Source organism: Cannabis sativa, chromosome 1, assembly GCF_029168945.1.
Source record: "Cannabis sativa cultivar Pink pepper isolate KNU-18-1 chromosome 1, ASM2916894v1, whole genome shotgun sequence".
Taxonomy (NCBI): domain Eukaryota; kingdom Viridiplantae; phylum Streptophyta; class Magnoliopsida; order Rosales; family Cannabaceae; genus Cannabis; species Cannabis sativa.
Window position 1 is genome coordinate 16102491 of NC_083601.1, and position 70456 is coordinate 16172946.

A 70456-nucleotide genomic window follows, 5' to 3' on the forward strand; every position below is an offset into this window, starting at 1 on the left:
TTGGACTGTTACAAAGGCTCTCAAACTTTAAAAAACGTGGGCAATAATATGCTGAAAAAAACAGTAACTAGTTACTAGTTACCATTTTTTCAGCTTTGGCCAATTCTTTTCCAAAGTGTTCCAAATCATTCCCACTTGATTTTGAACCATTTATACACCTTATAAATGAATAAATCAAGTCTCCAACAACTATATTTTTAATAGCTATCGTTCATTCACATTCATAAATAATTAGTAACATCTTTTACTAATTTAAGAGTGAAAAAGAGATGAGAGTTACATATTCAAGTGATCATCAATTTAAAGGATTTGCAACTCCTATTTTGTGATCATTCTACATACATTTTGTAACTCCATAATGTATGTTACAATTTGACAAAATTAATACTTTGTCACACTTAATTATTTACAACTTAATTATTTAATCTAAATATTATATTATATAAAATAATATAACAATAATTTCTTTGTGGTATATAATTTTATTACTACGGTATATTAATTTTCTGTACTACGATATATATCTAATACTGTTGTATATATTTAAATGATCTAATATATTTATTTATTTTTATTACAATATCATAATATGCAATATTAAAAAAAATTATGTAACTTAATTTTGTTATTATATATATTTTTTTAAAAAAAATATGTGATAAATCTATTTTTATAATTTTTATTATCTAATTTATTAGATTTGGCCATTTTCTTAATTTTTTAAAAAGTTACTAACTTAATTACCAAATTGAGGGTCATTTTACATCTCAACCGTCTTCAAATTGAAGCCTTTTCTCTATAAATAATAAGATATATCAACATTCATTCAAAAAAAAAAAAAAAAGATATATCAACATCAGCAAATATCATTTTTTACTAAATCAACATAACGACAAACATTTAATATGTATAGTAGGTAAATGAAAACAGGGATCCATCGTATGTTAGAAGCTGCTTTGAAAAATGTATTACTAATAGTTTTATAAATAAAGCAGATTAATAAGTCCAAGACCTCATTATAAGTCTTACTTAATTGACATAATTAATACATAAAAAACTTAAAATATAGTCTGTTAGGAACAACTAAATGTAAACAGATGCATGGCCTTTTGAATGCATTACATAAATGTCAATATCTTATGTAAACGCAAATTAAACTTTACACGAAGTCATTATAAATATATATATAGAGAGATGATGTATTAGCTTATAATCTCTCTATATATATTTATTGTCCAACGATTGATGATATAATTCTGAATTGGCCAAAACACATTTTGAGTGATATACGTACATTTTCATGATGATGAGCAGATCAAGAGTACCACAAATGGTCGTGCTTTTTCTGCTTTTGATTATTATCTCGATAGTAGTAAATTCAGGAGCAGTTGGAGAGCCAAAAATCAGATGCAATGAAGCCGAAAGATTAGCTTTGTTAACAATCAAAGACCATCTTTACGACCATGAAGATGGGGATGTTCTTTCCTCTTGGGGAGAAGAAGAAGAGAGAAGAGAGTGTTGTGAATGGATTGGGATTAAGTGCAACAACAACAGCAACAATCATCATGTTACCAAACTTGATCTTTCTCCTTCAACTTTTGATAGTTTTCGCCTTCTAGGAGGTAATATCAGCTCTTCATTGCTTGACTTAAAGTACTTAAATCATCTGGACTTGAGTAGCATCCACTTTGGTGAGAATTCCATTCCAACTTTCATTGGCAGTCTCAGCAAACTAAGGTATCTCAATCTCTCTTCTACTGGACTAAGTGGAGAAATTCCTCCTCAGCTTGGAAACCTTTCCAGCTTGGAGGTTTTAGATCTTTCTGGTTCTTTTCATAGCTTAAAGGTGAAAACTTTGAATTGGGTTTTGAATCTTTCTTCTTTAAGAGTACTTGATCTTAGCAACACTAACATGAGCTTAGCCAATGATTGGGTGCATGTAGTCAATAATCTTCCTCACTTGACAAACTTGATACTGTCATTTTGTTATCTTCCCAATGTGGCTCTTCCTCAATCATCTGCTATTTCCCATTTTAACTCTTCAAAAGATCTTAGAGTCATTGATTTTTCTGCAAATTCACTAATGTCCGAGTCTATATTCCCATGGTTGTTTAATTATAGTCGTAGCCTTGTTCATCTTGACCTCTCTTTTTGCGAATCAAGAGGTGTCATTCCAAATGGTTTTGAAAATATGGCTTCCCTTACATATCTTGATCTCACTTCCAATGATTTAGTTGGAATCATTCCAGAATCATTTGGGAATTTGATTTCCCTTACATATCTAAGTCTTCAATTTAATCACTTAGATGGGTTCCATCCCAAATCTTTCAAGAACATGACAGCCCTTACACATCTTGATCTTAGCTACAATGACAACTTAAAAGGTTCCATTCCAGAAGGCTTTGGGAATATGGTTTCCCTTACACATCTTGATCTTAGCTGGAATCAAATAGAGACTCTTAATCCAAAATCATTTGAGAATATGACTTCCCTTAATTATCTTGATCTTAATAGAAATCGACTCAAAGGGTCCATTCCAGAAAATTTTGGAAACATGGCTTCTCTTGAATACCTGGATCTTAGTAATAATACTCTTGAAGGTGAAATTCCGAAATCCATTTGGAAAATATGCAAATTGCGAGAAATGAAAGCATTTGACAATAGACTTAGTGGGGAGTTGCATTTTGCTGATTCACCCTCTAAGGAATGTGCCAAATATTCTTTAGAGTATTTGAACTTGAAGCAAAATCACATCATGGGACCATTGCCTGATTTCACCTTCTATCCCTCTTTGATTGACTTATACCTTTCCTCAAATAAATTCAGTAAACTATCCAAAAGTATGGGTCATTTATCAAAGTTGAAGATTTTAGATCTTTCTGAGAACTCTATCAAAGATGTTTTATCAGAAACTCATTTTTCAAACCTCTTCAACTTATCTTCTTTGGATTTATCAACTAACATAGATCTTGCTATGAATATTTCATTTGATTGGATTCCACCTTTTCAGTTGTTCTACGTTCATCTTGGTTCTTGCAAGTTGGGTCCACATTTTCCAAAATGGATCCAAACTCAGAATAAGTACTTTGAACTTAATGTTTCCAACTCAGGAATTTTAGGTTCTGTTCCAGACTGGTTATGGGATTTCAATCCTTACTTGAGTCTTCTTGATTTATCCAATAACAAAATCAATGGAAGTTTTCATGATTTTGAGCAAGGAATCAATATCTCCTGGGACGACAGATCACATTTTCCTGATATAGATTTGAGTTCAAATCAGTTTGAAGGCTCAATACCAAGATTTTTACTCCAAATAGCTACTTCACTAAATCTTTTCAACAACAACTTTTCACAACTGAATTCTCTTTGTAATATCACAGACTCAAATCATTTAATCTTTCTCGATGTTTCATATAACAAATTGTCTGGTGAGTTACCTGATTGTTGGTCACAAGCACACTCTTTGAGAATTCTAGTTTTGGCAAATAATGAGCTATCTGGAAAGATTCCCAACTCCATTGGTTTCATAAACACCATCAACATATTGCATTTGGGAAAGAACAATTTGAACTCAGAGTTGCCTTCATCAATGAAAAATTGCACAGAGTTGGTGATATTTGATGTTGGAGAGAACAAATTGATGGGGCCAATACCAGCATGGATAGGTACAAGCCTAACAAAGCTTCGTATTCTTAGTGCAAGGTCCAACAACTTCAATGGGAGCATACCTTTACAACTATGTCATTTAGAGGATCTTCAGTTGTTGGACTTGTCCTCAAATGATCTCTCTAACCAAGTTCCAAATTATCTTGGTAATATTACAGCAATGAAAGAAACTGGGGACCAAAATGTAGCAATAAAATATCCTTATTCAGCTACTCGTGGCCGAGCCGGTGTTCCTTTCGATTTCAACCGTGAAAATTTGGTGTTGGTATGGAAAGGAGCAATCTCTGAGTTCAAAAATGTTGGACTTTTGAAGAGCATTGACTTGTCTAGCAATAAACTTATTGGGGAGATTCCTAAAGACATCACTAAACTTGGTGGACTGATTTCCTTAAACTTGTCGAGAAACAATCTAAGTGGACATATTCCTCAAGAAATTGGTGACTTGAAGTCTTTAGATGTTCTTGATCTATCAAAGAACTATTTTTCTGGACAGATTCCTTTGAGTCTCTCTCAAGTGGATAGGCTTAGCACATTGGATTTTTCGAGCAATAATTTGTCTGGCGAAATTCCTAAAAGTACTCAACTTCAATCCCGTGATGCAGTTGCGTACATGGGAAATCCTCAACTTTGTGGAATTCCACTTCTGACCAAGTGTCCAAATGAAGAAGAGACAACAACTTATGATGAAGCAATGGAAAATCATGATGGAGATGAATTTATTAGCAAAGGATTTTACATAAGCTTAGCACTTGGAATTGTAGTTGGATTTTGGGGATTTTGTGGGACTTTAATCTTCAACAAGACTTGGAGATATGCATATTTCAAGCAGTTGAACAACGTTGGAGAGTACTTGGCTCACATATCTGCAGTAGCTCTAAAGAAAAAGCTATTCGAGACTTTTAAAAGCTAGTTGGTAAAAACTTTTCCCTCTAAAGCTTTTGGTGTATACTCTCATATTTATATTATTGAAAAATTCGAAAGAAAGAAGTGTACTGATGCATCTATATTTGTTTTGATATCTGAAATAATTTTTTTGTCAAATTTTTTGTTGCAAAATTTTAAAAAATTTGAAAAAAATTGACATGGCAAAAATAGGATTCAAACACTGTGTTGCATGGGTGACTATTTTATTTATACGTGTGTAAAATAAATTGTTTGAAAACTACTTTCTTTCTATATTAGAAATTATTTAGAATTTTTTAAAATTTTGTAAGATATCCTAAATAATTATAACTTATACAAAAATTAAAAAAAAAAAATTAGACTATTTTTTTTTTTTAAATGCCGAAATAAGTAGAGGATGTATCAATGTATTTATTTTAAAGACATACATTATAGAAACACCTTATATTATTTAGTATGATGATATTGAATAAGTTTTTTTTTTTTTTAACACTTCAACATTTTTTCTTGTGTGCAGTGGTTGCGTTCGGTTTTAAAGGGTGTACTTAGAGTTTTCTTCATCAAATAGTAAGTAACCTGGTTGGTAGTTTGTAATATTCTAGAGACCAGTTAACTTGTAATCTTTTATTTCTTTCTTTCTTTTGAAGATTAATCTGAGTGTTTTGAGTAGCTTGCATTGTAAATGTTATTATTCATGTCTAGCAATGTATGATAGCATAAATTATGTAGTTTATAATAGAGGAGAGGGGGGCACTAGTTTATATAAGTCATTTTATATTGGTTGCTTAAATTCACAAATAAAGGTTTTGTTGTTATAAAATAATATAAAGTAGATGAGAAGAAAGAAGAAGAAGATGAACAGAGAAAGAAAAAGTGAATGAGAATTTCTGAGTTGTTTATTCTAATGGGGTGAATCTCTATACATACAAATACAAGAGTCAAATATTAAGAAACTAAGAAAAAGAAAAACTAAGGTGGCGTTTGGTAACACTTTTTTAATCAGTTTTTTGTTTTTAAAAGTGAAAAAGTGAAAATATTTTTCAAAAATATGTTCTATAAAACTGTTTTTACTTTTCAATTTTTTAATTGAAAATCAAAATTTTAAAAATAAAAAAAATTACTTTCAATATTTTTTTAAACAGTTTTTTTTTTCTTAATCAATATCTTGGACTTCGATCAGACTCGGACCCGAATCCCCCCACGGCCCTGGCGCTGAACCCGACCTCTGACTTGAACCCAAATCCGACTCCGGACCTAGACCCCACGTAAATAAAATAAAAAAAAAATAAAAATAAAAATGAATTTTACAGAACACACTTTTGTTTTCTGTTTTTAAAATTAAAAAATAAAAGTGGTTACAGAACGCATTTTTATTTTTCAAAAGCAAAATTTTTAAAAACAAAAATTTTACTTTCATTTTGTGATTAAAAAATTAGAAAACAAAAGTGTTACCAAACGGCACCTAAGAAAAGAGGAATGTTGATTACAATTAATGGTAATAAATAAAAGATTTGGACATCCACATAATTATTAATATTTATAACACTCCCCCTTGGATGTCCATAATAACTGTCTTATTAAAAATCTTGCTAAAAACTTGATCAAAGGAAAAAGAGTATAGTGTAAACTAACTCCCCCTCATTTGGGCATTTGTGGAGATCTTCTAATAGACAAATTTCGATCTTATCTGTCGTCTTCTCAAATGTTGATGTTGGTAATAACTTTGTGAATAAGTTTGCAAGATTGACACTTGATTGAATATGTTGAACACCAATATGCATTTTCTTGAAGCGTATAAAGAAGAATTTCGTGAAATGTGTTCTAATTCTATCTCCTTCAATGTACCTCCTTTTAGTTGAGCGATGCAAGCAGTATTATCCATAGAGAATTGCTTGGGTTGATACTTCTTTATTGAGTGCAATCCATATGTTTCCCGAATATGCTATGTCAATGATCTCACTCACACACATTCTCTACTTGCTTCATAAAATACAAGTATGTTAACATGATTTATAGTTGCCTCGTTAAAAACCTTGCTAGAAAAATTCAGTGGGACAAAATCTGAGCTAGGGAAAAAGAGTACAATATATATTTCATATTCATAATTATTTGCAAGTTGCCTCGTTGAAAACCTTGCCAGGAAAATCCAGTGGGACAAAACCTGAGCTAAAGGAAAAAGAGTGCAACATGAATATGTCTCCCCCTCATGCACATATGATCCATAATTCTTTTGGTGATAATAAATCTCATAAGATTATTGTTATCACTTTTAAAATATCACCATATATAATCTTTGATCATATATTTTCTATAACTCTTCCAGAGTATGTATGGACTTCTAAATTATAGATGAGGGGTTCTTGGAACATTAATCTTTATCCAATTAATTGTATCATTCATGTGTATACAACTTTGTTCATACTAAAATTTAATATTTCAAGTAGATATGAACATAACACATTAATGATAATATAAATTTTTATTTGTGACAATGATGGTACTCCAAGACCATATATTTGTTCCATCTTGTTGTATGATCTTAATTTCCATATCAAATGATCATATATCTATAATTCTTGATACATATGAAGTACTTCAGGGCTTCAATACTAATGAACAAACTTTATACATTTAATATTTCTCGATATACAAAAGAAATAAAAGTTTGTTCTTCAATTAATCAAAAACTCTTCAAGAGTCTATCACAACGTATAATTTACGTATTTATACTGCATTGACAACCATACATATTTTTCAAACAATAATTTACTTATATGTCTTTATTTCATACAAAGATCTTTGTCATATAGTGCGCGCGACTTTGAATTTATATCACTTAATACATGTATTAAATTCTTCTAGAATTTTTAGATAAGGCTTAATTCAAATTCTCACTATATTAGGAGCTCTAAATAAATAACCTTTTGTTGCAACATTTATGTGATGCTTATAAATTCTCATAAAATATATTTCAGGCTATAATCAAATCATGATTATATTTTCTCAATATTTAAGCCTTATTTTAATCAATCTCATGTCTATGCAAACTTTGTACAATAATTCATTTTGTACAAATACATATATGCAAATTTCTCATTAGAAATATTTATTTGCACACCCTACAGGTCTTACTTCACTTTATGCGAGTAAACTTGCCTGGACTGCGTCATAATATTTTGGCCAAAAATAAAATGTATGTCGATAATTCTCGACAAATCTAATACCATGATCCTTGCTATCTCATGTTAGTTTATTGCATATGCAAACATTCAACTTCTATGGTCGACAAAAATTTCAGTATATGATAATTTCCTCCCATATTGACATAACTTATAGAGATTTCTTTAAATTACATATTTTCAAATATGTTTATCATTTATAGGTACCTATATAGAACCACTTCAGGGATTCAATTATAATCAAATGTGTTACGTCTAACTTCTCTTGGGAGTCTCTTCAAGTACCGTTTTCATCACGGTTATCATTTTAATACTTTATAACATTAAGGTATCTCCATGAGTACCTCTAGATTTAACAACTTCAGGGCAAATCAAATGAACATTTACTAATAATTTTTATATTGTTCATTTACGCTTCAGGCGTTTTCAACTCATTCTAACTCAACTTTGAATAATATTGATTTGCAGTTGGTATATATCATTTTGAACTATATCGTTCTTATATACTTTGTGCAAGGATCATTTTTCAAAAATTATCATCGATCCCAACTGCTTCTCTTCCCCTGATCGAGAGAATTTTTAAAAATTGTGATATCTAATAATATTAATACACCTGTAGGGATTTCAATATATCACAATGAATCAATATTTATTTAAACTCATATATACTATATGACATTGAACTTCAGGTTCAATAAACTTCAGTTTCAAGTTCAGTCCTTATGAACTTAATTTTTTTCTAAGAATGAGTCATACGTGTATAATTAGAAATACATAAATTTACACATTTTGTAAATACATGATCATATAATCTTATTACATCGATAAGAAACTATGCAATAAAAATATAACAATGGCTCAAGATTGTTAAAGAAATATAATTTAAATATTTTTTTTATGTGCAAATATATGCACATTCTTCTTTTGAGCCTTATAAATTAACAATGAGAAGAATCTTCTGGTTCTTCAACAAAATTTAGTCAAATCCTTTGACAATTTATTGCATATGGTTGATCATGTCAAAATAATTCAATTCATGAACTTCAGGTTCACTATAATTTGTATTTCAATGAAACTTTCATAAGGTAATGTAAAATCACTACAACATAATCATTATAAGTTTCATTTTTATATACACGAATAATATAATTATATTATTCTCCAAAACATATACACTCTTCAGGAGTCACTATTATGTTTATCAAACTTTATATTTCTTCAGGAATCACTATCATCAAGTCAACGGTGTGTATAATTTAAAAGATACATGACAACTTCATCATGTTATTGTAATGTTCAAATAGATATAACCATAATATATCATTCATTTTTCCTGGTATCTTTTTAATAAGTCGTCTAATATATTAATAGACTATTCATCAGTCTAATTAACATGACTTGATATATTATATATTTAAATGTACAACCAATACATATAATACGCTATTTCTTATTACTTTCATAACTAGATAAAAGTTATACATCTAGGTACATACAAATATATTTTATTACTCCAAGTAGCAATTGTATGTAAAACTTCTTCAGGAAGCTTTTCAAATAATCATTTTGTGATTCTTTATCACTTTGATTATATTGGATCACTAACAAATATTAGTAAATTATATATCTACTTTTGGGAATATGCAAACTGAATTATATAGCAACTATATATATACATATCTTGTACCAACAATAGTTTGAAACTATTGATTTCAAGAAATAATAAAATATGTATATATTAATTTGCTTTTGGCATTGCCAATAAATGTGAAATCTATATTCATTGAAATAGAATTTCATGTCTATTCATTCTCTTCAGGGAATGATATTTAAATATTCTAAATGTACAATAAATTTGTACAATTCACATTCTATTCAATAATCAAATATACTTTTATCTTGATTATAAGTGTGTCCGTACTACAGGTACGCGACTACTATTATTCAATTCCACACATGATATATAGATTTCATGCACTTTGATTGTGTGTGGTATTTCATCTTTTGGTTGTTTCCACTTTTTTCTGGAAATATTTGAGCAGTAAATAATGTCATTGTTTATTTAAAATCATTACATTCACTTCGGGGAATGACGTTGAACAAGTAGAACATTATTATAAATTTCTTAAAAATTTATTACTTGTTCATCCATAAAAATATAAGAAATTATTCAACAATTTCTTTTACGATATTTCAAAGAATATATGGATGCAATTTTTGCATAGTCTCCAAGATGTATGCAAAATTTAATCTTTAATATATGTCAGATTCAATAATTTCCAACATTGCAAGTAATAACAATGTATAATAACATGACTAATACGAGGATCCTTTAAAAGTAATTGACTTCAATTCGTATCATTCTCTGCAGGAAATGATGAACAATAAATACATGCCTCATGTATTTAAATAACATTAGTCATGCTCATTGTTATTCTTATACTTTGATGTTTCAATGCAATTTTCTTAACATTCTTTTTGAGTATTCAAAACCCACTGTAAAATTGCATCAATAATAATCATTTTTAATGATTCTTTAGTTGTATTCACATAAATACAATCATTTTTTTTCTTCGATAAATATAAAACATTTACTTCAGGAAATGTTTGTCAAAATCTATATCGATATTAGATTACTTTTCATTGTCCTCAAAGAATTCAAGAACATATATATAAATATGTATTCATCTCTTTCATTATATATCCATCAACTATATAATGAATATTACGTTTGCATAATCTTCAGGATATATGCAAGATTTTATTGAGGACGCATAATCTTCAGGATATATGCAATATTTTATCGAGGATGCATAATCTTCAGGATATATGCAATATTTTATCGATGATGTATAATCTTCAAAATATATGCAATATTTTATCGAGGATGCATAATCTTCAGGATATATGCAATATTTTATCGATGATGCATAATCTTTAGGATATATACAATATTTTATCAATGATACATAATCTTCTGGATATATACATAATTTATACAGATTTTCTCTATCATATCATTGACACACATATATTGTAAATATTATAAATGATAAGAAGATAATAAATATATATATGAAATTAATAATAAACATATAAAAGCATATACATACATATATAATATATAGATATATAGATAAAAACAAAAAAAAAAGATTCTTGAAATTGTTTCAGTCAGATGAGTATATATATAAATATATATTTAGTGTATCGTGACTTTGAAACAATTCAAGAACTTTAACAAAATACTTACATTGGGTCTTAGGCAGAGACTCATGCTTGAAGCTTGGGCAGAGACTCGTGCTGATAACGTGTTATAAAATAATATAAAGTAGATGAGAAGAAAGAAGAAGAAGATGAAGAGAGAAAGAGAAAGTGAATGAGAATTTCTGAGTTGTTTATTCCAATGGGGTGAACCTCTATTTATACAAATACAAGAGTCAAATATTAAGAAACTAAGAAAAAGGGAAACTAAGAAAAGAGGAATGTTGATTACAATTAATGGTAATAAATAAAAGATTTAGACATCCACATAATTATTAATATTTATAACATTTATTAATTATTTTATAATTTTTATTTTTTATTTTAAAGTAAATATGTGGTGTTTGTACTCGAAAATCCACTCATTTGGGAAACTCACCCGACCTGAAATAAAAAAAAAATAGTTTCAAAAATTATAGGGAGGATTCGGGTTACACCCGGTTACCTACTAGGTCGGGTTCAAGTTCTGAAATTGTGACACCCAAAATTTGGGTCAAACCTAGATTTGCCCGAAAAACCTATTTGTTTATTTTTCAAAAAATGTAAAAAAAAAATGAAATTATGTGTAATTTTATGAAAACATGTAAAAAAAAAAAGGAGATATTTTTCAAAAAAAAAAGGCACAGCCCAACCCACCCGATCGTGTCTCAACCTGTACCCGACCCACCCAAAAACCCAGTCTCTTTCACGGGCAGGTTTGGTACCTATATTACAAACCCGAACTCAAAAACTTTAAACCTGAGAAAACTTACCTGATGTCCACCCTATGAGCAATACATATAAGTGGGTAAAGAGTTATATTAATATTCTCTTAATCATGTTGGATGAAATTTAATAGAAGTCTTGTGTTTCATCACTTTGAATAGTTTGGGGGAATTTTAAAAATTTAGAGGGCACTAATAAATTGGGTTCAAAAATATTTATTTTTGAATATGTGTTAATAAAAATATAATTATTATTTCATAATGTTTTATAAGAAAATAAAAAGAAAAAGGAAATGCTAAGTGGCCACCAAGGCTATGTTTGGTAGGTGGGGAGGAGAAAAGAAATGATAGAGAATTGATGATGCAGAATAGAAATGAAAGTTAAAAAAGGATGATAATCTAATTTGTTTGATGGAATAGAATGGTGGAATAATAGATAAGTATTTAGTATTATTATTGTTATTAATATAGTTAAGTACTGAATTTTTAAATTAATTTATAAAAAAGAAAAATATTAAAAGACACTAGTGCTAGTAAGTATTAAGTTTTATATAATTTAATATAATAATTTTTAAATAGTATTGCTCTCTAATTGTAAGATGATATAGTGATAAAAAATAGTTAATTATTCAGAAGAAGGCAGCTAAGAGCATCTTCAATGGTAATAATATTTTGGAGAATGCTTGATGAGGTGGAAAGCTTATGTAGCAAAATATAGAGATGCTATACCATTGGAGATAAAAGAATGCTATTCTTGAAATTTGTATTGATGCCACACAATGGTATTGATACTATATTTTTTTTATACAATAACAAATTAAAAGTGCAATATATATAATAGTTTAATAAAGAAAAAAAAAATTATATATAATAATGTGTGATATCATAATTATAATATTTTTAAAAAGTATTATACTATTAGAGTGTTTTTAGAAATAAAGGTGCCAAAAATGATATGGAAGAAAAACAAAATAAAATATTATATTTTAGATGATGTGAAGATATAGAGCATCTTCAAAGAATGCTATCCTTGGAGATGCTCTAAGATCATTAAAAAGGTGAGTAGTCATCACTTTAAATATTGACCTTTATGCAGGCCGCCAATTCCAACGAAACTCAGAAGAAACTTAATAAAAGGAAAGTAGATCTTTCAAGTCTTCCACCATTGACTACACAGTCACGTTAATCCACAATATACCAACATCCAAATTCAAACTAGTGAATTATGGAGTTTTATACAATTATATTAAATTATCAAATTGCACCAATAGTGTCACGAATATTGGCCACCATAGGGAAAGAAATTATATGCGAGTGTGAACGCAAAGAAAAAAAATACACAAAATTCAAACTAGTAGGTACGTAAAAGTGCCTTGTATTTATTATTCAAAGATGAACTCTTATGAAAAACCAAACACATATCTTTCTATATTCTTCTGATCAAACATTGAACTCTCTATTATACTCCATGAGCAGTTCAGTCCCTTGTGTTGTCCTGCTTTATGTACTTCTGCTTTTCTTGAGACAAAATTATGGAATTGGATCTCCAAAAACAAGGTGCAATGAAGCTGAGAGACAAGCGTTGCTAAGGATTAAAGACCAGATTTATGTTTATTCATTTAGAACTGAGAGTGACACAGAAGTTGGCATTGATCTACTTTCGTCTTGGGGAGAAGAAGAAGAAAAAAGAGAATGCTGTGAATGGATTGGAATTGGCTGCAGCAACAACTCCGGTCATGTCATCAAACTTGACCTTTCTCCTTCAACTTTGTCTTTTCAAACATATGATTATGTTTTAAGAGGTAAAGTCAGCTCCTCATTGTTTGACTTAAAGTACCTGAATCATTTGGATTTGAGTAATGTCGAATTTGCGGGCGAGTATTTCCCAACTTTCATTGGTGGCCTCACCAAATTAAGGTACCTCAATCTCTCTTCCACTGCACTAACTGGAGATATTCCTCCTCAGCTTGGAAACCTTTCTAGCTTGCAGTTTCTTGATCTTAGTACTAATAATTTAGAATCGAAAAACTTGAATTGGGTTTTACATCTTTCTTCCTTACGAGTACTTGACCTGAGTGGCACAAACATGAGCTTAGTTAATGATTGGGTGCATGTAGTTGATTATCTTTCTCATTTCATAACAAATTTGGTACTAAGTTCTTGTGAACTTCCTGATATTGTTTCACCTTCATTTGCTAACTCTTCAAAAGCTCTTAGAGTCCTTGATCTTTCTATAAATGACCAACTCTCTGAGTCTATATTCCAATGGTTGTTCAACTATAAGAGTAGCCTTGTTCATCTTGACCTCTCTGGTTGCGGATTACCAGGTTCCATTCCAAGTGGTTTTAAAAATATGGCTGCCCTGACCTATCTTGATCTCAGCTGGAATGACTTTGAAGGAATCATTCCAGAATCTTTTGGGGATATGGTTTCTCTTACATATCTTGATCTCGCAGAAAATCAATTAAAGGGTTTTAATCCACACTCTTTCAAGAACACAACTGCCATTGCATACCTTGACCTTAGCTACAATCAACTAAAAGGTTCAATTCCTGAGTCCTTTGGAAATATGATCTCCCTTACATATCTTGATCTTCATGGTAACCAATTAAATTTTCTCAATCCAAAATCTTTTGAGAATATGACTGCCATTAAATATCTTAATCTCGAAAGCAATCATCTAAAAGGATCCATACCAGAAAACTTTGGAAATATGCAGTCTCTTGCTCAGATTAATCTTAGCAATAACGAGCTCGAAGGCGAAATTCCAAAATCCATTTGGAAGATATGTGAACTAGTGAGGTTTGAAGCATACAACAATAGCCTTGGGGGAGAGCTCCATTTCTCAGAATCATCTTCCAACAACTCATGTGCCAATTTCCCCATGGAGTATTTGGACTTGAAGCAAAATAGAATCATGGGATCATTGCCTAATTTCACACTATATCCCTCTTTAGTTGAGTTACATCTTTCCTCAAACCAGTTCAGTGGAATATCCCAAAGTATAGGCCAATTATCAAAGTTGGAGATTATGGATTTTTCTGAGAACAAAATCGAAGGTGTCTTATCCGAAGCTCATTTTTCAAAACTCTTCAACTTAAACACTTTGGATTTATCAAGTAACTCGGATATAGTTTTGAGAATTAATCCTGATTGGATTCCACCCTTTCAGTTGCAGTATATACATCTTGAATCTTGCAAATTGGGTCCTCATTTTCCAAAATGGCTCCAGACACAGAAGAATTATTATGAACTTAATATCTCCAATTCTGGAATTTCAGATTCTACTCCAGATTGGTTATGGAACTTCCGGTCAGACTTAAGTCTTCTGGATTTGTCTAATAATCAAATTAGAGGAAGACTTCATGATATTAAACAGAGTGTCAATTTTTCCTATGAATACAGTAGAAGATACCCTGATGTAGATTTGAGTTCAAATCAGTTAGAAGGCTCAGTACCGAGCTTTTTACTCCAAGTGACTGCTTCACTAAATCTTTTCAACAATAGATTTTCACAGCTAAATTCCATATGTGAGGCCATAGAGTTAATTCCTTTGATCTTTCTTGACGTCTCATATAACCAGTTGTCCGGCGAGATACCTGATTGTTGGTCACAAGCACGCTCCCTGCGAATTCTCGTTTTGGCAAATAACAAGTTATCTGGAAAGATTCCAATTTCCATTGGCTTCTTAGTTTCCATCAATGTGTTGCACTTGAGAAACAACAATTTAACAGCAGAATTGCCTTCATCATTGAAGAACTGTACCCAGTTGGTTATATTTGATGTTGGAGGGAATAAATTGTCTGGAGAAATACCAACATGGATAGGAACAAGCCTAACAGGCCTTCTTATTCTCAGTACACGTTCTAATAGCTTCAATGGAAGTATACCCTTACAACTATGTCACTTAGTGGATCTTCAATTCTTAGACTTGTCTTCAAATGATATGTCTAGCCGAATTCCCAACTGTCTTAGTAACATTACAGCTATGAAAGAACTAAATCGAATCGAAGAAGCATCATACGGTGCAGATCCTTATTCTGAAACTCGTGGGCAACAAGGTGTTCCAGATGATTTTAACCGTGAAAAGTTAGTGTTGATGTGGAAAGGAACTATCTCTGAATTCAAAAATGTTGGACTTTTGAAGAGCATCGATTTGTCAAGCAACAATCTTATTGGGGAAATTCCTAAAGACATCACTAAACTAGTTGGATTGATTGCCTTAAACTTGTCAAAAAACAATCTAAGTGGACATATCCCTCAAGAGATTGGTCAATTGAAGTCTTTGGATGTACTTGATTTATCAAAGAACCATTTTCTTGGCCACATACCTTCAACTCTCACTCAAGTGGATCGTCTGGGTGTATTGGACTTGTCAAATAACAATTTGTCAGGAGAAATTCCAAGAAGCACTCAACTCCAATCCCGTGATGCAGCTTCATACATGGGAAATCCTCTGCTTTGTGGAGTTCCACTTCTAATAAAATGTCCAGATGGAAAAGTCCTAACTACATCTGATGAAGCTATAGAGAATCATGGTGACGATGGGTTTATTAGCAAAGGATTTTACATAAGCTTAGCACTTGGATTTGTAGTTGGATTTTGGGTATTTTGTGGGACTTTAATCTTCAACAAGTCTTGGAGATGTGTATATTTGAAGCTCTTGAACAATGTTGGGGACTGGGCATACGTAACTTCAGAAGTTGGGAAGAAAAAGTTACTACAGATGTTCAGAAGCTAAATTGGTAATCCTCTCTCTTTCTCTCATGTTTTGGATGTATTTATTATTTATGTACACTGCTATTACATACGTTATATTTCATTTTTTTCATAACTATAATTGTTGTAACTTGTAAATTTTGATCATTTTGATTTTGCAGGGGGAGCTTTCAGTTTCAAAGGATGCAGTGCGCTGGGAATATTTCTTCACCAAATAATTTGTAATATGCTAGTAACTTATGTTTTCATTTATAATAATGACTCCAACTAGTTATTATTCATGTTTTCAAATTTTAAAACTTTCTACTTGTAAATTATTCCAAGTGATGCAAATTCCTAAAACTTACTAATTGTTGCACGAGCATAAAATTTCCTTGCAATATACAAACAAAATAGAGAATAATCTGCACTAATAGCAGATAAACTATCATCCCCAAATTGAATAATTATTATCATTATCGTTATCGTTATCATTATCATTATCATTATCATTATCATTATTTGGACAAACCAATTGAATAATTTAAAACAAGAAATATATTGAAAACAAAAAGCAGAATAATTGAAAAACAAAAAGCAGGATAGTTGAATGTAGTAGTAGTTAAGTAGAAGAATGATTTCTGTGAGTTCCATTACACCATCCCATGATTTCTATGAGTTCCATTACAAATTCTGATGAAGCTTAGGAAAATCTTGATGGAGACGAATTTATTATTAGGAAAGGATTTTACACAAGCAAGTGCATTTTTGCCTAGAAAACGAGATGAATTTGGTCCAAAATTCCTATAATCGGTATAATCCACTCTAATTTTCAAAGGGTGTTTTTTTTTTTTTTGCAGAGAATAAAAAAGTACTTATCTTCCGATTAACAATCATTAATTGCACTTAGAGGTATACAGCATAATAATCAAAATCTAACCTTATTATGAAGTGTAAAATTTAACAAAAATTGCCACCAATAGGCTAAATCTAATTATTCAGAAACTCGTTAAAAAATTCAACAAAAAATCAAACGCAGCCTAAAGAAAAGAAAAAGTTAGAATATTGGAGAGGGAAAGATCACCTCCACTTATCTTGTAGATCTTTCTTCTCAGACAAGATCCATGTAACAAAGATGGCAGCTACTAGTCCGACGATAGTGATGAGGAGCAAAGCATAACTAAAATCTTCAGTGAGCGAATCATAGGTCCTGGAAGGTGCGATTCGCGTGTAAAAGAGATCAATTCCATATGCGAAAACAAGTGTTGTTGATTCCAACCTTGCAGGGACAGTAACTATGCCTCGAAGTCCTTCTACTTTAAGGGAATGTGTTACATAAGACTGAGGATTGATAGGCAACGAATCTGTCAACGGAACAAGGCCTTGTTCGCGCTCAGCTTGTGAAGGATTGGCCGATCGACGGGGATCTAGAAAACGTTTATCAAGTGCCAAAACCTGATCTACAATAGTACCAATAAGAAGCTGCTTTGATGTTACTCCCTTAGCTGTTGATGTAACTGAAATAGCTTTAACAGAATGAGTGAAAAAGTAAGACTGTGATTTGGTCACAACCTCAGTTCTTGAGTAGGAAGATATTGGAGATGTGAGATTATGGTGTCCAAGAACAAGCTTCCATAAATCCTTATTGGCCGATCGAGACTGGTCGTATATCTCAATTACTGACATTTGATATCTGTGTGCCCTTAAATTGAAGTAGTGATAGACAACCCAGTTCTCACTGAAAACTGCATGGACAGGACCCTGAGAACCATGATGAGTCATTCTGTGCAATATGCGACCAGATATTGTATCAATAAGATAAACAACCAACGAAGACTCATCCGGGGTAGCTGTTCCAATTTCACCACTAGATTTTGGCGTAACAGTGGCAACAAACATCAAATTTTTTGAGATGTACTTGTACATTACATCATCATCATGATCTGGTATAATCTTTGCCTGAGTATGGACCACCTCCTCGTTCAATTTTCTTGTCACAGTTGCAATGATCTTTTCTGAGTCAGATGGAAACACAATTGACCATACGTCTCTAGAGTGGAAGCAGTACTCGTCATCATCATCATGGTTTGAATTTCTCTTCAAAGCATGACCCTTAATGATGCCTTTATCAGAATCAACTGAGTGCCAGTATATGTTTGAAAATTCACGTTGAAAAATAGTAACAGCCTCAGGTGTTCTGGGGTATAGATATGCCCGTTGGTCCTGATCTATCAGTAGATGAAGACGTTGTTCGGTTGCATCAGTGAATGGCAGTGGAAGAACTTGTGAAACAGAATGAGCAGGACTCGATGAACTTATTTCCTTCCCGGTGTAAGTATCAACGAAAGAAAGAACACCTGGTGCATCGTTACTTTGTCCACACTGGCCTACTATGAGCACAGATGGATTTTCATCCAATGCATGATGATGGGGTACCTGCCATTGGTAAATACTAAGACCACACGCTGAATTACGCAATGAAGGCAGTAAAAGAGACCAAACAACTCGTCCATCTCCGGTGTGCAAGGCAAACAACTTTCCTGATCGAGTTAGAACTATAAGCAGCTTCCGAAAACCATTGTGATCTCGGGTCATTTTGCTCTTCTCAGAATTCTTTACCCTCATCCCTTGGATTACTACAACATCCTCCGGGCTTGCAAGCATCAAAGTTCCCTTAAGCTTCAACATGTGACCCTTAAGCCATTCAAAGAAGTTATCCTCCACTTTTGAAACTGATACACCTTCCTCTTTTTCCACAGGTAGTTCTGATGTTACTACACCTACAATTGAGGCAAGACCATCCTCCCTACTCCAGACAATTGCTCCTTGTTGTAACAGCAAGAGTGAATGATCTTCCATGACAACCAATGCCCTGAATCCATTAGACCTGTCTGTGCGGATATAATTGTTTATAAACACCCTATGGATAAACCCTCTTCCATGATCCATCACTATACTTTCCTTATGCAATTCCTTATTCCAATCATGGACAAGCTTCACTGTAAGATGAATCTTGCCATCATCATCATGCTGAACTATTGCAAAAGCTTTTTCTCCCTCTGAAAGTAAGAGAGGATCACTAATAACTGTTGCATTATTGACTTTATCCACAACCTCCAGATTTCCTTCACCAGTTATTCTAATGAATATTTTAAATCCATTGATTTCTAAAGCAAACATTCCTTGAAGCTTTAAGGGCAACAACACTGATGTCCCAGATGAATCGCCAATAAGATCAGATAGCAAATATGTTTGCTCAAATTTGATACCATCCTGAAATTTTATTGTCACTATCTTTGATTTAGTGGCATCCAATGCCACAACCAGGTCATCAGAAACCAATAACATCTCCCCTGAAAAATTACCAGGAAAGGCAGCATCATATTTATTAAGCAAGTCTCCGTTCCTTGCATTTATTGCAAAAACCTCAAAATGGGAAGAGCCAACAAAACCTATCGCATATATTACCTCACTATCCGAAGGATGGATAATCTGTTGGACCTCAATACTTTCTGATTCAAAGCTCTTTTTCCAAACAATCTCGCCATCTATACCAGAAACACCATGAAGACACCCATTACCAAAAACGTGGATCAAATTATCTTTATCGACTTTCAAATTTTTGGGAATGGATAATATTGACTTTGAGGACTTTGAACAACCCTGTAGAGAAGACTCCCAAACCATTTGACCATCGGGAAGATTCCATGCTCTTAAGATACCTCCGCTAGATGAGAGGGTTATGACATATTTTCCCAGAGCAATATCTATTGCATCCACAACATCATTGTTGCCAAGTACGTGTCTCCAGAAAATCTCTCCATGTCGAAGATCAAGAGAAGCAACAACATTCTCCTCGGTCGATACAACAACACGCTTTCGCCCAGCTTTCTGAGTGTGGAACACTGCATCTTTCACCTTCCCTATGTATTGTTGGTGCCAGTCCGCGAGACCAACTTCATCTCCGAAAAGCGAAAAGCTTGGCTTCGCGTGAAATAAAAACAGGATACAAAACAGTAGAGAAACCCTAATCGCCATAGCCATGGCAAATCTCGCAGTCTCTCTCGCAGAGATCTCAATAATACAACTAAGTGTAATTTAATAGAGTAATATTTGTAAATAATTATTGCCATTTAAATACACTAATTCGTAAATATCTAAATAGTATTTTTAAATTGAATAATTTTAATCATTATTCTTTTTTAAAGTAAAAAAAAACAATTCAAATAAAATAAACAAACGATTTTTCAGAATAATTTTTTCCGTTAGTGGAATATCTATTATAATTACTACAACAAATGAAGCTATGGAAGATCATGGTGATGATGGGTTTATGGAAAAAGGAGTTTACATAAGCTTAGCACTTGGAACTGTAGTTTGATTTTTGGGATTTCGTGGGAATTAGATCTCCAACAAGTTCTTGAACAATGCTGAGGATTAGGCTTACGTAACAGCTGTAGTAATGTAGTTAGAAGAAGCTGTTGCAGATGTTTCTTTTTTTCTTTTCTGTTTTTTAATAGAAGCTGTTGCAGATGTTCAGACGCTTAATTTGATAACTTATATCTCTTTCTATGTTTTGAGTACATTTATTATTTATGTACACTGCTACTATATGTTGATTTCATTTTTACAGTTAAAAATGGTTGTAGTTATCAGGAGCTGCATTTGATATTTCTTTATAAAAAAAAAACTGTTATGTCCAAGTTAATTATGTTTTCTTTATATAATTCTTTGTTTTAAATTTCAATGCTTTTGTATTTTCACTTTTAAATGACATGAAACTCCTAGAAATTAATTATAGTGGAAGGAGCATAAATTTCCTTGCAATAAACAAACGAGGAAAAAAAAAACAGTAACCATAGCAGAAAAATTATAGCAGTACTGATTTCTATGAGTTCCATTCTGATATGTTCTCTATATTTGACTTTAAATATTCTTCTTTGGAAAGAAAGGCAGCAGTCAAGTAAAGGCATAATGTGGCATAGAGTAATCCTCTGGAATGCAAATTAAAGTTGCATAGAGAGAAAAGAGAGAGTTGAATGGATATGGAAAACAAAACTTGAAATAATAATGGGGGAAGTTCATCTCTCTATTATTGGTTGCTCGTCACCATAAACATAAACAGTATATTCTCAGTCCATTTTATAATTTACAAACAGCTCAATGATTCCTTTTATGACTGACTACAAATGAATGAATGTAAATTTTACTGCTCCCTAAGCGTGTGTGTATACATATAATTATCCCTTCAAATTCTCTTTTTCTTTATCTACAACCCCTCCAACCAACACTTTCTACCCTTCTTAAATAATCAAAAAATTGAGCAACAAAAAAAGAAAAAAAGAATGAAGCTTTTTTTTTCCTTTTTTTTCACCTCTGAATCACAAAAGGTTTACTGTATCCAAATCTACCTGTCTTCTGTTCCACATTAAACCTCAAGCGAAACACGGGTTTTTATTGGTTTCAACTTCAACCCCATGCTTTCTGGAGAAAGAAGCTCTGGGGAGATACAGGAGGGACTGAGCGGGCTCCTCGGGCTGTCACTGAACTGGCAAGGTCTATACAACCCATAGCCCATGAAGAAATACTCCATAGGTATCAGCATTGCATGTGGTTGCTCCTCTGTTACCATTGACCCGCAAGCCTGGACCTGCACAAACATTATATTCCCATCCTTTGTCAAAAACATGCTATTCCACAATTCATGCATTTCCAGTGAGGCAGTGAAATTTCAAAGAAGCTAAAGCAGGACAATACGGTCAGAATGACATACCTCTACTAAGGCGCTAAATCTCCTATCTAACTTTGCAGTCATATGGAGTGCCTCGGAATGAAAAGGAGAACTATCCCCAACGAAAATGAGTGTGCGACATCTTAACCTCTTTAAGCCTTCCGTAATGTCAGATCTCCTGAAAGAAAGATAATGTTAATTTGATATACCAATTGCCAGCCCAAGAAAAAGATAACAACTCTTGAAAAAAAAGTATATTACCCGTTAATTGCTTGCAGAAACCGGAAAACATTTATGCTCTGCCTCTCTTCCAGCAGCTGAACAAACAAAGATATAATGGGAATTAGACAAGAATTATTCCTTCAAAAACCATCCACTGGAATGATAATTGTGTGTTATGCATGTAAAAAAGAGTGAATCAAATTCCAAGAATGCATATGGAAAGTGCTTGATCTTTCTTTATATTTTATTTACTAAGGAAAATCTCGAATACTAACTTTTCTGCATGCTTGAACTATATCCGACTCAGGGACTTCGGTACTACCACGAACTTCCTGTTATAATATTTGCATAAAAGATTAGTCACCGCTCAGCCGACAAAAGAAGAGGAAAACAAGTTAAAGAAAATGATGGACAGAATGAAAGTACCTTACTGAAATACCGTTGCAGCAAACAATCTTTAAGTAACCCACACATGCCATAAAAATAAAGCAAATTTGACATGACCTACAAATAAGAGGTTTGATATGATTAACTTGGTGTAAAATCTCATTTAAATTAAAAATAACAAATACAATGCAAAAATTGCAGCAGCTAAGGTTTGAGGTAAAACCTTATTATAGATCCATTCAGACCAAGAGGGTGCTTTGCAAAGTGGAGATACAAGTATCAAACCAATAACACGTTCTCTATATTTCATCTGCGGTATAGAAAAGTTAATTAGTCAACTGGCATTGAAGTAACAAAAGAACTAAACCACTAGAGGAGGGAACCTACCGCAAATAAGGTAAGGATATAAGCACCGGCAGTTACTCCCATACACATAACAGCACCAAGCCTGAAGAATATAACCAGAGAATAAGTTACACTTGCATTCGCAACAACTTGTTGATGCACAAAAATATAACATGAGCTTTCCTAGCTTTAAAAGACTTGAAAATACAAGTACGAAAAATTCCTTATAATCAAAGAAGAACATGGAAAAGTAAAAGAAACAAAAATAATTACCTAAAATGGTTAAGAACTTCAATGATCTGATCTGCTAAATCATCAGCAGAAGGCACAGGATCATCTGGGCAAATTGGAGCAGCTCCTAACTGCAAAAGCTCTTACGGAAGTGCCAAAAGAGGAACTATGTTATTAACAGCACTCCAAATAAAAAAAAATGGAAAAAAAAGTATTGGAACAAACATTCCAACAAATAAATAGCCAAGTAAGGTCAATTAACTAAAACCAAAAAATGCACTGACCTCATGGCCAGGAGGACTGATGTGATATATGCAAAAGTTGTGGAGCAGCAAAGAAGCCGCATCGGGACAAAAAAATAATCCTTGGAAACAAGACATATCTGCCAAATAACATAATGATGAAATATAAAATTTTGTTAGGTTGTAACTTAGTTTTACGAAATAGAGAATATACGTGTCTGTGCCTGTTGGTGATCATTAAGCCTTCAACGATCAAACAAAAATAAAACATACATAAAATAAATTAACTAAAAAAAAAGAAAAACTGCACTCTGAACAAGCCATCAGGAACAAGGAGATTACGAAACCATTGTACTTACGATTTAAAGCTATATCAGGATAAGTAATAAGAGCAGGCTTGTCTTGGTCCCCGTAGACAATAACAGACACATTGCCACGGCCAGTTTTAATTACGTGTTCCTGAAAGAAGCGAGATGAGAAAATTATAACAGATGAGTAGAAGATTGAACTAACGAAGCCAAGATCAACTATGAACCTCAAATAGATACATTTAAAACAGTTTTGACTACCATGATTTTTCTTCAAACAAATTGCATGATTTGCTAACTTGTTTGAGGATATAATGTGTACTTTCAGAAAAGATGTGGGCTTGATAAGACAAAACATTTATATCGCATTTTAAGCCTTCAAGTAAGGGCTAAGATTCAACACTGCTCTATGGGATTATTATCCTTGGAACTTCCCATGTGCATTTACCCCTTTCCAGGCAACTAAGCCGAACAAGATACAATTTTTTATATTAAACTTTCAAAAAGACAGATAAAACAAACAAGTATTTAACATTGCAATTATTGCGTCATTTGTATCTTTTGAAGAAAAAAGGGAAAAGAGACGTGTGACAGTTCAAAAGAGAAGCAAGGAATCTCACATATATAAAGACATTGGTTTAAAACTAAAAAAATGTCCAATAAAACAAGAAAATTCATTCATGGAAAGCCAGAGTACCAGCTAGACTAGTCAATAAAATAAAAAAGGAAACAAGATAACTACTGAAGAAAGGTATATCTTTGATTTTGTCACTGGATAGTAAACCAGCGGAGAGTCCAAATTCTCTCCAATTAAAAGCATCACAAACCAAGGAAATAATAAGAAAAATAGGGAAGGAACGCATTATACGATAGCAACAAAATTAAGAGTGTAAAAGGTCCTGCTATAAACAAATTAAGACACTTCTCACTTTAAAAAAGTAATAATATTTAGAATAAAGGGAGACTCAAAAACACGGCTTTACAGTAAAAGACTGCAAAAATGATTAAACCTGCTCATTTTCCTAAACAAATACTTCTTCCTTTGTAAACGGAAAGCTGTTTTATTTTATTCTGTGTGTTATGCTTAAATAACAAATGGGGAATAAACCTAACTGGCAAATGGTATGAAAACCAAACTAGCAAATAAGGCATGTATAGATCTGGCATTTACGCTACCTAAAAGTTCAATTTCTTAAAAGTAAAAAGCTCAGCAAAGCCAAGTTAAGAACTATTCCAAATACAAAAACAATGGATATCCCCTCCGTTTTCCACTTTCCGGGATACGAAATCTCAACCCAAATTTTATTGTATCCCTAAACTCAGAAAAGTCAAGCACCCACAAGTGAAATGAACTCAGAAAACGAATCCCGTTTGATTTCAATCGATTACAAGATAAAGGGCATAAAGTAACAGTTGGAACGCAGAATAAATCTTATTAACTAAAATTCCCATTTCCCAAATATTCCGGGAAAATCAAAAGACCCAAAAGACAAAAGCTTCATATTCTGCAAAAGCTGATTCAACCGTTGGACCCAAATGCAAAAAAAAAAAAAACACTTAAAAACACAAAACCCAGATGGATAGGAAGGGAGGGAAAAAGAATCAAAGAAATGGAAATAAAATCAAATAATAATAATAATGCATAAACCCAAAAAAAGAACAAACCTTTCCACCGAGATAGATCTTCTCCATATCAACAGAAACGAAATCGTTAGATTCAGCCATGGCCGTAGCTCTCGTGTCTCTCAAAGTCCCGAAGCCAAACAGCCCTCAGCCTCTATTTTTCTCCCTTCTCTCTCTCTCTCTAGAACTTGTTGTGTTTTCTCTCTATCTCTTTCTCTCTCCCCAAGAAAAGTAAGCCTAGCTTCAATGGCTTATATACTAAGCGATTCTCTCTCTAATCCGAGAATATAACCAGCGGTTAACCACCACCGACGCTGTTACACCCTCCTAAACCAACTTTTAACCGCCGTCTTTCTACCCTCTAATTAACTAAAACGACTTGTCGTTTTATCTAAAACGTCGTCGTTTTTCTCGGTTAAGTTTTTAACAGCACAAATCTCGGATTAACCATAAATAGTGATTTTTTTTGGGGCGTACGTGTAAGTTTATTGGGATTCGAATTTTTGACCAGAGAGAATGATGAGTGACACGGCCACCTATCATTTGAGTTTGACTAAAAGTGTTTGTTTTGTTGGTGTTGTTCTGTAAAATATGTACACCTGTCATTGGATGCTCTTTATTGGGTCCCAAATTTACCCTCGTGGGCCATTGTCTTCCTTTGTTTTTTATTTTAATTAAAATTATATTTTGAGGGTCTTAGAAGTAACAAAATTATAGGGTTGCTTGCCTTTCATTTGACTCAATGATTAATCATATTCCACACACTAATCATGATTTTCTTATTATATTTTTATCATCATATACCACTTTTGTTTGTTTATTTATTTATTTATTTATTATTAAGCATATTTTGGGATTTTGTTTGTCCTTGCTGTACTCCCTTCAATCTTCATTCACCTAACTAATTTACTTACCACCATTTTTGGTTTAATTATGAAAAAGTTCACCTTTCCTTTTTTGTCACTTATGCTCTACTGTCGACTAATTTGCAATTTTTCACTCTATGAATGAGAATATTATGATATTTCTCCTTTACGATATAAAAAGAAGAGTGTAAGGGAATGAATAATTGATTTAAAATCAAGCATTTTGATGGGTTAAAAATGGTATGAGATTCAATGTTTTACCAAATTTACCACATTATTTTATATATATACATAAACTCCAAAAATCCTTATTTCATGCAATCAAGACTTTGATTTCAATCAAGTGTTATGAAAACGACAAAAATCAATTCTTCCAATATTTAAAATATGCATTTTTGTTGAAACATCTAATCTTTGGAGAGATCTATTGCTTTGCTGTCCTTTCAACTCAACAAATATAAACATGTATACATGACTACCATATATACACACATTTTTTATTGAAAATACGTCCAAACCCCACAAATGACAAACACCCATTTCACCACATTTAATATTAGGCTCTTTTTAAAAAAAGGAACCTTTAAAGTCATTCATGATAATCACTTGTATTTCTCAGCTTATTGTATTGCCACATTAAGTGTATGCGTTATCAAAGAATTATTTTATCAATTCATTAAACTAATGCAAAAGAAGTTTAACCAACAATTCGATACATCCGACCAAAAAAGAGTCCATGAACTTGTACTCCCAACGACTAGATTCCATGTCTTATTTTAATGTTACCACCAAACCCTTTCCTTTTGTCATCACTATTAAATGTTTAAACAAAAACTTATATAATTAGGCTCTTAATTAAAATAAAGCCTTGTGCTCTTGTGACCCTAATTCATTTGTATCATAAATCATAACTCATTGTCTTGCAATATTATGTTCCCAAAGATCTACATTACACATGTGAAATGCTCCTAACATGTCTTCTCAAATCAAATTGCCCCCAAACCCTTTTCCTCTTTTGAGGCAATGAAATCAACTACATAGATTACAGAAGATAGTATATAGAAATTAGGTAACATAAAAGGCTGGCTAGCTGTCTAAGCAAAAAATGGGATATTTTTCCAATATATGTGTCTCATTCTCTGTCTCTATTCAAATCAACCCCATATATTTTGTCAGATCGATTCAATTATTTTGGCTGGACCCCTCATGAGAGAAGAAAAAGAAAAGGTTGTATTTATGGGTGGTGCGAGACATGTTTGTGTAGACTTATATTAGCCCTAAGAGTGAACTGGTTTTGGAAGTGTCTCAAAACCTAAAGTCAGTATCAGCATTATTGGGAAGCTAAGTATGATAAGAAGAGAGATATGGGCAATGAATAAGTATCTGTTCTGCTTATTATTATTTGGCAATTTAATTAGGCTATATTTTTGCACCTATATGGCATATCCTAACTTGGACTTTGGATATGCTATTCATATTGGAGATTATAGTGTGAAGTTTTTGGAATCTTTAGTTGATGGGAATCAATAAAAAGGGATTATTCCCATTGTTCATGACTAGTTGTACAAAAACCTATTCCAACTACACTCAAACACTATTAGTTACACCTCATGAGTTGAATAAAAATATATTTTGGAAATTAAATCATTTTATTATATTTCCTACTTTATTGTTTACCTAACTCAAGAATGATAATATTATCATTAATTATAAATCATTAATCATCATCTCTTATTATCCTTTTCATTCTTAAAATGTGAAGTAAGTGAAGCGATCATTTTCATTCCTGGCTCTAGTAGCTATTATTTAATGTTACAAACCTATCCAATTCTTTGTTGTTATTATAAATGAATTATGTGTTCTTATTTTTTTATTTCTTCCAATTTATCTAAATAAAAATGGAGACCCTGGATATTTCAGTAGAATTATCTATTTCAATTTATATGAAAGTTTTATAATTTTATGCTAAAGTTATTTATAATTATTTGTAAATTTTAAAAAAATTCTGTTTACAATATTAAAAATAAAATTTAAATATTTCATTGCATGCACTGACAGTTTTTTATACTTGCGGTAAGTAATTGTTTGAACTTTATTTTTGTCATTGTAAATTATTCAGAATTTCCTAAAAAATTTTAAGTAATTCTAAATAACTACACTATACACAATCGTAAAAAAAAATAAACTATAATAAATTAGAAGAATGACGAAACAAATAGAAAGATCTACCGTAACACTTTTTTTATATATAAAATATTAGTATATTAATATAAAATATCATAATACAATAAACATTAGAGGAGGTAACAATTCTTCCAACCATAAACAAGACAAATAAGTAATGTTAGAATATTGAAGTGTGAAGTTTAAAAAAGTATGATTAGATGAGTGTATGGTAAAATGTTCCATTTCAAAACCAATTGACAATAAGAGGAGTAACTCATGCATTTTATGTATAGTATTTAGCTTCCACATATTATTAATGTGTTCGACTCTCTAACATTCTCTCAAGATTGTGGTTATTTTTATGCTTGCCAATCTTGCACCATTTGATTATAAGTGGTCTTTTTAGCTCACATTGGCTTTTTTTAGCTTACTATTAGTAAATCACAAGGAGTTTTTTTTGGCTCGTCTTTTAGAATCTTTTTATTTTTAATTTGAATCAGTTACTCGTTAGAATTTAGTTTGACTCTGATACCATATTATAATATAAAAAGCATGTAGTTTAGTATAATTAGATGAATGTATAGTATAATTAAAGAAAAATAGCTTATACATCTTATATATATTATTTAATTTTTATATATACGGGACACTGTTACAATCAACTTATGACAAATCTATATCATCACTATATAGTGAATTGGTAACTAATACGAGCACTATATCTCATTCTCACTCACACTACTTGCTAGTCTTGTCTTAATAAAGGAATCCAACGGCTGTAAATCATTCAGGTTTACAGAACCAAGTCTATTCCATGTTCCACCAGATAACTACTTCCCTACCGAACCAAACTACCTCTCTTTTCACTCGACACGAGCCCTCGAACATCTCTCCTATTCTTCTCTCGCCACATTCACGACTTCGTATCCGGAAACTGCTTTCTGGCTCGCCGAGAAACCGATCATCGATCGCCGGGAAAATATCTCCGGCGGTCGTAATGGCGGAGGCAGTGGTGGTTTTTGACTTTGACCGGACAATAATCGATGGGGATAGTGATCGCTGGGTTGTCACACAAATGGGTCTGACCCAGCTGTTCGAAGAGCTTCGCCCTACTTTGTCTTGGAACTCGTTGATGGTTTGTACTAATTCATTATTGTGTTTTCTATTTTCTCTTTATGCTATCTAATCGATTTACTTTATTGAAATTTCTACGTGTTTTGATGTTGGTCTAAGACAAAGGGAAATTCATGATTTTTTTCGTTTGTTCCTTCTTTTCACGTCAAATATAGAGAGAATCTCTTTTAAGCTTGGCCAAGCTGTGTGATTTCTTTATCTATTAAAACACTTTTTTTTTCTTTTTTTATCGTTTATTGTTAATGCTTTCTTTTGGGTCCTAGGCTCCTAATTATGAAAAGGGATCTTCCCAAAATTTAGTTACTTTCTAAATAGTAATTGAGTGAACAAAATCATGAGATTTGGATCCTTGCAAACGTATGTGAATTCTTATAGAAATCATCAGGGTTTTAGAGAGAACTTTTTCATGTTGAGCATTGTTATTAAGCACCATGTGGCTCCCTATAAATAGTTAACAGTTTTTCATAATCATTATTAGGTGTGGGTCTTTCTTACTTGATCACATATTCATCTGATTTGATACTTTGAACCCTATAGGACAGGATGATGTTGGAGCTTCATTCACAAGGAAAGACTCCCTCAGATATTGCTGAGTGCCTGCACAAAGCTCCAATACATCCACGTATTGTTGCAGCCATCAAGTCTGCCCATACTCTTGGGTAAAAAATTTACACTTACTTATGGTCCATTTCGTCTTAGTTTATGTTATAAGTGGCAAGTGCCTAGAGATTATTTAATTAAATACAATATTTTCAGATGTGACCTGAGGATAATCAGTGATGCAAATCAGTTCTTTATTGAGAAGATATTGGAACATCATGATTTATTGGGATGCTTTTCACAAATCGACACAAACCGGACAGTTATAGATGAAGAGAAAAGACTTAGAATTTTCCCTTATCACGACTTGAGCTCACCCCATGATTGCAATCTGTGCCCATTAAATATGTGCAAGGTATTAGTTAACACATAAATGTGACTTTCTAATGTCTGCTTAGAGTGCATTATTAGTGTTAAGTTATTGTGTATAACATTATATCATATATGTGGCTTAACTAAATAGAATTGGTATGATAACATTCTCACTCATTATACTTTTCATTGTCTTGATTGCTTGATGGCTTCCTTTGGGGTGATTTGAACTTCTTATTAGATAAGACTAGTCATGTAGAGGGCAATTCATGGTAGACTATTTTTGCTGGTTCAGTTCCACTCCCATCATCTTTCGAACTGGAATAGTATAAGAAGTAAGCAAAGTAAATTGATACAGGTGTGGATTTCTCCTTGCCGCACATAAAAACTTTCCAGAAATAAACATTGCTAACAAAATGTACCAAATACAGGGGCTGTTATTGAGATCATAGGTGACATTTGTATCCTGGTGATATTGAAAATGCTCATACAATGATCCATTCTGTATATGTTAGTCCTTGTTTATTGTTATGATATACCGGAGCCATTATATAAGTTATAAGTTACTTGCATTTGCATCCAGGTAAATTCTCAGAAAATTACTCATTTAATATGTGCATGGTGTACTTGGAATTTGATAAAATACATTGGCTTATTTATCTTCAATAATTATGTTATCCTTGTGTGACAAAGGCATATGTTTCTATTTAATCCTGAAAAATGCAAAAGAGGCTAACATCTTCTTTTTCTTTCCCAAACTGCAGTTGCAGTACCTTCCTTCATTGTAAACAGAAGTATTCTAACCATTACATTAATTTTTAGGGCCTGGTCATTGACCAAATCCGAGCTATTGCAGCTGAAAGTGGGAGAAGAAGATTTATTTACCTTGGAGATGGAAGTGGAGATTACTGCCCAACTCTAAGGCTTTCAAAAGGAGATCATGTCATGCCAAGAAAGAACTATCCACTGTCGAAGCGCATTTGCAGCAACCAAACACTTATCAAGGCTGAAATTCATGAATGGAGCAATGGAGAGGAGCTTGAAAAGATCCTTCTTCATCTCATTAACACAAGAACCACTGAAGAAATAACTATTGACAATGGAAATCACTTGGGACGCTGAGTCTTGGAAAATCATCTCTTAATGGGTTTTTTCTTTATTCTATGACTTGTGATTCATCTGCTGAGTCAGGTAGGTTTTCTTGAATTAGGAACTACTTTTTTCTATTTCAGATTACTCAACCAAACATTTGCCTAACTGGTAAGTAGCTTCTGCGCTAGGATGGAAACCGACTGGCTATGTTAGGCATGTACTTGGAGAAATCCACATGATTTGGTATCTGACCCTCCAGCTTAGGAACTATTAGCTAAATGTTGTTGTATTAATTGCTTGTTGTTATTCCATTATTTGTTTATGAGGAAATAACACAAATATCTCTTAGGCCATTTCATAGAATAAAAGAGCACCCTTCCTTGGGTTAATCACAGTTAATCACAGTAAATGTACTAGTCACAGTGAATGTTCTATTTCAGAATTATTGAGTTCTGAGCTCTATACCTTTAAGGTCTTATTTGGGATGGGGAGTTGAATTGGATTGGATTGGACTGGGCTAAAAATTAGAATTGGACTGGATATATTAGTACTATGTTGTGTTTGGTTTAACAAGACTAAATAAAGTATAAAATATTTTTAAATAAGCTTTTAATAATTTTTTTTAAATAAAAATACTATTTTAATTAAATAATGTGTAATAAAAATAAGAATACATTCAAAAAATTAAGTAAATGAAACATATTTGATTTTTTATAGTAAATATAATATTATTTTCAAAAATTAAAAACTATTTTTTAAATAAATAAAATAAATATTATATATTAAAAAATAAGCTTAAAAAAACTTTGGAGTAAATTAACCACATCCTTTTGGTGGGTTAATATAGTCTCGAAAGGGCTTAATTTGAAAGGAAGGATAAAATTATCCAATCCCATCCTAACTCAATAACTAGCGAACATAACTTAGGATTTATGGAAAGGAATATATATGTTATGCAATTTTTTGGCAACTAAAAAAATAAAGAAAGATTTAGAACTGAAAAAAGAAAAAAATATATGAAGATTATGATTTTTACGTGATTGAAGCGTTAATGAATTTTAATTCATGAGTCACTCTTATTGAAGGTGTTAATAACCCTTAGTCTACGAGTCACTCTTATTAAGAGGTGTTGTAGAAGCACAATAATAGTGATTCTCTATCACTTTTTATTGGGTTTTTGCTTTAAGTATAGAAAGTAAATTTTTTTACAATGAAGGTGTTGCTCTATTTATAAGCATGGACACCCTTAGGCCTTGATTAGCTAGGACCATTTAATTAAGAAGCTTGGTTTGAAATATTTTGCCCTCTCATGAGGTTAATACAATGGTAAATAAGATAAGCCCTATAGTTGGGCTCAAGTAAGGAGTCTCAATTGGGTGGTAGGTGAAAAATGATGTGACTTGATATGATCGGTATAGATATAAGTTGTTACTTTTTGTGTGAGAAAAAAAAATGTCAGAAGGGAGAGTGGGTGTGCGGTACCCCCTTTCAGACACACGCGCAAAATGTCTTTTTCAAGTAGTATGGTTTCTTGGAGAGAATCACATTTGTGATAAAGTGACCTTTTCCACCAGAATATCGCTCTTATTTTCTCGCGGATGCTTAGGGTTCTGTTTAGGAGAATGTCCGGGACGAGACATGCTCACTTTTCTCGATCAAGGTTTGTCCCACGTTCAAGAAAATTCTCCTTCCTCAGTCTATGCCCCTATTGAACATGACATGTTTGGCCACACTACTGTCTAAGTCTCGAGATGACCTTTCCTAGAGTTCATCCAGACTTCTAACTGCTTGGATCATTGTGCAAATGTATAATTTGAGATGTACTAGGGAAGGCATGCTCCATTTAGGTTCTCAATTTTTATCTGAATATGGGGTCTGAATCTGCGTCAACACTTAGTAAATGTCATTACTTGGAATTTCTTTTGGGCCAAAGATGGGTTTAGTTCGATACTTATTGGACCTTCCTTGTTTGAGATCATATAAGTTGTTCGAGATAATTTGTGCCTCCTTAATTAGGGTCATACTAGTTGTCCAGGACCATTTATGGCATCCTATTTGGGACCATATAGGTTGATGTTCTACACTTGCACCCAAACCGCAACGCTTGGATCAAAACAAACCCTAAATCGTTCATAGGCCCTTTTTTCAAGGATGATACATGTCTTTATTTAATAAAAATTGAAATAATAATATAAAATTCAAATTTTAATTACACTAATAACAATATAGTCCTTACACCACTATTCCACCACTAGTACCATTTAAGATTTTTTGGAATTAGATTTCTTCTTACTATTATGCGATTAGATTTTAAAACTTAATTGAATTGGATTTGAAAGTAACTTTAAAATTTGATTTTTAATTAAAAAATATTAAATTGGTAAAGAAAAAAAAAATAGATTTATCTGTCTCCTCTACCATTCTATGAGATTCTATTCTACACTACAAGTGTCTCAAATAAATAGAATAATCTATTAACAAAGTTGGGCACGGCAGCAGGCAACGGTGATTGGTGAAGAGAGTGTAGATGGTCAAAATAATACGGCCCTTCAAATTCGGTTTTAATAGTCAACTGATTATTGCATAAAAAAAATAGTCAACTGATTTAACGATTCTGATCGTTTAGTTTCTCTTTTTGTAATTTTTCTTTCTGATGCAATTCTATTTCTCTTTCTTACGAGTGGAAGTAGCTAAACAAAACTCCACAACAACAAATTTTTATTCTCTCTAATTATGATAATAAAATATATTAATTAATGGGAAGAAAAAAAAAAACACATAGCAAAAGAGAGAATATCAGATAAAGCGTGGGCTTTTTTTTTTTTTTTCTTTAATCTAATTCGTCATCTGTGTAAAAACATTACAAATATTTTGGGTTCTTCCCAAACATATATAAAAAACACTGCTTTACATCGCCTTACATATATATTCCTTTGTGAAAATTTTCGATTCCTTTTCTTCCTACTCTTCCTTGGAAGCAAAGACAATAACTAGTTTAGTCTAGTCTTTGTTTTAGGCCCAGCGAAGCAGCTCTTCTCTTTCTATCTCTCCGTAATGGCAAAGAAGAGAGAAGAAGGGGATATGGGTCTGTTATTGGATGGAATAATAGAGGCCATGCCGTTGTTTGCCAAGGAACTGATCGCCGGTGGGGTCGCTGGTGGGTTTGCTAAGACTGTCGTTGCACCACTCGAGCGTGTCAAGATTTTGTTCCAGGTATAACAAGAAATGATTTGGGATTTTCATTTTACACTTTTGGAGATTATTGAAACTGTTTTTGCTTAATGGGTTTCTGGAATTTGGTCGTTTTATGTCATTTTGTTGATTATTTCTTTGTTGGGTCTTGTGTTTGAGATATTCTGAATTGGAATCAAGATTGGTTACTCTTTGTTGTTTGTTAGTGTCCTTACTCAATCCTTTGATGTAAGTTTGTTTTCTTCAAGCAATCACTGGTAACGCTCCTGATTTAAAAGTAGAATCAAGCTGAGGAAATTGTTAACCAATGCTGCTCCAATAGAACAAATTTAAGTAAAGAAATAAGTTGGTGGGGATTAATGTGGAAGGCTCTAAATTGCCACTGTTTTACACTGTTAGTGGAAATGAATTTGGATCAGATCAGATGTGTACCAGAAAGAACATTATTCTCCAAGTTTATAGAAAGTACTTATGCATTTATGTGTTTCAGACCAGAAGAGCAGAATTTCAGAGCATTGGGCTATTTGGATCATTTAAAAAAATTGCAAAGACAGAAGGTGTTTTAGGTTTCTACAGGTGAATCCTTATTTCATTATCATTGGTTCATTTTTTCTTAAACTCTGTTAAATATGTTATTTTTTTTGGATTTGGTACAGAGGGAATGGAGCGAGTGTTGCAAGAATTGTCCCCTATGCAGCCTTGCATTACATGGCCTATGAACAATATCGCAGATGGATTATTGAAGCCTTTCCCAATGTAGATAAGGGACCTGTACTTGATCTTCTTGCAGGCTCATTTGCTGGAGGAACGGCTGTACTTTTTACTTATCCTCTTGATTTGGTTAGAACTAAGTTGGCTTATCAGGTAATTAATTGGAGAGAAGAGAAATTCTTAAACTTCTCTGTAGTTTATTCCTTCTCTATGTTCCTCATACAGAGATTAAATTAACAATGCGAATTATTGTAGGTTGTTGATCCATTAAAATTGAGTGTTCAAGGATTGGCAAACAATGAACAAGTTTACAAAGGAATTCTTGATTGTTTCTCTAAGACTTACAAAAGTGCTGGGTTTAGAGGTCTCTACCGCGGTGTGGGTAAGCATTCTGCACTGCTGCACAGCATGCTTGCTGACATTGCATGTTTTTATGATTTGTATGGAACCCTTCTTATTTTCTCATGAACACAATTTTTCAGCTCCATCTCTTTACGGGATCTTTCCTTATGCTGGTCTGAAGTTTTATTTCTATGAGGAGATGAAGCGACATGTGCCTGAAGAACATAGAAAAAATATTATGGTAAAACTTGTATGTGGCTCAGTTGCAGGTTTATTGGGTCAAACCTTTACATACCCTCTTGATGTTGTCAGGAGGCAAATGCAGGTAATGTTCCTCAAGTTCTTTCAAATTACTTTTTGAATTTTAGGACTGTAATTGATGACTTATATTTCAACAGGTTCAACAATTCTCGCCATCACACGCCGCAGAAGTTAAAGGAACGATGGAAATGCTTATTAAAATTGCCCAAAAGCAAGGATGGAAACAACTGTTTTCAGGACTTAGCATCAATTACTTGAAGGTAGTTGAACCCCCATTCTGTCTATTTTATAGCCTTTTCCTTCTTTCCAGGATTTAGATAAAAGATTTAGCTTTATTTCATACAGGTTGTACCATCTGTGGCAATTGGATTTACTGTTTATGATCTTATGAAGCTATACCTGAGAGTTCCATCACGAGATGAAGTTGTAGTTGAAGTGGTAACCAACAAAAGAAATATTCAGCCCTCGTCCCTTCAATCCTAATCAGATTTTTTCTTCTAGATCTAGGAAAGAAAAGGAAGGGGAAACGTTAAATGTTTCTATCATTTGAGTTCTTTTAGATTAAAATTGTAAATTCAATTCTTTGGAGTTCCTAGCAAAACAATTCCCTTCTTTGGAGCATCTGTTTCATAGAAGATTTGGGAGGTTTCGTCCATGCTTCTATATACCGGGGCATGACCAAGGTTTCCAAAAAGGAGGATGTTCTTTTGCGAAGACGGGATTCTCAATCAATGTACATAGAGATGGTGGAAGCAAATAAAGAACTAATTGCTGTGATGTTGTATTGTACCTATGACTGAATAATGATTCATAGCAGCCAGGCAGACCTAGGTAACTAGGTTTTATGATTAAATTTTTTTGTAGATTTGATAAACAGCCATCCTCTTCGACGGTGGTTTAGTAATGCAGCCAGCAGATTGGAACTATTTCAATTCCATCGAGTTTTTAATGTTTTCTATTCTAAGTATCTGGCAGATTGAAAGTTTCTGGCACAATCACAATTTACTGTTTCATATTAATAATGTAACAGTGAACTTAAAATAAAACACGTGAAAGACCCATAAATCGATTTCCTCTTCATTAATTTTTAGTGCTCATGAACAATTAAAGATTGGTGTGTATAGTGTCGTAGTTAAAGACTGATAACCACACAGATGACTTGGTATACAGATCACAGAAGCACAAAGGGTGAACACTAGGTAGCCAATGTTGTATAAAAGATATGCACATAATAAACTTGCTATATTAAATGGTGACTAAAAAAGTTACAAGAATGATTTACAACCAAGCATTTTGTTAACTTACACCGCTGCTGAGTAAGTTTCAAGCCAAAACTTGTGTATGCTCTTTCTTGGTACAACACTAGTAAATTTCTTGCCAAACTTACTAGTGGAAATCTCTATCAATTGTGCTTACATTGTCTTCACCAGTAATCACCACAGGAGCATTTTCCGTCCTTGAAATGGTGGAACCGCTTGTTATCTCGTACTATCAGTTCCCTTCCAACAATTTTGGACATGATTTTTATTGCATTGTGGCAATCACCACAGATCCGGAGGTTCTTCATAATTCTAAGAGTTGTCCTTGGGGGAGTACTAATCAAACCATAAGCAATGGCGAGGCGCTCGCTATGATACTGCAGGGCCTGCTCCTTTGCTTCCTCATCAATGTCATGAAGCACATATCTTGTATCAGGCACATACCCTGCTTCCTTCATCTGCCCATTTAAACCTTTCAATTTCTGGTATGCCTCTTCCTTGTAAGGACTAGAACAGCGAAACTCACTGACCCTGTTCTTCTCCTCAAGCATGTTTGTCACTGAAGACCTCTTCCTCTGAGGCAATGGGATTTTATCCTCATTGACCTTAGAAGGATCAATACTAACCAATAACTCTTCAACATGGTCTTCAAGTTCCAGATCCCCATGGATTCGAGCAAAATTCCTAATAGCCTCCCAAACTTCAAAAGTAGGCTCAAATGGCATTTTCTCAATGAACTCCTCTGCTTCATTCAAATGACCTGATTTCCCAAGAATATCAATAACCCCCATGTAATGCTCAATTTCAGGCATAGTTCCATATTCATTCTTCATTTCTTCAAAGTATACAAACCCTTCTTCCACAGCTTCAGCACTGGCACAAGCAGCCAAAACCGCCAGAAAGGTTTCCTTATCTGGGTTCAATCTTACCTTCTTCATTTCTTCAAACAATAGAATCCCATCATTACCTTGCCCATTCGCTGCTAACCCATTAATCATCAAATTCCACGAGCTCACACTTCGCTCAGTCATTCTATCAAACACCTTGCGTGCATCTTTCATACTCCCACATTTCCCATACATTTCAATTAATTTATTGCTTAATTCCATATCGCCACGGAACGTAAACCGCTTCAAGAACTCGTGGACTTTTTTGCCGAGTTCAAACGACTTGGAGTCGCGACATGAATCCAATAGCGCACAAAAAACGTTGTAATCAGCAGAAACGCCTTCGTCAATATACTTTAACGCCTCTTCGATCTTACCCTGGTGACAAAGAGCTATCAAATCAACATTCTGCTGGCGACCGTGAAATGGGTCGCTTTCATTTTGATTGTTCAACCGATGGTCGTTGGAATTGGGCTCATTCGGCCGTTGGAGTTGGCTCTTCTTGCGCCTCTCTGAAGGTTGGAGCTTGTTCGGATACCTTGGGCCTTCACGCTCGGAGGGTCCGCCGTAGCGACGAGAGACTCCGTGGCTTTTGGCATTGGGGACGGCGTAGGTACAGATAGGCTTGGATGAGGTGATATTAAGAGAAGAGGAAAGAGGATGAAGGGTTCTTAGGAGGAGAAAGTGTGTTGTGGGGTGTGAGAGCTGAGTGATTGTGGATTTGAAGTTGGAAGACGATGAAGAAGAAGGTACTGTGGAGTGAAGTGATAACGGAGAAGGAGAAGCCATTTCTGCGGAGACCCAGATGCACTCACTTACAGACAATAATCAAAGAAGACACTAGCGGACTTATATACTATTCCCTTTACCACTATTTCTTAAAAAAAAATATACTTTATTAGCAAAATAAGTTATATAGCTGCAAAAATTACCATCAATTACACTCTGACTAAAGATTTATACTAAGTATTCACATTACATCCAATCCTACACAATTTGAAGTGATATGATCTCTTTTTTGGTCTAATATGATCTCCACTTAAATATGTATAATGCACATAATTCGGAGTAGTGAAAGCACTATCAACAATTAAAATGCATTATTAAAATTTTACTTTATTTATTTTACTTCAAATTTTTAGATACCTTAATTTCTTTATTTTTTTCTTTATATTATTTAAATATTATATTTTTAATATAATTTATTCAATATATATAATATTACACATAGAAAAAATAAAAAATAATATAAAGTCATTACATTTAGCTAAACATTATTTATTGAACTAAAAATATGTAAAATAGTTAAAATTTACCCTTATTTATTGGAAGTTTAATTTTGTAATATTTTCATTATAATTTAAAAATTAAATTATTTTAACTCATCTATTAAAAACACTCTAAGTGTACGAAATAAATGTATATCTAACATTCATTATTTATATATTGATTAATCAAATTATTTGATACTATTACTAATTTTAAACATATCTCACTACTTTGATAAAATTCAGATTCATGATTTCTTTTTGTAATTATATTCATGATTTGTTCTTATTTTACAAGTCAAAATTTTCAATCAAAATATTAATATATTAATTAATACATTTTTCTTTTAATTTTGTTAAGTTTTTATAGAATGTTTACACAATTAAACTCTTAAATAATATTTCTCAGTTGTAAATATTAACTTTACGTTACTTATTAAACTGTTTGATTAATTTAATATTAAAATATAATAATAGCGTTTTTTTGTATTTATTTTTATGAAAAATATCTTTCTTCTCATTTGATTGTTACTTACTATTTTTGTATGAATAAGGATAAATACTATTTTGCATCTGTGTTTTGTAATTAATTATTTTGTTAAATGATAAAATGAATCCTATATTTTCCTACAATTCTTAACACAAACATATACAGAAAAAAATAAATGGTCTACTTTATCATTTAACAAAACAAATAGTCTAATCCAATCCAAAACAAAAACCTCCCTTACATCTCTCACGTTTTCAATTATTAAATTATTAAATCCAGATTCTAATCCAAATGTTACAACCTTTCATTCTCCTTATATGTGCATTTCTTCAGTTTAGGGGGAAAATGAGATCATGAGACTGAGTGGAGTGAAGGTTGTCTTCCTTAAACAATTCATCCAAAACTAGAAATTAAATATATAAATAGAGAAATAAATATAATTTGAAAGGAAGTATAATATGTCATCTAAATATAAAATACATAGTAAAGAATCAATATCCAAATCCAACACAGACCAGTTTCATTTTTTAATCAATCTTTTGTTAAAGGACAACAACCAATGAAGAAGCAGAAAGAAGGAAAATGGTGTTATTATTTAGCCATGCTCAAGTTTAAAATCAAAAATTGGAAAGGCACAGAACTCTCATACTACAAAAACAAAAACCACTTTATGCTTCTATCCTAGTGAGCCTGTAATGGATTTGGATTTGGATTTGGATTGATTTATTATTGTAAATTAGATAATATAGTCAGACCATTCAGAGATGAAGGAGGTATGGTCCATGGACTCTCCAGGCACATCCTCATGCCTAAAAGGTCGTTCTTTTCCTCCAACCAGCCTCGCCGGATTCCCCACCGCCGTCGTCCTCTCCGGCACATCGATCAGCACCACCGACCCTGCCCCGATCTTTGACCCTTCACCGATATGAATGTTCCCCAACACGGTGGCACCGGCGCCGATCAAGACTCCGTCACCAATCTTGGGGTGTCTGTCACCACCCATTTTCCCAGTCCCTCCGAGAGTGACGTGGTGGAGAATTGAGACGTTGTTGCCGATCACTGCCGTCTCCCCTACCACCACTCCCGTCGCGTGGTCGAACAGAATCCCTTTTCCGATCTTCGCCGCCGGGTGTATGTCCACCGCGAAAACCTCGGCTATCCGAGAATGAAGCGCCAGAGCCAATGGCCTCCTCGATTGGCTCCATAGCCTATGTGACACTCGATGAGCCTTAAATTAAATCCACAAATTAATACCGTGGATTCATGAATACAGAACAAAATCATAACTTCTCTTGTTCAGATTTTGCAAAACATTGAACATTCAAGAAATTTAGAATTAGGTTTTAAACTGATAAAATACCTGACAAGCCAAGAAACCCTTGTAATTGAGGAGACAGTGAGAGAAGGAGACGCAAGCGGGGTCTCGCTGACGGGCAGCGCGTAGGTCGGCAACTACGGCGGAGCGGAGAGATGGGTCGGAGAAGGCGTTGAGGAAGAGATCGTAGAGGAGGGTAGAGAGGAGAGTGGAGGAGCAGAGCTTATTCCCGAGGTGAAACGAGAGAGATCGCTCTAGTGACGAGTGGGAGAGAATTGTCGAGTAAAGGTAGCTCGCCAGCGCCGGCTCTGACTCTGCATCGCGCCGCGCCTCTGCCTTGATCTGAGTCCACACCCATCCCTCGTCCTCGTTAATATCAGTCATCGTAGTCGCCGGAGAAGGTAACTGCGTTGAGTGTCGTATATCGCCGGCCGGCATTGAAGGGTGATGAAAGAAAGCTTTTTTAATTTGTTAAAGCCAAGCCACAGCTCCTTTTACTTATTTATTTTGAATCTTATTTACTGTAATTTTATTTTATTTATTTACGAAATTAGTCTTCCTTCCCCTAGTAGTACTATTAAATTAAAGTACTTATTTATTTTCTTCTCAAATTTATTATTTGTTTTTGTTTTTAATTACAAATTTAGAAGCAAGTTTATAACATTACAAATCTACATTAAATTTGTTTAATAATAAATTATTAGAATTACTCCACAATGTCCACATATATTTAAGGGTTCTAACCAATGTCCAGGTATTAGGAAATAAACATTATTAAATTATGAAGTATGAACTATAATTAAGGAGAATGATTATGATTCTACTACCCCTATGATCAAAGAATTCTAATTTCTGTTATACAGATGAATAAATCAATAATTATGTGAAGTAATTGAACAAAATAATCCACAACAGAAACAAGCACCTTTTTTTTACTCGAACAAAGAATAATAAGCTGTGATTGCTCCCTCCTTGTGTGAGGGAATGATAAATTAGTAGTCTCTTATTCATAACTCTTGTACAACAAATGGGATTTTGTTTTGTGTAGCTGAACTTGTTGGTAAATATGTTACCCCAAGGCCTAATCTTATTCGAATGGGTATCCAGACCAGTTGTTAGAGCTCTTTGAAAAAAATTCTAACTTGAACTTTCTCAGATTTGCAAATTTCCCTCAAAAATATATCAGGAAACCACTGATTGAAGAAGATGGTCTATTTTTTCATTTTGGACTAAGACAAAATTGGGTTTACGAATTCTCCTTCCTTTATGCTCAATACACCTTTTGTTTCCTTTAATTGGCTGACTTTTGCAAGGAGAGCCATCAGCTAAGATGAATCCACAAGTAGGAGTGAAGCTCTCACTGGTAAGATAGTTGACCGTAACCTGTGACACCCCTTTTGAGTCCTCATTGCTATTCGATATCTCAACCTTAACTGTCCCTTTAACCCTCATCCCTTTGTGATCAGCACATCTTTTCCTTCCTTCGACTGGTGGCCTTCTACAAATGGAATCATGACCCAAAACTACACCACAAATGGTGGTCCTGTCCTCTGGAGGAATGGTACTTCTATCCAAAACCAACTTGGGCTGGGACCTTCTAAACTTGAAAACTCGAGAAAGGAAATTGTGGCTCTCTTCATCGACACGAGGATTGAATTTGCCCTCTGTTGAAGGCGATTTTCTTGCTTCGATTCTTATACCTACTTGCTTTTGACTGAAAGGTACAAGCTTAAGTACACTATCATAAAAGTGGGTGGTAGATGAAGAAATTTTCTTTAACTTTTGAAGGATATCATTGGGGCGCCGTGAGCCATTAATGCTTGTGTTCCATGCATAATCAAATGTGTTAAGCAGTTGAGTTTCTATTCTTATTGCGTCACTTTTGCTCGGCATCTGTTTCACAACCATTAAAGAATAAAAAAAATGAAGCATTTGTAAGTTTCCCACTTATAAGCTCAATTTTGCAAATCTCATGCAGCCAGTGTGAAGCATACAAATGTAGGAGAAGTTAGTAGAAATGTTAAAATGTCAATTCCTTGAAACAATTAAAGAAGAGAAGTCAGGATATACTTATAAAAGTACATGTCTTTGTGTACTACTATTTATGCCTCTGAACTTTGCACATATGTGTTAGATGACCCCATTCCAAATGAAAATAAACTTGCTTTGAACCAACTTAAGACAACAATAATGATGACATTTGCAAGAGCACTACTGCTACAATATATCCAAAATGATTCCTCCTCTCAAAAACTAGTACATGCCCGTTGGGTGGAAAAGAATAATTACTGGTTTCCCCAGAAGGGTTTTCCCGGAAGTACCACAACTATCAATGCAGAATAACTAGAGCATATTACTAACAATAAATATTTATTGTAACCAGAAGGAAAGTCAGCTTGAATTCTGTAAGTGCAAGACCAGAGACATCAATAAGATTATAAGTATTGCCCAGACTTTTATTCACATAATTTCTTTTTCAAAACTTATTATGAGCTTAAGGAATATACTCACAGGTGCCCATCTAAAGACAATTGGATAGCCGCTTAACAGAATCTCCTCAAACAATCCAGGTCCCTTCTGAAGAGCCTCTTTAGAGTCAATTGAGAAACCAGAGGAGTAGCTATTGCCCAGATGAGCACCACTCCGGCCATACCGCTGAAGTCGAGTCCTCACACTATCAGCTTGTCCAAGGTAAACGACAACTATCCGTTCTGGTATAAGCTTGCCTATTTCACGGCCGAAACCAGTTCGAGATACAGCAATGCCAAGTTCATATACTCCTGGACCTGAATTTTTTGGGAGATTATGAACCCTGTACCTTTCTGCTCCTTCCTTTCCCAGAGAATGGTCTTCCCAATCAGATGGGCCAACCAGAATCTAAAAACAGGAGACACAACAATAAGAAAAACACCAAGCAATATAGAAGAAAGAAACGTGCTTATACATAAGATTAAGAACACCCATATCAATGTAAACTAAAAATGTCAAATTTCCCAACTTGGGCAAATTGAGAAAAGCTAGACTGAAACTAAGTACAGAATCAAGCATAGACTCTGAAAACTGCTCTAAGAAAAGATTTCACAAACACCTCTTGTTCTTGAAACACAGCCAACCAAAAAAAAAAAACAGTTTCTACAATATGCCTATACTCCTGTCCTTCAGGTCAAAAATGATGTTGCGGAGATGGGATAAGGAGAATTTCATTACTTAGGTGGGTACACAATAAATATGGCTTAAATCTCTAAAAGAAAAAAATTGGTTCACCCTCAAATTCTTGAAAAGTAAATCAAATTTGTTTAAAAGGAATAAATTGATTCTTCAAAATTACCTCCCATCTTGAAAAGTGGCGGTCGTGTTTGGTGTGCTTACAGTCTTCTCTCTTCAGCCTGGAGACGACAACGCCGGGATCTCCGGCGACCATTTCTTGGCTCTTCACCCGTCAATTTGACCGTTAAGTCTCCTGCTCACTGTTTCTTATTGGCCACTCTAGAATTAGAATTACATATTTTTTTTCTTTCAAATACCAGCCAACTCTTTTTTCTTTTTTTTTTTTTTGGTGATAAAAAATAAAAAAAAATTAAAGAATTTTTTTTTACTGCAAAACCTTCTCAACTATCATTTAACATTCATTTAATTCTGCAAGCTCAAATTTTGGTGGCCTCTAAATTATTAAACTATTAGCAAATTTAAAGTGACATTTATTTTTCACATAAATGTGAAGTGTTTATGTGTATATTGGACATGTCACATTTATTTTGGTATAAAAAAATTATTTCAAAAAATTTATAATATTTTTTTTAATATTTTATTTTTTTATTTTTATAATTTTAAGATGAATTTGAAATAATAATATTAGGTATACTAATATAAATGTGTCGTGTGTACAAGAGTGTACATATAAGTAGTCCATGAAGGTAGTTAACTGGATGTCATGTTAAATTTGCTAACAGTTCAATAATTTAGAAAGTTTTACTCCTAAAATTTAAGCCTGGAGGGTTAAGTGCAAAATAACAATAGTTGAGAGAGTTTAGCCGCCAAAAACTTAAATATTAATTAACTAATTAAATAAATACTTTTTTTAATAATAAATAAAAAAATAAACTAGTTTAATATGTCAAAAAAAAATAATAAATTAGTTTAACTGAATCAGAAAACTTTACTAAAGTATTGGTAAAACCACTACTCTTCCTACTTCTGGTTTTTGGTAGAGATAGTAGTGATTCCAACAGAGATTAGAAAAGAAAAACTCATTTGACACTAGGTGGCTTAGATCAAAGTAAAAGATTTTGTGGGAACCAAGGTGGAGCTAGTCATCAAACTTATACATATCGTGAGTGTCTTCATTGTAAAAAGCATCATTTAGGTGAATGCAACAGAAGAACATGTTTTCAGTGTGGCCTTTTAGGACATTTTAAGAAAGATTGCCCATAGTTGAAAAAAGTAGAGTTAAGAAAAGAAGAAATAGTTATTCTAGCTCGGGTGTTTGCTATTACTCAGGCCAACGCTACAGCTAGCCCATCTATAGCATCATGTCAGCTTCTCATCAATAATTCCTCTAGCTCGGTATTATTTGACTCTGTAGATATATATTTATAGGTGGTAGTTAAAGTGTTAAGTAAGCTGGATAGGCCCTGGGATAATCTTGAATTAGGGTTTAGAACCTTAGTGCCTAAAGGAAAGTTGGTTATTTTCAAAAGGCGAATTAAATTCTTATTGGTTAAGGCATTTAAAGTTAAGCGCTGATCTCATAGAGCTAAATTAGCAGATTGGACGTCATTCTGAGAATTAAAACCTTTTTAACTTAAGGGTGAGGAGCCTTTTGTTTTTGTAGGATCCGTTTAGGGTTTTCGGATACCGATCATTTCAATTTTAAAAGGCTAAGAATTTACTGCACAGTAGATGTGTAGGATTTTTAGCAGTTGAGTTTGACTCCAGCAGACCCGAAACATTTGGGCCTATGGATGTTAGAGTAGTAAGAGAATTCTTGGATGTGTTTCCCGAGGAGTTACCGGGATTGTCACCGCAACAGGAAATAGATTTTATTATTGACTTGGCACATGGAGCAGAGTCTGTTTCAAAGGCATCATATAGCTCTGGTAAACTTAAGAAGTTGAAGTTACAAGTTCAGAGGATACTGGATCTAGGGTTTTCCCAGCCTAGTGTGTCACCCTGAGGAGCTCTAGTTTTATTTGTGAAAAATAATGATGGATCCCTTCAAATGTATTTTGATTATCGAAAATTAAACAATCTGACAATCAAGAACAATTATCTATTATTTAGAATTGATGATTAGTTTAAAATAATTTTAAGGAAACCAATTTCCTCCAAGTTTGCTTATGCTCGGGTTATCATCAGTTAAGAACTGGTTGAGATCTAGAACAGTTTTAAAGTTAGAAGTTTTCTTGTAGTAATTGAGTATTATCAACGTTTTGTGGAAGGACTTTCCAAAATCTCAGTGCCAATGACAGAACTCACCAAAAGAATCAAGTTTTCAAGAATTAAAGCAGCAATTGATTAGAACACCAATGTTAGCTTGGCTAGTGGATCAAGGGAAGTTTGTGGTATATTGTGATGCATCCATGTAGGATCTGGGGTGAGTTTTGATGTAAGTTGACAGGGTTATTGCCTATGCTTCTCGCCAGCTGAAAGAGTATAAGCAACATTACCCAACACCAAATTTAGAACTCGCTGTTGTTGAGTGTGCCCTAAATATATGTTGGCATTACCTGTGCGGAGAAAAGTGCAAGATCTATACTGACCACAAGAGTCTCAAGTATTTCCTTACCCAAAAAGATTTAAATTGAGACAAAGATGGTGATTGTAAGATTTTGTATCACCCCGGGAAAGTGAATGTGGTGGTGGATGCTTGAGCAAAAAAGGTCTTATTCAAGTTTTTAGTACTACAATGATTTCTTTTCAGTTGGCTCTAGATATAGTTAGGGCTGGTATTAAATTCGTGATTGGAAAACTTCATAACCTAACACTTCAGTCAGACATATTAAAAATAATCAAAGGGATACAATTAGGAGATTCATAGTTAATAAAGATTCGAGAGGAGGTATTAGCTAGTTAGGCAAAGGACTTCTCAATCTCGAATAAAGGGAATACTTCTCTATAGGGCTCGAGTTTGTGTTTCGAGCAGTGGTAAATTCAAGAAGGAAATATTAGGTGAAGGACATATTACGTCTTATTCATTGCATCTGGATACCACTAAAGTATATCAAGATTTGAAATCCTACAATTGGTGGTGTAGAATGAAAAAATATGTAATCAATTATGTGTCTAAGTATTTAACACCTCGACATATCAAAGTAAAGCATTAGAAACTGGCAGGGTTATGACAATCATTATGTAATATCCCGATAAGTCTAACGGTAAATAATTAGTATTTATATTTATATTATGAGTTAATTAGGTAATAAGTGAGATTATGATCTAAATAATTTATTTCAGCATAAAATTTAATTTTTTCTATAAGTGAGTAAATAATCGTAATTTGTTAATTATGGAGATTTATATAGCATGTGTGAATATGAGCTATATGTGGAATAAAAATATTTTCAGGTTCGGCGACCCTAGAGACTTAATAAGTGGATATATAAGCGTAATTTGTTAATTACAGAGATTTATTTGAAATACGTGGATATAATATGAGTTATTTGTGAAATAAAAATATTTTTCAGGTTTGGCGACCCTGGAGACCTGATTGGAGGCCGAAAAATGTCACAACAGTTTTAGTTAGAATTATTGATATGATTATTATGATAAATTGATTTTAGAAATATCGAAGTATTTTGGAGTACTCGAAGTCAACTAAATACCCTAAAAATATAAATTTCTTAACGACTAAGAAATAATAAAATAACTATTAATAATAAAGTTTTTATTAATATTATTGTGGGATATTGGCTGCTAAACCACTTGAACTTTACAGTTTTGTACCACTTAACCACAAAAACTAAATTTTTGGCGGCTAAACTACCTAAACTCTGGTTCCGTTTTGCTCTACACACCTCCGTCTAAAAATCACAGTCAAGTGCCACGGTGGACTGTCCACGTGTACACACTTGTACACGTGGCACATTTTTAGTGGTCCACATAATATTAGTTTTAAAAAATAATTATAAATATTAAAAAAATCATATATATATTTTTTTATTTTTTACTTTTTTTAATTTTAAAAAAATTATTAAATTAATTTTTTTTTTCTTTTTTCTTTCCTTTTTCTTTCTTCTTCTTTATTCTTCTTCTTCTTTCTTCTTCTTTTTGCTTCATGGAATCACGATGCTTCCCTTCTCTTCCTTCCTTCCTTCTTCTTCCATTATCTGTTGGTATTATATTTATCCAGGATCTTAGATCTACTTACAAGTATGTTGATTTAACAACCTAATATTGAACTTCTAAAACGATGAACTAAACACATAAAAGTTAAGAATAACTTACAGTGATTGCAGCGGAATTAATGTCTCCTTCCACTCAGATCTCTAACCCTTGATTCATGTCTGTAGCAGAGTATAATCAAGATCTGAGCCCGAAAGTTCTTCAGTTGGATGTGATCCTTCACAGTCTTCCAAACTATAATGAGATACTGAGTGATGTGTGTGGGCACTTCTCTCTCACTAGGAATTTCGAAATTTCTCTCTTGTTTTCTCTCTTGATTTCGTGTGACACACAATGCAAAGCAAAGTTTTCTCATGCACAAGAAGAGTAGAGAGGGGCGGCTATAAATAGGAAAAGGGAAGAGCACAACTTTCCAAATAAACAGTTTCCTCTTTTACTGTGTAATTGAATAACTGCCTTATTTAGTGTGATTCACCACTTTCCTATTTAGGCTAGGCTTTGATTAGCAATTATATGGCAAATTAAATTGAAAATAATAATTGGGAAACATGCAATCATGTGGCCGGCCATGGTGTGAATGGGCCTCACATGGATTTTGCAGTTTCCTCAATTTTATTTCTATTTCTCCAAAATTGTCATTTTTCCAATTCTAATCATTTAAATGCCAAAACTAATTATTTAATAACTAAAATAGATTATTAAATAATATTGCCATTTAAAATAATTATTAATTTAGACATGCAAAGTCTCATAATTAATAATTAAACCTAGAAACCCTCTTATTTACAATTTCATCCCTAAACTGTGAGAATTCACAAATTAGACATAGTCTAACTTTTAGAATTATAATTGATTAATCATAAATCAATTATAGAGTCTTACAAACAGTATAGTCTCAACTAGAATGGGGACCATGGATCTATATACTGAGCTTCCAATAAGTTGAACCGATTTACCAAGTAAATCCCTAACTTATTAATTCCTCGTTGAATCCACTCTTAGAACTTGGAATTGCACTCTCAGACTTATATAGAGCATATCATATGTTTCACGATATCAATATGCTATCTCATTTAACCATTGTTATAATCTTAATGTGATTTAGAGATCCTCTATATAGATGATTTACATCGAGACGGAACCAATTTACCGTTTACACCCCTCAATGTATTTTGCCCATTTGAACACTTAGTTACCTGTAAATGATGTTTTAGTGATCTAATATATAGTCACTGAAACAAGAGCTCATCCATTTACTTCTATTTAACTAAGCTCAAAAGGAATCATCACTTTACTTCTATACACCAGTAGAAGCTATAGATTTCCATATTTATGTTTAGCACTCCCATTCAGTTATGCTATCATGTTCCCAAAATATATGTATTATCCTGACTCAAAGGTAGGCTTTAACTAATAAATCAAAGAACAAGAATAGCACTCCTGAGATTGAGCCTAAGCATATCAGGATTTAGATTCTCTTAATCTAAGATCAACTTCTGACATTGACTTGGAAAGATACAACGGTAAGTTTACAATATCTTTAACCAAGTTCAATATCGGTCCAGTCCAATGCATACTCCATGCATTCGAAACCAGTATACTTTGCCAATATTCTGGAAAGAACATAACACTTACTCCAAGTGTAAGTATACTTCATCGCTGATTATCACATCAGTGTAAATCCAAAACATTGATGAACAGGGACCAAATCTTTTGAATCATATAATCACAATCACATTCCACTGTATTGACGATACTGTAATTGTGAATAACTATAGGTTCTGGATTTAACTGATTTTGTGCATATATCAAGTATATATACTAAACCATAAACATGTAACATACATGTAATCATAATTCACTTCTAAATTGATAACTAATCAGATTGTAATGAGTTTTATTTAGGGCATAAAACCCAACATTATCACCATCACATCTAACCCCCGATCGACGACCCTAGAACCCCAAAACCCTAGATCTTCGGTTCTCACTCCATCGATCTCTTTGTCCTCTTTCTTCCGCCGCCGACGAGTGCACATGCAGAGCTCCTTCCCCCAACGACAACCTGCAGAGTCCAGGGCCGGGTTCGTCGACTCTTGAAACTACACATCTCTCTCTTCTCTCTCTCTCTCGACCCCTCTTTATTCTTTTTCCTTTTCTTTACGTCCAGCTCGACCCCAAACCACCACCCCTCGCCACCATGGCTTGAGCGAACCTCCGATCAACTTTCAAATCTGGTATTTTTGTGTTTATTTATTTTAATCGATTTTGTATTTTGGTTTAGGGTAATTTTATTTTAGATGTAGACTTGAAGCAGAAAGAAGAAGAAAAGAAAAAAAAATAATTTAATAATTTTTTAAAATTAAAAAAAGTAAAAAAAAAAATTCTGATTTTTTGAATTTTTATAATTATTTTTTAAAACTAATATTACGTGGACCACTAAAAATTTGCCAAAGTGTGTACACGTGGACAATCCACCGTGGCACTTAACTGTGATTTTTGGACGGAGGTGTGCAAAACAAAACGTAACTAGGGTTTAGGTAGTTTAGCCGCCGAAAATTCAGTTTTTGTGGTTAAATGTTACAAACCGTAAAGTTCAGGTGGTTTAGCCGCCAATATTCCTATTATTATTAATATTATATTATTATTATTATTATATATAAACGAAAGTTTCGTTTGAATATATATATAGGGAAAGACTATGGTAGGACATAGTAAAAGTTTCTTACGAGAACTTTTTTTGACCATTAATTTTAGATCATGTGGTTATTACGATGTAAGGTGTCTACTCTTACGATAAGACTGCTTGTATACAATTAAAAGTTTATACATATTATAATAATATTTAATGATATTTTTTTAAAAAAATAATATTAATAATTAAAAAATTTATTAATTTTTATTTTGAATTATTTTTTTTAAAGTTACTTTGAATTATTTTCATATTGGTATTTATTTTTAAAAAAGAATTATTTTTTCTAAACTCATTTTTTTGGCTTCTTATTTTTTAGATTTTTATAATTTACTGCTAATTTTTTTGAATTATTTTGGAAATTTTCTGAGGTTTTTACACCACATACTGAAATTTTTAACATTTTTTTTTCTTTTTTACTGTGAAGCGGATTTTTTTTTTTAAAAAAATACTGTGTTAAGTTTTCACTGTTGTTCTACAATTGTTTTTTTAGTTGTTCTGTTTTGTTGTTTTATAAAAATACAATATTTTTTTAAAAAATTCTGTATGACAGTAAAATTATAAACTTTTACCCGAAATTCAATATTTTTGTAAAACTCCTAATTTTTTTTTTTATACATGTGAAAGTTTAGAGAGCAAACCTTAAATTCCATAAAAAAATTTAAATATGAAAAGATGCCATAAAGGAAAAGCAAACTTATAAATGCTATATTTTTATAAGGCTAATTAGGATTTTTGTCCCCTGAACTTTTAAGGTCGTTAAAAATGCGCCTTGAACTATTGAGATTGTTGGATTTAAGGACTTTTGTCTAATTTCATTCAATTTTACTATTTTAGTGATTGTTTATGTACTAAACTATGCTCTCCAGACTTTAATATCTACCAAATTATGTCCCTCAAACTTTGACATGTACTAAAATATGGCCCATCAACTTTCATCCATGTTAGATTTTTTTACTAAAATTGGAAAAAGGTCTTTAAATTCAACAATCTCAATAGTTCATGGAGCATTATTAACGACCTTAAAAGTGTAAGGGGCATGATTTGGTATATATCAAAGTTCAGGGGACAAAAATCATAATTCACCTTTTTATAATAAAGTTACAAAATCTCATATCTCATGTTATTTTCACTTTATTTTATTATCGTGTTTGACTTTTTTATGATTTACATGTACCATTTCACATTCTCTTATTAGATTCTTATACATAGTCATACCTCATACTAATTTATCTAAATTCCTCATTCTATAATAACACTTTGAATACTATGTTTCTATTCATGTAGGAAACGCACCAGCAAAAAAAAAAAAGCTCTTTAGTCCTTATCAATTTTCTTCCTAACCAAAACATTCATTTTTTATTCTTCAATCCAAAGGCTGAGTTGGGATCTTTTTGAAGAAAAAAAAAGAGAAGACTTTTCAAAGTTTTAGTCAAATCAAAAAAAAAAAAAAAAAAAAAAGAAGATATACATACAGCTACACTCCAATCATTGTTCTTGTTCTTTAACGTTTTATATATAGTAATGTAGTGAGTGTCGTTTAATCAAGTGTTGTTTGTCAGTTTGTTTGTGTCGTTTCGTCTATTTTCCTGGTTGGCAGTTTGTATTTTGCAATTATGCTCAAGTTAGGGTGTAAAGATACCAACATACAACTAAAGTCCAACTTAGGCCAACTGCCTTCTTCCCACGACTCAAATCAAATTCAATTTTTGGGTACACAAAGAGGTTAGTAGTAGTAGTAGTACAAGTAGAGTACTAGTGGTAGAAGTAGGTCCAGTTAGTAGTAGTACTACTCCACATTATATTCAATGAATCTAACAATATTTTTTATAGGTAATAAATACTCAAAGTTTTAAATTTGTATCATAAACTCAATATTTATTTCATATTTGTTATTTTCTTAAACAAATACATATAAAATTTGTCATTGATAAAAATATATTGTATCAATTATTATAAAATATTCTTTTAAAAAATTTAAAATAAAATTTGTACTAATAAAATTAAAAAAAAAATACAATTTTATTAATGTTTATTGCTTGTACTTACTCAAAATAAACATTAAATTAAATCCACGTTTAAACTTAAAATTTTAGAGACGATTTACAATATTTTAAATTATTATTTTGTATGTTTGAAAAAAGTTGTCAAAGGTTTTGTCCTAATCCCAAAGCTGTCTAAAAGTTTTTGGTCTTTCACATGTTATTATTAGACAAAGGACAAAGAGGTTAAAAGTATCTTGAAGACAGTGCTTGTCTTCTTCTTCTTCTTCTCCTTCTGCTACTTTTTCTCTTTCCTCCTTGTGCCTTTTCACAAAGGGAACAAGGTCAGAAAGCCCAGAAGTTTGCTTTGCCTGATAATGCATTGATTTTCTGATGATGGGTTTTGCTTCTTTTAGTGATGTGTGGACACTGATGAAGGAAGGGATTTAATATTGGTTTTTTTTTTTTGGTTGTGGGGTTTAAGTATTTTATTCTGAGTTGACTGAGTTCAAAGTATGAAGCAGAAGGGTGTCAAGGATTCCAAGGATAAGGGAAATGGTAATGGTTTTGATGAGTGTGGAAAAATGGTGGTGGTTGCTGTTAAAGCATCTAAGGAGATTTCAAAGGCTGGTCTAGTTTGGGCTTTGACTCATGTTGTGCAGCCTGGTGATTGCCTTAAGCTGCTGGTTGTTACTCCTTCTTATAGCTCAAGTAATCTTCTCATCTCATCTTTTTCTACCTCTCTTTCATTTCAGTGATCCAATTATCGACCCTACTTACATTAATGTAAGACAAGTAATGCAAATTCTCATTAAGTTGGGTTGTTTTTCTCCATTTTGATTAATCTATCTTTTTTCTTTATTGTTTCTATGGCTTCATAAAAGCAATATCTCTTGCATTTTTAGAGTAAATATACAATAATTGTTTTCCTTTTTAGTACATTGAATTCTTCACTTGAAACAATCATGAGCTAAAGAATTTGTTCATGGGGCTCTTCCATAGCTAGCTGTAGTAAGTTCTAATGGCCATTACTGGGAGAGTATAGTCCTAACAGCCCTTTTAAGAGGTTGCAGCCTAACATTCTTGTCTTGGAATTTAGTTTAAGGCTTGATTTATTGTCGAGTTAAATGAATATATACAGAAAGTTAAGGATTCCAGGACTCCAGGACTCTGTTGTTTCACACATTTGGCAGCAAGGATGGTCTTTTATTTTATTTTTTGTATAAATTTGGCTTCAGTGGGTTATTTTCTGAATCAAAGAACCAACATAAGTTAATTATTGTTTTACACAAATTCTTTTTTTTTTCTTTGTTTCTCTCCTAAATGACATTTGATTGAGATGTTGTATGATTTTAGGTAAGAGGATATGGGATATATCAAGATTCATAGGTGATTGCACCAATAGTCACAAATCTTTCTCAGGAAACACTACAGAGGAAAAGAATGACATAGTAGATTCATGCTCTAAGATGGTGATTCAACTCCATGATGTTTATGATTCAGAAAAGGTAAGATCATAAACTAGTTTTTATTGTTTAGTTCTTATGTTGATCACATCTAATATATTATCATTGTCACAATAAACATTTGGGTCCTATTTTTCAGGTAAAGATTAGGATAAAAATTGTCTCGAGTTCGTTATCTGGTGCAGTTGCAGTTGAAGCCAAGAGAATTCACTCAACTTGGGTTATTTTGGATAAGTACTATACAAACCTACTCTTCTTTTGGATTATTTCATTACTATTTGCACTGCTTTTGATATCATTGTTTGTACAATTCTGATCAGACAATTGAAATGTGAGAAGAAATTCTGCTTGGAAGAGCTTCAGTGTAACATTGTAGTGATGAAGCGATCTGGAGCAGAGATTCTTCGTCTGAGCTTTGCCAATTCTCCAAAAATGGAACCTGATACGAGCTGCTCTTTATCACCCGAATTAGAAGCTTCTCCAGATCACTTGAACAACAAACTTGAAATGTCTAGAGGGCCGACTGTAACTCCTGCTACTAGTCCAGAAGAAGAGTCACCTCTAACTAGAACTGATGTTGGCACAACATCAATATCAAGCTCTTCAGATCCAGAGGCTTCTCCATTTCTGCCTTATGGAATCCGCGGGATCCTTAAGAAGGAGTTTCCATTTATTCGTGAAAAGAATAAAAACCGGACTGAATTTGATTCTGAGACAAACAATGAAAAGCAATGTTCTGATTTCACAACTTCATATTACCAGCCATGGTTGACAAATTTCATCAGTGCTAGTGGTGAATTGTCGAAACCTTTGATAGAAGGTTCAGAAAGATTTTATGACAAGTCTTTGATGTCCACTTATGGAGCATTGCTGGAGAATTTGTCTAAATTGGAAAAAGAGCCTGATATAGGGATGCTTAATTACAAGCTTGATTTGAACTTGAGCAGAAGTGTGAGAGAAGCAATTTCGTTGTGTAGAAGCGCGCCTCCTGGTCCTCCTCCTTTGTGCTCTATATGTCAGCACAAGGGACCTGTGTTTGGAAACCCTCCTAGATGGTTCACTTATAACGAACTAGAACTTGCCACGGGTGGATTTTCACAAGCGAATTTCTTGGCTGAAGGTGGATTTGGTTCTGTATATAGAGGTGTTTTGCCAGATGGGCAGGTAGTTGCAGTTAAACAACATAAATTAGCTAGCTCTCAAGGTGACATAGAGTTTTGCTCTGAAGTCGAGGTCTTAAGTTGTGCACAACATCGCAATGTCGTGATGCTTATTGGGCTTTGTGTGGAAAATGGAAGAAGGATGCTAGTTTATGAGTATATTTGCAATGGATCTTTGGATTCTCATCTTTATGGTAATTTTTCTCTTATTACTCTGCCATGAACTTATATGACAGTGTCATATGAAATAGTTACTTGTCCATAAGAAGCATCTCTTCATAATTTTATTATCATGCTCAAAAGCCTTGGCATGCCAACTTTTTTGGATGATGAAATTTATCTTCAAAATCTCTACTTTTGACAACCATGTGATTGCTTGGGCATGAGGGCATCACTTTCATTTTCCATGTGCCATAATTTAGTAATTGGCAGGTTAACTTGTGTCATGCTTTGCTTTGTCCTTTTTCTCTGAGAATTTTTCTCACTTACGATGAAAACCAATCCTGTAAGACCATCTTTGCATGTACACACTAAACAAATAGTCAATGCCTAACCCAATTAAGTGCAATGTTCAAAATTTCAGGACAAGATCAAAATCCCTTGGAGTGGTCTGCAAGAAAGAAGATTGCAGTTGGAGCAGCCCGAGGGTTGAGATACCTACACGAAGAGTGTAGAGTGGGCTGCATTGTTCATCGCGACATGAGACCTAACAATATCCTTCTCACCCATGATTTTGAACCATTAGTATGTGCTCTTTTAATATCTGATTTTAGTGCTTGTATGTGTCAATAGAACATGTTTCAACTTTCAAATATTGATATCATGTTTTCCAGGTTGGAGATTTCGGACTAGCAAGGTGGCAACCAGATGGAGGCAAAGGGGTCGAAACCAGAGTAATTGGGACATTTGGGTAAAACCATGATTTGAAAAGATTTCCTTCTATAGTTCTATACTCATAATATTTGGTCAAGTGACTAATTCAAAATCCTATGTTTACAGATACTTGGCTCCAGAATATGCTCAAAGTGGACAAATCACAGAAAAGGCTGATGTGTATTCCTTTGGGGTTGTACTGGTTGAGCTTGTGACAGGAAGGAAAGCTGTGGACATTAACCGGCCTAAAGGCCAGCAATGCCTTACTGAATGGGTATGAATTGGAAAACTCATACATTTATGTTTGCTATTTGAAGTGCATCAAGTGTATTTGTACAAATATATGCTGCAAATCCAAGTACTTGTCTTTCTTATCTATAACTGTAGTTTTAATGAACAACAAAACTAACTTAAATGTACAATATGAATCAGGCAAGGCCCTTACTAGAAAAACTTTCAGTTGATGTACTTGTAGACCCGCGCCTAACCAACAATTACTCGAAAGAAGAGGTTTGCAACGTGCTGCAATGTGCCTCCTTATGCATCAGAAGAGACCCTCATTGCAGGCCTCGGATGTCTCAGGTATGACACATGAGTTGAAAACTCTAGTTAGTTAGTTTGATTGCTTAGGAAAGAAAAATCTAATTTCTTCACTTGAAAATTTATGTGTTCTTTTAGGTCCTTCGGATTTTGGAAGGTGACACTGATGTGAATTATTCTATGATCAACTGTGAGTAAATATTACTATTACTATCATTATTGTAATTGAAAAAATGAAGTCAAGATACTAGAAGAACAGTGAATATGGCAGCTCAAGTGGAGAACTATTCAGAAGTAAAGAGAGAACATTTTCTTGAAACAGCCCAGGTGATGAATAAATTATTGACTTGGGTGATGAAGGAAACATGTTTGGGAAGAATAATGTGAATGTAAAGGAGTTGGTCTATTATTCACTATTGATGTAAGTAGTGGGAGCCATTTAATCATTGAAGCTTTAGTGTTGCAATTCAATGTTAAAGGCTCTTCAAATTTTGTATGTTTCAGCAATATATTTTTGTAAATTCTGTGTCTTCTGTTATTATTATTATTATTTTTGCACATTATCCAACTGCACTTTATATCGTACATACTCATACAAACTTATTTTACTACTCATGTTTACTTGACCTATGATGCACCGAACTTATTTTCTATTTTAATTTTTATGTTCTCTATTGCACTTTAATTAGTTAATGTTTGATATATGTTGTTTTTATCATACAAGACCAAAAAGAGAAAAGGTGAATTTTTATTTTTACGGTAAAAATACGACCTTTTTTTTCTTCATAAAAAGTAAAATATAGAAAAGATGTATAACAATTTTTTTTTTAAGAACTCAAGTTCAAAATGCATAACATAATTGGATACCCTAAACTGTTCCTTTCATATTATTTTTTAAAAATTTTTAATAAAATATGTTAGACTTTTATTTGGGCTTACATTAAATTTTATTGGTTTTATTAAAACTTGGGTTGATTGGATAGTTCTTTGCTGTATTAGCCCATGTTGTTGGTGATCAATTGTTAATGGGCTTAGCATCTGTGAGTAAAGTCTAGGTGAAGCAGAAGTGTGGGCTTTTCTAGTTGACTGAAGCCTTTGATGAGCAGGCCCAACCCAACTAGGGTTTTGTAGCTAAGTCCCCTCCCTAACTCTATAAATACATATTGTTTCATCACAATTGTATACCTTTTGATAATCAGATAAAATAAACTGCTTCTGATTTAGAGATCTAGGGAGGAAGACTTAGTTGATAGTATTGCACTATCAAATTGGAGTAACTGCTGTGGATCAAACTGAGATAATTGCTATGGATCAATCAGGTACACATACCTAATTATTATATCTTATTATTGTGTTCTATGTTATATACAAATAGATCTTGGGTTAATTGTTAATTTATCTAACATGTGGTATCAGATTGCCTATTGTATATGATTTAGAACCTATAATTAGTATAATTAATTTGTATATGTTAATTATCCATAATTTCATATTAATTTCGTTATTATTTTATGTTGAATTTTTTGTTTTTAAATCTTAAAACTTTAGGGGTTTTGTTTATCATTAAATTCTCGTTCTATTGATATATTATATCCATGAAATCATTGTGTATATTAAGAGAATTTTAACTTTAAAGTTTTAGGGTTTATAAAATTATATTATGAAATTATAATTTGTGTGTTTTAATTTTATTGTTTTTGATCTAAAATTGATTATAGATAACTCATTATCAATTGTTTAAGAATGTTCCTACATAATTAATTTCGGATTTAAACTAAGATTAGCATTACAATTTTTTTTTTTTTGTATTCTTCAATTTTCGGATTGGTATTGTCTTGAAATCTAGAGATTTAATCTTTAATACCCGAAATTAGTAGCGTAGATCAATTAGAAATTCAATCCCGAGCAAAACCCATTAATTTCCCCAATTTTTTCCGTCGGTTTTCGCCCAAATTTCTCGTCAGACCCGAATCGGAGAGAACCGGGTCGCGTGACCCACTTTCAGACCCATATGCAGATGCTGGAGGAAGAAGATGACTCCTAGCCACAAAGCCCACTCGCGCAGGCGGCGCGTGGGGGCGCGTGGGGCCGGCTGGGATGTCGTTTTTCGACGTTTTTTTTTTCAGCGTTATTAGAATTTAATTTCTGATTTTTCTATGATTTTTAATTAATTTTTTGACTCCGTTTATAATTATTATTATTTTAATGATAATTATGTAGTTAAAAAATTATTAAAAATATTTTTTGATGATTTTTCGAAATCTGTCGATCATAGAAATTTTTTTGGGTTTCTTCTCGTTTCATATGACATAGTCACTCTCTTTTTCACTATATAGTCTCCACCAATTTTCTTATATTCACATCTTTTGATTATTTGTTGTTCTAAAGTTATAAAACTTGGTTGTTTGATACAAAAATAATGTGTTATGGTGGACACTTTATTTTTTGATTATCAATATAATAAAAGCAATTATATATCTCTTTTGGAAATTTGGTTGAAAATTATTTTATCACCAAATTTCACATGTTGAAGAAAATATTATATCTTTTGGTTGACTATATGTGTAATTACTTGCCCAAAGGTAGTATTTACATGTATTAGTTCACATTCCATGAAGTGAGTTAATATTAAATATATATATTTTAATTATTTGCCCAAAGGTAATACTTTAAATATATAAATTTATTATTATTTTTTGCTTGAATTAATACATATTTTTAAGAAATTTATTTGTCCAAAGGTAATAAAATTCTTAAATGATATGTATTTTTTTCTTTGTTGTTAACTTCATGAAGGTAGATCATGTGTGTGTTATATTCTCACCCCAAAGGGGAGTTTATAATGACCAGTTGATTCTACAATATTTTCTAATACATTGCTCATATTGCTTATTCAAGTTTTAATTTTTGAATTTTTTAGTCTCCTTTTCTGTGAACAACAATAATGCTTCCATCCATATTTTGAATGCTTCCAACTACAAGACATGGAAACGAGATGTGGAATTTACTTTAGGCATAATGGATTTGGACTTGTGCCTACGAGAAGAAAAACCTGTTGATCTTACTGACTCCAGTACAGCTGCCGAGAGAACTCATCATGCACAATGGGAAAAGTCAAGTCAACTTAGTCTTCTTACTATGAAAAGATCCATTCCTGAACATCTATTGAGTGGTTTGCCAGACACTACAAATGCCAAAGAGTTTTTCAATGCTGTAGAAAAATTATACGACACTGGTGAAAACGGCGAATTTGGACATCTTATGGATGAAATGACAACCATTAAGTATGATGAATTAAAAGGAGTGCGAGATTTTATTCTGAAATTGGTGAATGTTCAGTCCAAGTTGAAAGATCATAATATTCCTCTTCCTGACTCTTTCATTATTCATCGAGCTCTTCATGCTCTTCCTGCCTCTTTCAGCCTTATCAAGACAGCCTACAACACTTACAATCAAACATGGTCTATCAGCGACCTAATTTCTCAGTGTGTAGCTGAAGAAAGCAAGCTTAAAAGGGAGAAGAATGAATCTGCTAACTATGTTTCTCACCTCAAGCCCAACAAAGGAAAAGGAAAATTCAAGAATAAAAATGATGGTGCTACTAAACAGAATGGTAATTGTAAGGAGCATAAGAATAAACAGAAGAATAACAATGGAAAGTCCAAATACTCTAATGTGAAGTGTTACTTTTGTGAAAAATTGGGGCATCAGAGAACGGACTGTCACAAATTTAAGACTTAGTTAGAAAAGAAGCAAGCACAATCAGGTAATCCATTAGCATGTGTTTGTTTTGAATCTAATCTAGTTGATGTTCCTATTGATTCTTGGTGGTTAGACAGTGGTGATACTGTTCATGTTTCTGCTTCCTTACAGGGGCTAAGGGATCTCAGGAAGCCAAGTGAGAGGGAGTCCAAGCTTAAAGTGGGCAATGATGTTGGAGTTGACGTTATCTATGTTGGAACATTTATTCTTGAATTACAGTCTCGTGATAAGATTATTCTGAACAATACTTTTTATGTTCCTACTTTTAAAAGGAATTTAGTTTCGCTTCCGCTTTTGGTTAAACAAGGATATTATTTTCATTTTGCAAATGATAATGTTAACATTATGCTTGACTCTCGAATTATTGGAAATTGCTTTTATTCTGATGGTCTTTACAAGTTGTCATTGGCTCCTTTAGATTCCTCTTTTAATGTTGTGAATACTGTGGGTAAAAGACCTCATATTAAGGAAACATCCTTATTGTTATGGCACAAAAGATTGGGTCATATTTCCAGAGAAAGGGTTGATCGTTTAATTAAATCTGAAATACTTCCTCCTCTTGATGCTTCTGATTGGGATACTTGTGTTGATTGTACTCGTGGAAAATTGACTAAAACAAGAAAGAAGACTGCAAACCGCAGTCAATCTTTATTGGAAATTATCCACACAGACATCAGTGGTCCTTATTCCACCACGTTGTGCAGAAACAAGTATTTTATCACTTTTATCGATGATTTTTCTCGTTATGGATTCACCTATTTAACTAAAGAAAAATCTGACGCCCTTGATAAACTCAAAATTTTTTGAAATGAGGTTGAGAAACAATTAGGAAGAGTCATCAAAGTTGTTCATTCTGATCGTGGAGGAGAATATTATGGTCGTTATACAGAATCTGGACAACACATGGGGCTTTTTGCAGAGTACTTACAAGAAAATGGTATAGTTGCTCAATACACTATGCCTGGTTCACCTGAGCAAAATGGCGTTGCTGAAAGGAGAAATCGCACTCTCATGGATATGGTTAGAAGTATGATGAGTAGAACAAATCTTCCAGAGTTTTTATGGGGTGAAGCACTTATGACTGCAACTTATATTTTAAATCGTGTTCCAAGTAAATCTGTTCCCAAGACCCCTTTTGAGTTGTGGACTGGGCGGAAGCCTAGTCTAAATCATCTTCGTGTATGGGGTTGTCCAGCTGAAGTAAAGATTTATGATCCTAATTTGAAAAAGTTAGATCTGAGAACAAATCGCTGTTATTTCATTGGTTATCCAATGCGCTCGAAAGGCTATCGCTTTTACTGTCCTACTCGTGGTACGCGAATTGTTGAATCTCAGACTGCTAAATTTCTGGAATTTGATGTTGCTGAAAAAATTCCTTCAACATCTCTTGAAATGGGGGAGTCATCTAAAGGAATTTGTATTCCTATGTCATTTTCAAGAGATGATAATAGTAGTCTCAATCCTACTCCAGTTGGTAATGCTCCCATTGTTGATGAATACATTGCTCCCGATATCGAAGATGATGAAGGTCCTATTATTGATGAAGGGCTTGTGAATGATGAAGCTCCTATTGTTAATGAGAATCCTGTTATTGAAGAAATTCCAGTTGTGGAAGATGTTATTCAAAACAATGATCAACAAAGAGAAGTTATTCCAGAAGTACCTCCTCTAAGAAGATCTCAGAGACAAAAGAAGTCAACAAAGTGTCATGATAATTTTGTTTATCTTGGAGAAGGAGAATATGATATTGATCATTTTGTGGATCCTGTCACTTTTAGTGAAGCACTTAATAGTCCACAATCTTCAAAATGGTTAGCAGCTACGGATGATGAGATCGACTCCATGAAGAAAAATGGTGTATGGGAGCTAGTTTTATTACCTGATGGTTTTAAACCAATAGGTTGTAAGTGGATTTTAAAGGCTAAAAGGGATAAAAAGGGATGATTGAAAGGTTTAAAGCGCGTTTAGTGGCTAAAGGCTTTACTCAAAGAGAAGGTATTGATTACACTGAAACTTTCTCACTTGTTTCCACTAAAGATTCATTCAGAATTATTATGGCCTTAGTTGCGCATTTTGATTTAGAATTGCATCAAATGGATGTTAAAACTGCTTTTCTGAATGGAGAATTGAATGAGGAAGTCTATATGTCTCAACCTGAAGGCTACAAGGAGAATGGAAAAGAACACTTAGTTTGCAAGTTGAAACGATCCATTTATGGTCTCAAACAGGCATCTCGCCAGTGGTACTTGAAGTTTGACAAGGTTGTGACATCGTTTGGTTTCGTAGAGAACAAGTTTGATCAGTGTATTTATATGAAGATCAGTGGGAGTCGTTATATTTTTCTTGTTCTTTATGTAGATGACATTTTACTTGCCAGCAGTGATTTGTCACTACTAAATGAGACCAAAAATTTTCTGTCTTCCAATTTTGATATGAAAGATCTTGGAGAGGCATCCCATGTTTTGGGGATTGAGATCCATCGTGACAGGAATCGAAAAGTTCTTGGCTTATCTCAAGAAGCTTACATTAATCGTGTGCTCAAAAGGTTCAACATGGATTTGTGTAAAGCTGGTTCTGTTCCTATTCTGAAAGGGGACAAGTTCACTAAGCAGCAATGTCCTAAGAACGACTTGGAAAGAGGAGCAATGAAGAACATCCCTTATGCAAGTGTAGTAGGGAGTTTGATGTATGCTCAGGTTTGCACTCGACCTGACATAGCTTTCGTAGTCAATGTTCTTGGGAGATATTTATCTGATCCTGGCCATGATCATTGGGTTGCAGCCAAGAAAGTTTTGAGATATTTGCAAAGAACGAAGAGTTTTATGCTTGTGTATAAGCATGTTGACAATCTTCGAGTTGTTGGTTATTCAGATTCAGATTTTGGTGGTTGTGTAGATGATTTAAAGTCAACTTCTGGCTATATTTTCACCTTGGCAGGTGCTGCTATTTCTTGGAAGAGTGTCAAACAGACTTTGATCACGTCATCTACTATGTATCTTTGAGTTTGTTGCATGTTATGGGGCATCTTTGCAAGCTTTGTGGCTGAAGAATTTTATTTCGGAGATACGAGTGGTTGATTCTATTTCCACACCTATGCTAATCTATTGTGATAATAATGCTGCTGTTTTCTTTTCAAAGAATAACAAGATTAGTAGTGCTTCTAAACATATGGAAATAAAGTATCTCACTGTCAGAGACTTGGTCAAGAAAGGAGACATTGTCATTGAAAATTGCAAGACCGAGTCGATGTTAGCTGATCCTCTAACCAAAGGGTTAAGTGCCGTGCTGTTTAATAAACATGTTGTTAATATGGGCATTTTAGAATCTTTTGATCTTTTGGGTTAGTGGGAGTTTTATTTTCTGTTTGTTTTTAGAAATTATTATTTATAATTTTCTGAATAAAGTTATGAACTACATTTTATGTTTCAATATTTTATTATTGAATGGATATGTTTTCAATTATGTTTTGTTATATTCTCGAGAATGATTGAATTGAAAGCATGTGGTTCATATTGTTGTGATCATTGTCTTTTAAATTTATTTGCTTATTGACAATGATATGTTGTTGGCTTAATGTTTTAAGCAAGTTTAGTGACACTAACTTATTTTAAGTGGTGTATGTTTAATTTCACTGGCTTATTTATTAAGCATCACGGTATCAGTGAAATTGAGGACTGATAAGGATATTATGTTATTTTAAATTGATCACATGTTGAACATAATTCCTTACCACACTACTAGACTTATTGACCATGTCGATTTAATACTTTGGTATTTGTGATTATGAATGTCTTTTGTTGAGTTAAAAACAATATGACTGTCATAGTTCATTATCAAAGGTTAAATTGGACCGGTATGTTGAGATGCTATCAGAGAACTATCATTTTTTAAAGTGGCCACAAATGTTTTCTTGTTGTTCAACCCATGAGTCGTTTTCAAATAAAATTATTTTGATATATAATATATATGTATTAAAATCAATGTAGCCCAAGTGGGAGAATGTTAGACTTTTATTTGGGCTTACATTAAATTTTATTGGTTTTATTAAAACTTGGGTTGATTGGATAGTTCTTTGCTGTGTTAGCCCATGTTGTTGGTGATCAATTGTTAATGGGCTTAGCATCTGTGAGTAAAGTCTAGGTGAAGCAGAAGTGTGGGCTTTTCTAGTTGACTGAAGCCTTTGATGAGCAGGCCCAGCCCAACTAGGGTTTTGTAGCTAAGTCCCCTCCCTAACTCTATAAATACATATTGTTTCATCACAATTGTATACCTTTTGATAATCAGATAAAATAAACTGCTTCTGATTTAGAGATCTAGGGAGGAAGACTTAGTTGATAGTATTGCACTATCAAATTGGAGTAACTGCTGTGGATCAAACAGAGATAATTGCTATGGATCAATCAGGTACACATACCTAATTATTATATCTTATTATTGTGTTCTATGTTATATACAAATAGATCTTGGGTTAATTGTTAATTTATCTTACAAAATAATCTTGCCACACATGTTATTTGGTCGAGTGACTAGGTGAGTGACAATGTTAGGATTTGTTTTATCATAGTACAGTGCGAGTATTCTGGTTAGAGAACTTCGATGCATGGATGCACTCATGGGTGCTTGCGAGCATGACTCGACAAGAGTTGTTCGAGAGACAGAAGTGTACACAAAGTACACGGTTGCGCAAAAAATAAGTATATTATTATTCAGATGGTTCGAAGGTTGACTTAGTTTGGAGAAGTCAAGGTACCACATGGGTGTTCTGCAACCTCAAAAAGTGATCCTGTGACACTTGGTATCTTTTTGATTTTTTTTTTAAAATATTGTATAAAAATTTATGAACTGTGTAATATTAAATTATTTAATATTTGCAAAAGTGCAGATTTGATCGGTTATTTTGGATTGGTTATTTTTTAATATTAAATTATTTAATATTTATAAAAAAAATATTTTTTTTCACATAACTAGCAACAAAAAAAATTATTGTTATTTTATGTCTTCATCAACAAATTAAAATAAATAAAATAATACACTCAAAAAAAAATAATAAAATAACACAAATAAAAAATTCAAAAGAAGAAAAAAAATTGTATGTTTAAATAAATGTTTAATTTTGTTTTAAATTGTACGTAGAAAAAATTGTATATACATAAGAATGAAAAATGCATTTGATCTATTAAGTTTTAAAATACAAATATATTATATGTATTAGACTTCTAAATTACTATTTTTTTTTTACATTAAAATATTATTTGTATATATAATTTTTTAAAATTTTTTTTTATAAATATGTGTGAATTAGATTAAATCGGTTACCTTTATATATCAATCAACATTCAATCCACACAAGTGCAGATTTTGAATTTTTCAATCCAATTTAATCCGCACAACTGTATATATCCGCACCTTACAAATTAAATTAGATCATAAGAATTGAATTAGATTTGGTATTTTATGAGCACACTTACCTTTTAGGTGTGGGTTAATTTTTTTTTGGGAAATTTTACTTTTTGCCCTTAATAATATACCCCATATCAAAATTTATACCCTTCCTTAATTTGTACAAATTTAGTCCATTGATTACATGAACTTCCCATTTTACCCTTTTTTTTCAAAAAATAAAAAATAAAATTGGTAAAAACTGAAATTGGTCTTTCTCTCTCTCTTCCCTCTCTCTCGTGCACCACTCTCTCTCTAGAAAAAACTGAAAAATTTCTCAAAAAATTTCTCTCTGTCCGTCCCACTCTCTCGTCCCTCTCTCTCTTCCCTCTTGAATGGTTGTTTCTCGGTGGGTGTTGGTGAAAAACCGAAGCACAACCCAATATCACTCAAGAATCTTACACCATTATAATGGGTAAGTTGTGTTTTAAGCATTTTGTTAGACTTTATGTAGTTTAAAATTGTTATATGTGTCGTATTTGTTGGAACTGCTGTTTTTTGGTCTGAAATTGTTGAGATCTGGCAGATCTGGTTTTCAGTCGAAATCTGGGTTTTCCAGTTGTTATCGATGATATATCGATAACTTATCGATGGTTTGTCGATGATTACACGAGGAAAGGTCAGTGATGACCATTATCGACGTTATGTCGACAGTATGTCGACATGCTATCGACATTAAGCAACCAACATATTACTTACAATTTGTCGACAGTTTGTCGATAGCATGTCGACAAAAAGCATTTATCTTTTCTTTAGTAGTTGTTGATATGTTGTCGACACCATGTCGACATTATATCGATGCAAATGAAAAAAGCCATAAATAAAACATAACATAACATTAAAATAACATAACATAAAATAACATTAAAACATAACATAAAAAAACATTAAAAAAAATAGAAAATAAAGTTCATAAAAAAAAAAAGAAACAAACATTAAATAAAACTCACCACAAGCCATAACATAACAAATTATTTTTTTTTTTAAAATTCTTTGGCTTGTGGGTGAGCCTTGCAATACTTGCATAATATTCCAGGCTTCACCGGTTTACCGTTAAAGATGCCTAGTTTGCAACGACGGCATCCTTTGGGGAACCCTGGTGGTGGAGCCGGCCATACACCAGTTTTGCAAAATTCTCTTTCAAGTTGCATGAACCTAAACTCGTTACGATTTCGTTCTCTTTAGAAAGCTTGATCGGCGTCAAAAACTTTCTGCATTTTAGGAGTAATTATGCCAACATCAGGCTCCTGCTTCAGCTCTTCAGGAGTTAAGATGGGGAATTTGCCTTTGTTCTTTCTTGGCACCATATTTAGAACTTAAGAATAAGAGAAATTTTTAAGAGTAAGAGAGAAGTAGAAGACAAGAGCACTTATGAATAAGAAAGGGATTTGCTTTTATAGAGCAGTAAACATGTTGGGAATGTAGGAAAATTTAATGGTCATTAAATGTGTAACTGTACAGGTAAAACACATGAAATGGTGTATTTGTCGACTGAATATCGATACTATGTCGATATGATGTCGACAACATGCCAATTTAGTGGCACGACTAACTTATTTGTCGATACCATGTCGACGTCATGTCGATAGCTTGTCGACAGGACACGTGTCTGACATGCAACGTGGCAGTTGGGAAGGGTTGTTGGGAACGTAGGTAAAATTTATGAACATTAAATGTGTAACTGTAAAACATGAAACGCATGCACTGTGTGTTTGTCGATTGAATGTCGATACTATGTCGATTGTTTGTTGACATAGGAATGGATTTATTACCATTGTACACGCGTCTGTCATGCAAATTCCTTTGGGAGAATATGTCGATATGATGTCGATGGTGTGTCGATGTTATATCGATGATGAGCATGCTTGGTGTAGTTGTCGACGTTATGTCGATATTATGTCGACAAAATGTCGACAATTAGTGTCATATTTTCTGCTGTTGTTGTTATCGATGGGATGTCGATTTTTTTTTTTGTGTTTTTTCCTTTACTCACCTTGTTTGTTTGGTTTGCAATTGCAGGAGAGAAAGTGTTCCTTGTTGTATCGTACGATGGTGTTTGGTTATGTGAGAAATATAATTGGATTTACAAAGCAAATAGCAGCTTGACGTTGACAGTTACAACTGAGACAACCCTACAAGAACTGCGACAAATTTTATATGAAGAGTTGGAAGTTGATCCGGTAGCGTATGATTTAAAGTTGGAGATTTGTTCCTTGTACATGAAGGGACAAATGGTTGCGCCAGAGGTTATTAAGAGAGAACGCCAACTGAGAACGTTCTTAGAGATGAGGGCAACAATGTCAAATACAGAGTTTATGCCATTATTCGTGACTAAGGTGAGAAAAGTTAGGAATTCGGAGCCTACGCCGCCTACTAATCCTCTCCCTCGGAGTGTGGTAAGGTCTTGCGTTCCCGAAACAGATATTGGGATTGGTGTGAATGAGGAGGTTCCGACCAATTTAGAGGTTCCGACCAATGTAGAGCAAGAACAAGAAGCGACAGGATTTCATCAGTTTGAAGAGTTCGATACAACCTTCTACAATAACGATCCTATTGTAGATTTGAATATGGACGATGAACATGATTTGGCAGTCGATGAAGCCGTAGCGGGACCTTCGTTGAGGTTAGAATGTGTACCGAGTAACCAAGGTACACAGCGAGAACGACAACCTCGTAGTGAAAATCGCACTACACCTGGAACTAGCAGTATTCGACAAGGCAGAACTGAAGAACATGCTCGTCATGCAACCTTCTCAACGTTCTCCTCTTTTGAAGTTTGTACCAAGTTCAAAGCTCCCATGTGGACAAAGGAAGATATAATGGAAAATCATGAGCTAACTACTTGTTTACAAAGTAAGGAAGCAGGGGTGATAGAGCTTGGTAATTTTTATGAAAACAAGGAAGAACTGAGACAAGTAGTGGGTAGGCTTGCACTTAATAACAATTTTGAGTGGATGGTGAAGAAGTCATCCCCTGATGTGTTGTACGTTACATGCAAGGCTCCAGATTGTAAATGGAGATTGAGGGGGAGGAAGAAGATGCATTCTGACAACTTTGAGGTTACTGTATTTCACAATGAACACACATGTAACTTGAATGCGAGACGTTCAGATCACCGTCAAGCAGCACCATGGGTAGTTGGCCACCTTATTAAGGAGAAGTACACCCAAGATGGAACTAAGTACAAGGCTAAAGACATACAGAGGGACATGTTTGACAAGTATGGTATCAGTATGAGTTATGTGAAGGCGTGGAGGTGCAGGGAGATGGGACTTACGTATGCTAGGGGAACGCCTGAGTTTTCATACATGAAGCTTCCTGGATACTTGTACATGCTGGAACAGAAGAATCCAGGTACCATTACTGACTTGTACTTAGAGGATGAGTGGTTCAAGTACTGTTTTATATCACTCGGTGCATGTAGAAGGGGCTTTTCTTTTTGTCGTCCTGTTTTGAGTATCGATGGCACCTTCTTGAAGACGAAGTACGGTGGTATAATGTTAGTTGCTGTGGCATACGATGCGAACAACCAATTGTTGCCGGTTGCTTATGGTATCGTTGACAGTGAGAATAATGACTCCTGGACGTATTTCTTACAGAAGTTGAGGGTAGCAATTGGCGTGGTTGAGAACTTAGTGTTTGTGTCAGATAGGCATCAAAGCATTGATCATGCTGTTGAACTCGTTTTTCCCGAAGCTGTCCACTGTGCATGCTATCACCACATTGTTATGAACGTGAACGCCAAATTCAAGACTGATGCTTTTCACAACCAAATATATAATGTTGCTTACGCATGGTCGAAG

The 70456-nt window shown here is 33.3% G+C and overlaps 10 protein-coding genes across 12 annotated transcripts; 5 read left to right on the plus strand and 5 right to left on the minus strand.

Moving 5' to 3' along the window:
- The first annotated feature begins 834 nt into the window (after nucleotides 1-834).
- LOC115703921 (receptor-like protein EIX2) lies at nucleotides 835-5339 on the plus strand. The gene is made up of 2 exons (XM_061104762.1): nucleotides 835-4579; nucleotides 5087-5339. The coding sequence occupies exon 1, from the start codon at nucleotides 1301-1303 to the stop codon at nucleotides 4574-4576; it is 3276 nt and encodes a 1091-aa protein (XP_060960745.1). The 5' UTR covers nucleotides 835-1300; the 3' UTR covers nucleotides 4577-4579; nucleotides 5087-5339.
- Nucleotides 5340-13009: 7670 nt separating this feature from the next.
- LOC115703633 (receptor-like protein EIX1) lies at nucleotides 13010-16787 on the plus strand. The gene is made up of 2 exons (XM_030630869.2): nucleotides 13010-16461; nucleotides 16597-16787. Exon 1 carries the CDS (start codon nucleotides 13119-13121, stop codon nucleotides 16455-16457), a length of 3339 nt encoding a protein of 1112 aa, XP_030486729.2. The 5' UTR covers nucleotides 13010-13118; the 3' UTR covers nucleotides 16458-16461; nucleotides 16597-16787.
- A 507-nt stretch (nucleotides 16788-17294) lies between these two features.
- On the minus strand, nucleotides 17295-21081 carry LOC115706348 (uncharacterized). Its single transcript, XM_030633968.2, has one exon. The coding sequence runs from the start codon at nucleotides 20456-20458 to the stop codon at nucleotides 17495-17497; it is 2964 nt and encodes a 987-aa protein (XP_030489828.2). The 5' UTR covers nucleotides 20459-21081; the 3' UTR covers nucleotides 17295-17494.
- Nucleotides 21082-21473: 392 nt separating this feature from the next.
- LOC115706032 (protein NDL1) lies at nucleotides 21474-26063 on the minus strand. The gene is made up of 11 exons (XM_030633533.2): nucleotides 25546-26063; nucleotides 23932-24031; nucleotides 23615-23712; nucleotides 23373-23461; nucleotides 23142-23202; nucleotides 22978-23064; nucleotides 22794-22871; nucleotides 22643-22699; nucleotides 22407-22462; nucleotides 22188-22323; nucleotides 21474-22064 (listed from the first exon to the last, which is right to left on the minus strand). Exons 1-11 carry the CDS (start codon nucleotides 25603-25605, stop codon nucleotides 21843-21845), a joined length of 1044 nt encoding a protein of 347 aa, XP_030489393.2. The 5' UTR covers nucleotides 25606-26063; the 3' UTR covers nucleotides 21474-21842.
- Nucleotides 26064-29255: 3192 nt separating this feature from the next.
- LOC115706703 (thiamine phosphate phosphatase-like protein) lies at nucleotides 29256-32137 on the plus strand. Of its 3 annotated transcripts, none has more exons than XM_061104789.1 (5): nucleotides 29256-29670; nucleotides 30207-30328; nucleotides 30426-30624; nucleotides 31404-31772; nucleotides 31862-32137. In XM_061104789.1, the coding sequence occupies exons 1-4, from the start codon at nucleotides 29350-29352 to the stop codon at nucleotides 31701-31703; spliced, it is 942 nt and encodes a 313-aa protein (XP_060960772.1). In that variant the 5' UTR covers nucleotides 29256-29349; the 3' UTR covers nucleotides 31704-31772; nucleotides 31862-32137. The 3 variants fall into 3 exon arrangements, with proteins under 3 accessions (XP_060960772.1, XP_030490277.2, XP_060960768.1); XM_061104785.1 differs by having other exon boundaries at nucleotides 29370-29670; nucleotides 31850-32137; XM_030634417.2 differs by having other exon boundaries at nucleotides 31404-32137.
- A 2173-nt stretch (nucleotides 32138-34310) lies between these two features.
- On the plus strand, nucleotides 34311-39148 carry LOC115703574 (mitochondrial carrier protein CoAc2). Its single transcript, XM_030630801.2, has 7 exons — nucleotides 34311-34886; nucleotides 35356-35441; nucleotides 35522-35729; nucleotides 35832-35958; nucleotides 36059-36243; nucleotides 36317-36439; nucleotides 36525-39148. Exons 1-7 carry the CDS (start codon nucleotides 34728-34730, stop codon nucleotides 36660-36662), a joined length of 1026 nt encoding a protein of 341 aa, XP_030486661.1. The 5' UTR covers nucleotides 34311-34727; the 3' UTR covers nucleotides 36663-39148.
- Nucleotides 37403-39114, minus strand: LOC115703573 (pentatricopeptide repeat-containing protein At2g15690, mitochondrial-like). The gene has a single exon (XM_030630800.2). The coding sequence runs from the start codon at nucleotides 39112-39114 to the stop codon at nucleotides 37603-37605; it is 1512 nt and encodes a 503-aa protein (XP_030486660.2). The 3' UTR covers nucleotides 37403-37602.
- Nucleotides 39149-40523: 1375 nt separating the features above from the next.
- Nucleotides 40524-42096, minus strand: LOC115706566 (serine acetyltransferase 5). Its single transcript, XM_030634255.2, has 2 exons — nucleotides 41444-42096; nucleotides 40524-41311 (listed from the first exon to the last, which is right to left on the minus strand). The coding sequence occupies exons 1-2, from the start codon at nucleotides 41834-41836 to the stop codon at nucleotides 40820-40822; spliced, it is 885 nt and encodes a 294-aa protein (XP_030490115.2). The 5' UTR covers nucleotides 41837-42096; the 3' UTR covers nucleotides 40524-40819.
- A 160-nt stretch (nucleotides 42097-42256) lies between these two features.
- LOC115705661 (protein EFFECTOR OF TRANSCRIPTION 2) lies at nucleotides 42257-44905 on the minus strand. The gene is made up of 3 exons (XM_030633059.2): nucleotides 44727-44905; nucleotides 43910-44275; nucleotides 42257-43291 (listed from the first exon to the last, which is right to left on the minus strand). Exons 1-3 carry the CDS (start codon nucleotides 44817-44819, stop codon nucleotides 42581-42583), a joined length of 1170 nt encoding a protein of 389 aa, XP_030488919.2. The 5' UTR covers nucleotides 44820-44905; the 3' UTR covers nucleotides 42257-42580.
- Nucleotides 44906-53611: 8706 nt separating this feature from the next.
- Nucleotides 53612-58007, plus strand: LOC115705231 (inactive protein kinase SELMODRAFT_444075). The gene is made up of 9 exons (XM_030632500.2): nucleotides 53612-54124; nucleotides 54770-54921; nucleotides 55019-55113; nucleotides 55200-56233; nucleotides 56623-56783; nucleotides 56873-56949; nucleotides 57039-57186; nucleotides 57345-57494; nucleotides 57591-58007. Exons 1-9 carry the CDS (start codon nucleotides 53929-53931, stop codon nucleotides 57648-57650), a joined length of 2073 nt encoding a protein of 690 aa, XP_030488360.2. The 5' UTR covers nucleotides 53612-53928; the 3' UTR covers nucleotides 57651-58007.
- The last annotated feature ends 12449 nt before the right edge of the window (nucleotides 58008-70456 follow it).

Bases quoted from the DNA above. Each gene is read 5' to 3' on its own strand.
- LOC115705231 (XM_030632500.2), top strand. From the start codon at position 53,929: ATGAAGCAGAAGGGTGTCAAGGATTCCAAGGATAAGGGAAATGGTAAT. The intron at 54,125-54,769 runs GTAATCTTCTCA...GTATGATTTTAG, and splicing joins TACTCCTTCTTATAGCTCAA to GTAAGAGGATATGGGATATA. The intron at 55,114-55,199 runs GTACTATACAAA...AATTCTGATCAG, and splicing joins ACTTGGGTTATTTTGGATAA to ACAATTGAAATGTGAGAAGA.
- LOC115703633 (XM_030630869.2), top strand. From the start codon at position 13,119: ATGAAAAACCAAACACATATCTTTCTATATTCTTCTGATCAAACATTG.
- LOC115706348 (XM_030633968.2), bottom strand. From the start codon at position 20,458: ATGGCTATGGCGATTAGGGTTTCTCTACTGTTTTGTATCCTGTTTTTA.
- LOC115703573 (XM_030630800.2), bottom strand. From the start codon at position 39,114: ATGGCTTCTCCTTCTCCGTTATCACTTCACTCCACAGTACCTTCTTCT.
- LOC115706703 (XM_030634417.2), top strand. From the start codon at position 29,350: ATGTTCCACCAGATAACTACTTCCCTACCGAACCAAACTACCTCTCTT. The intron at 29,671-30,206 runs GTTTGTACTAAT...TGAACCCTATAG, and splicing joins TGTCTTGGAACTCGTTGATG to GACAGGATGATGTTGGAGCT. The intron at 30,625-31,403 runs GTATTAGTTAAC...ATTAATTTTTAG, and splicing joins GCCCATTAAATATGTGCAAG to GGCCTGGTCATTGACCAAAT.
- LOC115706566 (XM_030634255.2), bottom strand. From the start codon at position 41,836: ATGCCGGCCGGCGATATACGACACTCAACGCAGTTACCTTCTCCGGCG. The intron at 41,312-41,443 runs GTATTTTATCAG...ATTTAATTTAAG, and splicing joins AGGGTTTCTTGGCTTGTCAG to GCTCATCGAGTGTCACATAG.
- LOC115705661 (XM_030633059.2), bottom strand. From the start codon at position 44,819: ATGGTCGCCGGAGATCCCGGCGTTGTCGTCTCCAGGCTGAAGAGAGAA. The intron at 44,276-44,726 runs GTAATTTTGAAG...TCCTGTTTTTAG, and splicing joins GCCACTTTTCAAGATGGGAG to ATTCTGGTTGGCCCATCTGA. The intron at 43,292-43,909 runs GTGAGTATATTC...GTTGTGAAACAG, and splicing joins TTGTCTTTAGATGGGCACCT to ATGCCGAGCAAAAGTGACGC.
- LOC115703574 (XM_030630801.2), top strand. From the start codon at position 34,728: ATGGCAAAGAAGAGAGAAGAAGGGGATATGGGTCTGTTATTGGATGGA. The intron at 35,730-35,831 runs GTAATTAATTGG...GAATTATTGTAG, and splicing joins GAACTAAGTTGGCTTATCAG to GTTGTTGATCCATTAAAATT. The intron at 36,244-36,316 runs GTAATGTTCCTC...ATATTTCAACAG, and splicing joins TTGTCAGGAGGCAAATGCAG to GTTCAACAATTCTCGCCATC.
- LOC115706032 (XM_030633533.2), bottom strand. From the start codon at position 25,605: ATGGCTGAATCTAACGATTTCGTTTCTGTTGATATGGAGAAGATCTAT. The intron at 23,462-23,614 runs GTCAGTGCATTT...GAGCTTTTGCAG, and splicing joins TCAGTCCTCCTGGCCATGAG to TTAGGAGCTGCTCCAATTTG. The intron at 22,065-22,187 runs GTATGTCATTCT...ATGTTTGTGCAG, and splicing joins GATTTAGCGCCTTAGTAGAG to GTCCAGGCTTGCGGGTCAAT.
- LOC115703921 (XM_061104762.1), top strand. From the start codon at position 1,301: ATGATGATGAGCAGATCAAGAGTACCACAAATGGTCGTGCTTTTTCTG.